At 43.2% G+C, this 72,089-nt stretch overlaps 2 protein-coding genes, 1 long non-coding RNA gene and 1 pseudogene across 4 annotated transcripts; 2 read left to right on the forward strand and 2 right to left on the reverse strand.

The window, feature by feature from the left end:
• The first annotated feature begins 1,842 nt into the window (after positions 1-1,842).
• Positions 1,843-2,612, forward strand: LOC100275956 (uncharacterized; annotated as a pseudogene). The gene is made up of 2 exons (NR_163826.1): positions 1,843-1,957; positions 2,140-2,612. The product of NR_163826.1 is annotated as an uncharacterized protein (transcript).
• Positions 2,613-29,677: 27,065 nt separating this feature from the next.
• Positions 29,678-33,485, forward strand: LOC109943029 (uncharacterized). Its single transcript, XR_002265631.3, has 2 exons — positions 29,678-31,496; positions 32,432-33,485. It is a non-coding gene; the product is annotated as an uncharacterized lncRNA (long non-coding RNA).
• Positions 33,486-34,791: 1,306 nt separating this feature from the next.
• On the reverse strand, positions 34,792-35,830 carry LOC103642522 (translation initiation factor IF-2). Its single transcript, XM_008665779.3, has one exon. It carries the CDS (start codon positions 35,545-35,547, stop codon positions 34,948-34,950), a length of 600 nt encoding a protein of 199 aa, XP_008664001.1. The 5' UTR covers positions 35,548-35,830; the 3' UTR covers positions 34,792-34,947.
• Positions 35,831-44,881: 9,051 nt separating this feature from the next.
• On the reverse strand, positions 44,882-45,830 carry LOC103641215 (uncharacterized). The gene has a single exon (XM_008664576.3). The coding sequence runs from the start codon at positions 45,724-45,726 to the stop codon at positions 45,199-45,201; it is 528 nt and encodes a 175-aa protein (XP_008662798.3). The 5' UTR covers positions 45,727-45,830; the 3' UTR covers positions 44,882-45,198.
• Between the last annotated feature and the right edge of the window lie 26,259 nt (positions 45,831-72,089).

The raw sequence follows: 72,089 nt of genomic DNA on the forward strand, positions 1-72,089 counted from the left end.
GTTTGTGATGAAAACACTGGATGAGTGGTTTCACAATTAAATCTTGTTTATAATGAATTTAGAGTTTAGTCGAGATGTATGTACTCATAGGTTCATATACTTAATTTAGATCGACTAAATAAATAATAGAAGCTTTATTAGCATTGATATAATATAAGTAGTACCCGTGTTCATAATAATCCAAATAGTGTAGTCCAATCAGTGGTTTAATTTATTAATAAAATTATTTGACCTCTAATTTTTATGATGGCATTTTCCTTTAAAATAACAGATAAAACTAAAAGTAGACACATGTTTCCGTAGAGTTAGTTAAATCACTACCTCTAAGCTATGTTATGTAAGGTACTATGTAGTCGAATTTCCATATATATTTCACTAGTGACAATCCAAAAATAGAATTTATATTTTATATCGTAGTAAATGGATGTCAATACATGTAGACTAATGATATGATTACGAACTAGGTTTTATTCTAGACATTTTTTAGTATGGTTTGTATGGTGAATGTTATTCATGTAATGGGGTATGTTACTCATGTAATGGTTTATGTTTATTTATTTGGTGAATATTTTCTTTTGTATGTACGATATGTGAATCTAAATTAGAAGCTGATTTCATGGTAGAAGACCAAAATACGTTTGAAGACGATCCGCGAGAAACATTTGAGCAAGACAAGTAGATTCTCCCTCTGCATTTCTGTTTGTAACCAAATAATGCATATAATAATGTTTACTTTTGGATATCTGCATAAATTTAGGATTTGCCTAAATAGGATTAACTAGAAATACCATCCCTATTCCAAATGTTTACTTTGCGTAACTCCTTCCATTTGCTGAGGCCCTACCATAAGTGAACTCACCCATTGCTAAATTTTTGTCCCTAAAACCGGATATAACAATGTTGGTGCTACAGTCTTAGAAATAATGGTAAAGATATTGAGCCTTCAATTTTATTTTAAAATGCTATTTGTTACTTGTCATCGTTACACAACCTATATTAATCTTAGCTTCTAATGTCTTTTCGCCTAAATATGCTGAGCTGCTGCAAAAACAATGACGCAGTATTTATTATAATTATAGTTACATAGAGCCATGTTTGTTCGACATTTGCTTCTACCTTCAACCGTTCAACCATAGGGCTCCTGGATGGGCGTCTGATGTTAGTTCCGATAAAAATCCCTACGAACCAACTAATGAGGACAGTTGACCATGGTACAAGCGAATCATCTCTATTCTGCAAAAGCAATGACGCATGAAGTGACGCTAATTTGTTCGCAAAGTTGCGGCCAACACACGCAATTGACGTGGCACCACCAATCACTGCGATAAAAACGGTCGGAAACTGTATTTATTTGGTAATCAGTTTTTTAGTCGTTTTTCTTTGATTGTGAATAAATAGGATATATAATCCATAATACAATTTTGTATTCTTGTTTTTAATATTCAACTTGTAAAGATTCATAAAAGATAAACCTTAAATTCATCCTATATTTTCTCAAATAATAGATATAAACTTCGGTATGGATTCGGAAACAAATTCGGTAATTTTTTCAACTATTTATGTTGTAGGGACCAAATAATATATAAAACAATTTATGTAATATTTTATTTATATTTGTACTAATGTGCTTGATAACATAAGAAAATATTAACATCAAATTATATATATATTTTATTTAAAATATTAAATTTGTCATTCGGATTAACACTTTCATCCCTGATCACCTTCCGGCACACGCTCCCCATCCTGACCGTCCGACTCGAACTGCCTCATCGCAGCCGTTGGATTTCCGCTAACTGGACAATAAATAGCCGAATCTTTTGCCTACCCCGCCTTTGCCTTGGACCTTGGTGAAGAAAAGTCGCCGCGTTCCTCTTGCCTGATGAAATCCTCTTCTCGTCTAGATCTGAGCCTCCGCGTGGCTTCAGGATCAGATGCTTGGTCCGATCGAACAACGGTGAGTCTTGCTCTGTTACTTGATTTTTCGAAACGCATGGTTTTGTTTTGTGATGATGTGCAGGTTCCGATCTGTTTAGTTTGATTGATGAGTTGACGCATCAGCTCGAAGCGAGACAAGGCTGCCTTGTTTTTGTGCCTGGAGGTTTCTGATCCGTCGAATTGATATCTGCCGACCTTCAGAGCTATGACGTTCCGGGGGAATCTGGATCTTGACGGACTGGACAAATGGGAGGCGTCGACGGGCTTCTAAAGCATGGTTGAACAATTGTGAGATGTGACATCTTGAAGGCCTTTGCCATGTTGGGTGCGCTCGCATGGCAGGCATCATAATAAAGATGTTGGTTTTGTGTGCTGGGTGGGAGATCGCACGGGGAATTGTTTTTTCATCCCTGGGTTCTTCCGCCCTTTGTGTCCCCATGCCCTGCTTCGTGTTGTTTGGCTTCTCGTTCTACGCTTCATCACCGGTGCTGCTGCAAATTTGTAACATCCGGCCAATGTTAGAGATCACACATATCAGTACTAGTGAGTACGTATTTGAATTTGTAATGGTGGTGGGCCGTACTGGGCCGTAGTGGGCTATACCCATGACATTAGTATAAGTATGTTGTAAGACTTGAGGAAGGGGTATGGAATGAATAACAGAAACCTTTCCAGAATATTGTCATCCTGGGTCTTTCTCAGGTACGGCGAGGAGCTCATGTCCCGGCGACGATCGCCGGTGGCCAGGGGCGTGACAAGTGGTATCAAAGCTCGTCTATCCTTGGGCACATTTGCGACAGCGAGTTCGCAGATCCCATCGATCGAGTTGGCAAACAGGAGGCGAAGGCGGACGATGGATGTCGATTTGGTTGCGCAACAAGTTTGCGTGTAAAATTCCTTGATCAATCCAGTGGACCATTTTCGGCGGCGGGCGGAGCGGGACGCGCTCCCTCGGCGACGCTCTGTCTCGACGTCGACTCCACCTTGAAGACTAGGGTCTTCACGCGCGGGTTCATTCATCGACCCTCAACGTTCGGCGACGCGTCTTCGTTGCTCGGTGACTTTCGTCGGGTGGTCGGCTTGGTGTTTCTGGCAGCGCAACGGAAGCGTGGTGGTGGCGGGAGAGATAGTTCCTACAACCTGTTCGACGAATTGCCTAGGTGTCGTTCACTTGGCTGGGTCTTCGGCGCGGGCTTCATTCTCCATCGACGACTCGTGGCATCGACAACGCATCCTCAACGACTCAACGTTCATCGATCTCTGGTGGACGTCCGGTCGGTGGTGTAGGCTGCAGCGACCAGTGAAGTCGACGGTGGGCGCAATTTCAGTTCTCGGCCATGGTGACATTTGAACATAAGGGTGTTGAGCGGTGGGAGAAGAGGATAGAGATGTTGGATCGGTTGGGAAGTAGACTGGAGGTGATGGAGGCAGATCAATTTTGACTCAAGGAGCAGGCGGATCGTGCAGCCGCAGCGGCGAGAAAGGTGGAGGCGATGTCGTCGGAAAAAAAATGAAGGGGACACTGGAGTGGTTCAACGCTACCACGGGTTCCGGATTCGTCACTTCAGTCGACCATGGCGAGTTCCTGTATTTTCTACAACCGTCCCTCAAGTCCCACGAGATCTCAGGTGACCAGAACCTTAAGGTCGGTGAGGCAGTCGAGTTCGGCATCATGGGTGACAGGTATGGCTGTCTCAGAGCCTTTGACATTACACCTCTTGGAGGTGGCGTGCTCTCTGGTGGTTTTGATGTCTCTACCAGTTGGAACAACAACCTGGGTTGGGCTATTGATAACAACGACGACGACTATGGTGGCCACAACTGCGTTCCAGTTCTGTTTGAAAGTATGGACCCTCCAGTGTTTGATGAAATGTCTCACCCCTGCAGTGAGGTGGGTGGTGCTGTTCCGATGTTCTCTGAAGGTTCGGTGTTTGATGAAATGTCTCACCCCTGCAGTGAGGTGGGTGGTGCTGTTCCGATGTTCTCTGAAGATTCAGTGTTTGATGAAATGCCGATGGAGAGCGTGATTTGGGATGAGGAAGCCAAGCATGGAGATATGGTGAACCTGGAAAGGAAGGGTGACCAGACGCACAACAAGTGCGAGCAGGGTGTTGTTCCTGATGCTCCATGGAAGTTGGGTGATCCGTTGTTCAGTAAAGTGGGTCTAAAAGTGGCATGGGATGGGGAGATGCAATTTGAATCTCATACGTATGAAGGGTTACTGCAGCAGCTTGCTCAAGGTGGAGAAGTCTTAGATGAATCGGCTGAGAAGGAGGGTGAGGTGGTAGATGAGACCAGCAGGTCTGACGTACTGAGTGAGGCAGCTACTATGGTTATGCATGGTGGAAGCATGAAGGAGCTTCTTCTTGCTCGTGCTGGCAGTGTGATAGAGGATAGCCTGGAGAAGGAGCAGAATGCTACCAATGAAGAAGAGGGGAAATATCTTGCAGTACGTATTTGAATTTGTAATGGAATCTTGATAGTCTACGGGCAGAACGTACCAAGGAAACAATATGGAGGTGATGGGTTGAGGGTGCACGGTGATAAGATGGCATTCCATGGTGATATGATCCTATGTACTGTCCCTCTTGGCATGGTTCTTCTTTGGATAACTAGACCTTGGGATCCAGGCATTTTTTCTGCATTGCATGTCAGTGTTGCTTGGGGACAAGCAACGCTTTGACGGGGCGGTAATGTAACATCCGGCCAATGTTAGAGATCACACATATCAGTACTAGTGAGTACGTATTTGAATTTGTAATGGTGGTGGGCCGTACTGGGCCGTAGTGGGCTATACCCATGACATTAGTATAAGTATGTTGTAAGACTTGAGGAAGGGGTATGGAATGAATAACAGAAACCTTTCTAGAATATTGTCATCCTGGGTCTTTCTCAGGTACGGCGAGGAGCTCACGTCTCGGCGACGATCGCCGGTGGCCAGGGGCGTGACAAAATTGAACGGATCTTCTCGTCTCGCGGCGTGCTGCAAATTGAACGGGGCTACATCGCAACGCAACACAACACGCAAGGTACAAATCGGATCTAAACATTTTCAATTTACAGTGAAGTAAAGTTAGCAAGTTACTGAAATCACCATCAATCGTTCAAAACTTCGCGCACCACAAATCGGATCTAAACATATTCATTCATCCTACGCTTCTCGCACGGTGGTCTTCTATTGACCATTGAAGATAAACATTTGAATATATGAATCAGCTGTGTATTATTTGTTGTAGCTTCGAATGCGAGTATTTATATTGTAGATAGTTCATTTTTATTGTAGTTAGTTTATATGATACATCGACGTCATCGCATGAAGATCTACTGCTGAGCCATAGGAAGACCTGCTGCCTCATCACGGTGTTTGTATATAGGATCAACTGAATTGCCTACACGATGGACGAAGTATTTATATGATGTGAAGGTCAACTGTTCGGCATCGTCGGTATGAAATGGCTATGGCCTTCAAAGCTTTCTTTCTTGGTCACCGGACAGAGAAGCAATTTTCTGCTCAAGCTCACAATTAGATACTAGACATAACTCAGATAAGAGCTTGTTCAATTTGCACTATAGTTCATTTGAGTACATACCTATTATTGATCTCTCTTGAGGTGAAGCTAGGTTTCAATTATCTCCTAACATTTCGTATAGGTGAAAACCAGTGATTCTCTTTTTTTTGGCACTACAATCTGTGACGTTTCATGCATTGCTATTGTATTTGCATATTTCCTAGGTTTAACAGCATTTCTAACAAGGTGACTCAAAATGATGTCTCAAATTTAGTTAAATCTACACTGTAGATAAACAAATGTTTGTGGATAAGTAAAAATGCCTTATATGGTCGTCATGGTAAATGGCTGCGGCGGACATGAGCAGTCGATGGCGACTGATGTTCAGTGATCTTGCTGTTTCATTGTTGGTATATATTCCTGTCGGATTGTTACTTCTGAGGAGCCATTGTTGGTATATATTCCTGTCGGATTGTCTCCAACCTTTGAGAGCGAACTGGCACTCCACGGTTCTGAAGAATCATGGTGAAAGAGCTGCCGTTGTAGCGAGGGAGGCCAAATGAGTGGCTGGATACAATTGAAGAACCTAGAGAGTTAGTATGGCCCGGGAGCTTCACATCAAGTTCAGAGGAGTTCAAGAAATAGAGAAAAATATTGACATCATCGTACGACTGTAAATTGCAATAAACAGTAGGTCATCATATATAAGCATTTTCTGAGACATGTAATTTTTTTCATATATATCATGTTGATTCAAAAATACAATTCTAAACATGTATTCGTAGGTCACACTTGTAATCCATTGGCCGCGAAGCTGACTTAGCAACAACTTCATCCTTCCTTTGTATGAGTTCTCTCAATTTCAGATAGTCTTCTGCTAAACTTGTAAGATCGAGTTCTCTAATAAAATTTTGAGGCCTCATGCCTGTGTCCACAAAGTTCTGTGTTGAGAGTTCAAATAAAAGATAAACATGATCAATTAAGATTTATCGGTAAGGGCTAGTTATGACACCCCACGAATCCGCTTCGTGTTATGTCAGGAGATTTGTCCTAAGCTCGGACGCTCAGTAAAAATTTCTATCTCTTTATCACATTTATCTCCATTTATCAAGTTACTCATGAGAGTTTCATCGAGTTTGGGATAATTCAATCTCAAGAACAGCCAAATTTGGAGCTTGTTAAAACTTTTGTTTCTTGAATCAAATGCAAATTCAAAAGTCAATCTCATCTCGCAAATCTCGACCAAACTCATTTATTCGAACTCTTGACAGTTGTTATTTGATCTGTGTCCGAATCCGATATCTCGACTTCAATCTATGTCTGACTATTTAATCTGAATCCGCATTCTCTAGCGGAATCTCGGCTGTGTCAACCTTTAAATAATTTTTATGCAAATCAGCTTGTTATCTTTATGCCATCATTCATCTCTATCTATCAAGTGTATTCTAAAGATTTCTCAAAGTTTGAACCAAATATTCGTATAAAATTATAAATCATAAACTTGCTTGAAACTTCTCGTTTGAACATATACAAATTTTGAAATTCAACCAAGCCTTGTAATCTTGATCAAACAACTCTATATGACCTCTACAATAAAGTTATTAAGGGTCCATGCCATGAAAGTGTCGAGAAAATACCCCGATTGCCTTAAAAATATATTTTGAAGTTTTATAACAATACTACTTTGACCAAAGTGAAACTTCGATTTCTATACTATACTTAAAGCACCAGTTTTAACGGTCGTCGTGCGTCATCTTTTTACAAAAAAACCCTATTCTTATTCCAACCAACCTATCCCACGTTTGTGTCACCATTTTACAAAAAAACCTCCATCCCCGCAGACCCACGCGCCATTCCCGCAGCTGCCGACCCCGCAACAGCCGTCGACCCTGTAACATCCGCTGAATCCGCTGATCCCCGCCGACCCCGCAGCCGCCATCCCCGTCCCCGAGCGCCCACAGCCGCAGACCCCGCAGATTCCCGCATCCGCCCGCAGCCCCGCAACATCCGCCGATCCCGCAGCATCCGGCGATCCCCGCCGACCCCGCAGCTGCCATCCCCGTCCCCAAGCGCCGAAGCAGCCCCGTCCCCGAGTGCCCGCAGACGCCATCCCGCCATCCCCGCCGACCCCGCGCGCTATTCCCGGAAACCATCGCCGAAACCGCACGTGCCGTCCCCGGAACCGTCCCTGAACCCAGCCATCCAGGTCTGAGATGCAACCCTTGTGCCGCCGGACTCCCAACAACCTCCGTGCATGCCGTTGGTCACCCCAACCCAACCGCCCCCGGATCTGCCCCTCTCCTATATCAATGGTTACTTACCTTTGGCTACTGGCTGCTCGCGGCGATTCCCTGCGGCTTTGCGACGGAACTGCTCGAGATAAAGTCCAAAGAGCCGTCCCTCCACGTGTTGCTTCTTGCTGGGAACCCAGGTCCGTGTGTTATATGTTCTTCCATGCATGTGTATAGATTATTCTAGCATGATTTGTATGGAATCAAGACTATAAGGCTGCTGTTGCTTGTGTTGTCAATTAGTTTGAACTCTAGCTACCCCCTGTTCTACTGATGCATTGTGTGCTTGAATAATCTACACTTCCAACTTGACGAAAGATAACAGTTAGCACATGTATCTGCACAGGTTAAGAAAAAAATATCAGCTCAGACATAATGGAGCCAACAACACAAAATTGACATACTTAGCTGCGCGAAATTGACATTTAATTCTACCGTCTTTGCCAATATATTCTACAAGTACCCTACCAAAAAATCATAATTAGGATTCTAATAATTCTACCATAAGATCACCTTTCTGAAGAAACAAACCAATCATTAGAATCTTGTACTGGGAAAAGGTAAAGTGGTTTGATTACACAGCATTCAATACAAGCTAGGTGGTTCAAAGAGTTCTAGGAATTTACAGGAGTTACCTGTATTTTGGTTTGCTTGGGGGTTCTATCACTGGTGGTGTATTCTCCATATTTGTGAAATCCTCCTTCTCCTCAATAGTAGCAGCCACAGTAGCCTCAACATTCTTTACTGGTGCCTGGCTAGATTCCTCTGGAAACATAAACAAAATAACATGACAGGTATTATGAGATGATTAAGCTGAAACATAATCATCCCCCAGTCTACAAGGCTGCTACAAACATTTCTCAGGAGAGGCAGTTAACCTGCAGCACAAATTGTTTAAGATAAAAATTTAGCAAAAAAACTAGCAAGTCATGCCTGAATTAGAATATGCTTATCAGTAAACAAATATGTATTGGGAAAAGGTAAAGTGGTTTGATTACACAGCATTCAATCCAAGCTAGGTGGTTCAAAGAGTTCTAGGAATTAACAGGAGTTACCTGTATTTTGGTTTGCTTGGGGGTTCTATCACTGGTGGTGTATTCTCCATATTTGTGAAATCCTCCTTGTCCTCAATAGTAGCAGCCACAGTAGCCTCAACATTTTTTACTGGTGCCTGGCTAGATTCCTCTGGAAACATAAACAAAATAACATGACAGGTAGTATGAGATGATTAAGCTGAAACATAATCATCCCCCAGTCTATAAGGCTGCTACAAACATTTCTCAGTAAAGGCAGCTAAGTGGACTCATATCGTCAGAAAATAGCATGCACCACATTGCATACCCAAGACCCCAACACCACCACCAGATACACACACACTGCTGAAGTTATTTTTTTCTCACCAGCGATGCGCTCATCACATTCCTTCAATAGACGAGCAAACCTTGAATCGTCTGATGCATAAGAAGAACCCAACTCAAGAGCAGCCTTTGCAGTTTGGTATTCTTCAAGCTTAATGCATGCAGCACTGCAAACAAGAAATAACTTAGTACATAGATAAAAATGTAGCAGAGGGGTTATGGGAGTGTTCATGTATAACAATGAAAGTCCCTGGAACTTACAACGTGAAATTCGACACAATTTCTGCATTTTCGAAGCTAGCATTTTCATGCTGTTTATGCGAGTTCTACGAATGCCACAAGCAAGTTTCCTTTCTCTGTACGGTGTCTTTTCTAAATTCTAAGGAGACTGCGGCAGCAATAAAAAAGCCATCTGAACTTTTTATTGCAAATATGATATTAATTTAAAGGACCAACCAAACATAAATACTGAAGCAAAACGAGTGTTATACTATACTATTAATTGATCCCTAGGAAAGTTCACTTTGTGATGTACTAATTTACTAAATGCTTCATTAGAAGGTCAACCTTTGAGTATATGAAACTGTTCTTTTTTAAAAGCTTGCACCGTGATCCTGGTGTGGAGATTGGATTGGTTTTGGACATCGTCGGCGAGAGCAACCTCATCGACACCTTCTTCTGCTATCTCGGTGGCAACGCAAGGTACGTCGAGGTCAAATGTAATTATTATTCTATACTTCAAAATGCTTTGGTGTATTTTGCTTTTTTGTGTGCCTACAAAATGTTGTTTTCTGTATACTTATCTATATTTTTTTGACTTATCATGCTTCAGTCTCTCCTTTTGTTTGATTTACTCTTGTTTAATTTACTAAAGCATTTGGAGCTGCATTTTTTAGAACAACATTTTGTGTTTCGATCACTGAGGCCAGTCATCCTCTATTGTTATATATTATTGCATGTGGTTTATTAATCTAACATAGTTAAATATATTTGACTAGACTGTTTTGCTAAGAAAGATTTAGCATGCCTTGTTATGTCATGAATTAATATCACATCACGATTTGACATATGTTACTGTAAGTGCAATCAACCCCAAGTGAGGGTTTTGGTGATTTAATGACAAAACAAATAAAGGTATTAATAGTTTTTGTTCTCAATGTATGGTTAGAAAGAAACAGGAACTTAAGGAAGCACCAAGGACTTCATGCAACGGACATATAAAATTTTATGTAAAATCTTGTGTTGCATGATGTAATTCTTCCTTATTCTTTTCCGCACAGGTATAGGTGTTTGCTATAGCTCAAGTCCCCAAATTCAAAATCTATTTTTGAAAACCAAAAATCACTTTAACATTATTTGGTTGACCATGGTTAGGGTTGAGAAACCTAGAGTGTTCTTGCTGAAAAGCAGCTGAACTTCTTCAACTGCAGCTGAGTTTTCCAGCTGAACTTAACTTCAACTGTGTTGAGCTTCTTCAGCTGCAGCTGAGCTGGACTTCAGCTGAGTTGAGCTTTCAACTCCAGCTGAACTTCAACTTCAGCTGTGGACCTCTTTGACCATACACCAGCTGAACTTGCCCCCGGGCAGCTGAGCTGGGGTTTTCTCTCCAAAACTCTCTGGTCTAGACCAGCTAAACTGGTCCTGGGGGGCAGCTCAACTGGTCTTTGGCCCCTCTGACTTCTGATCTGCAGTCTGCTAGTCAGACTGGCAGTCAGGTCACCGGGGTTGTCAAGGGGCGGTTCAACCGCCCTAGGGGGTGGTTCAACCGGTCCTGTTCTGTCTGACCCGCCTGCAGGTCAGTCTACCAGTCAGTCTGGCAATCAGACTGGCAGACAGTCTGCTGACCTGTCAGGGGGCGGTTCAACTGCCCTAGGGGGCGGCTCAACCGGTTTTCTGCGAGGTTTCTGGTCAAACGGCTAGTTTTTGAGCTGTGACTATAAATAGAACCCTCTCTCTCCCTTCTTCAATGCGGCTGGACACTCACACATTTATTGCTCACCTAACTTGAGACAAAGCACTCATCTCTCCCATCTCTCTGACACTTAAATCTTCCTCAAGATTCAACCTTGTTGGAGGAGCTCTTGGGTGTGAGGTTTGTGCTTGTGCTCACGATTTGGCTTTCCTCTCCCATCTCTTTTAAAAGACTTGAGCTTGTGCAAACTCCTCTTGTGCTTTCTTAGTGTCCTCGAAACCCTAAGTTTCAAGATCTTTCGAGGTTGCTTGGGAGTCTCCAAATTTGTGGAAGACCCCAAGAAGTTTGTATCACCCGCTCTTTGAGCTGAGATAAGAAGAGATTGCCTTGACCTTTGTGGTCGGTGTTTGGAGGATTAGGGTTGAAAAAGACTCGGCCCTTTGTGGGCTCCTCAACGGGGAGTAGGACACCTTTGTGGTGTGGCCGAACCTCGGATTAAATCTTGTGTCTTGTATTCTTGCTTGTCTTTAACTTAAGATATTTTTACTTGCAAGATTGACATATAGATTTTTCCGTAGAGTATATCTAGAAGTAAAATAGCCTTTACATATTCATCCTTTCATTCTAACTTAGCTATACCTTACTTCTCACAAGAACTCGTGAAATACTTTTTCGAGTAGATTTTAGTCTAAAGTTTATAAAACAGTTGGATTGGTTCAGAGTGGTTCAACTTGCGCACGTAGCTATTGAACCGGCCTGCACGAGTCGAACTGTGTATTTAACAATCTTTCGAAGTTTGTTGTGAAAATTTTCAGATTAGCCTATTCACCCCCCCTCTAGGCTACTTTCAATTGGTATCAAAGCTTCGTACCTCGTTTTACGCTTAACCGCGTGAGGAAACGATCATGTCTACTCAACGGGACCATGTGGATCCTCTCCTCGAGGAAATCCCCATCACATCTTCCGGTGAGGAAGTGGACCCCAAGGTCCTCGACCTCGCCATGAAGATTGCCGAGAAGATGTTCCTCAAAATGAAAGAGGAAGATGCTAAGAAAAAGGCCGAAGAAGAAGAATCGAGAAGAAAGGCCGAGGAAGATAAAGGTAAAGGAAAATTTGATTACAATGATGACCTAGTGGATCTTTTGGTGTTGAAGGTGTTGAGCAAGGTAAGTCTCAACACCGAAGGATCATCTACCAAAAGTAAAGGTAACGAATTTAGTAAAGTTCAATTCGATTATTCTAGAAATTTTATTCCCAACTTCTCTTCCGCCCCACTTGGAAAGTTACCAACTCTTAGTGAGTTGAACTATGATGAGTGGGCCCATAAGATGAAGTCGCATTTAATCGGTGTGCATCCTAGTCTTTGGGAGATTGTTAATGTAGGTATGTATAAGCCCGCCCAAGGAGAAGAGATGACTCCGGAAATGATGCAAGAGGTTCACCGTAATGCTCAAGCGGTGAGCATAATTAAAGGAAGTCTTTGTCCAGAAGAATACCGGAAAGTTCAAGGAAGAGAAGATGTGCGTGACATTTGGAATATTCTTAAAATGTCACATGAAGGAGATCCCAAAGCTAAGAGACATAGAGTTGAAGCTTTGGAGAGTGAGCTTGCTAGATACGATTGGACTAAGGGTGAGTCGCTTCAATCACTCTTTGATCTGTTGATGGTGTTAGTAAACAAAATAAGAGTGCTTGGAAGTGAAGATTGGAGTGACTCCAAGGTCACAAGACTATTCATGAGAGCATACAAAGAAAAGGACAAGAGTCTAGCAAGGATGATAAGGATCATGATGACTATGAGGAAATGACGCCTCATCAATTATTTGCAAAAATTGAACAACATGAATCCGAAGAAGCCCCAATCAAGGCAAGAGACTCTCATGCCTTGATCTCAAATGAACAAGACACCCCCAAGAAGAATAAAGACCACAACACAAAGAAAGTGGTCGAGACATCAAGTGATGAAGATAGCTCAAGTGATGAAGACAAAGCTATGTTCATCAAAACATTCAAGAAATTTGTAAGGAAAAATGACAAGTTTCAAAGAAAAGGAAAGAAGAGGGCATGCTATGAATGTGGCCAAACCGGTCATTTCATAGCGGATTGTCCTAATAAGAAGGAACAAGAAGCCAAGAAGGAATACAAGAAGGACAAGTTCAAAAAGGGAGGCAAGAACAAGGGATATTTCAAAAAGAAGAAATATGGTCAAGCCCACATTGGTGAAGAATGGAACTCCGATGAAGAGAGTTCTAGCTCCGAAGAAGAGGAAGTGGTGGCAAACATTGCCATCCAATCTACTTCAAGCTCGCAACTCTTCACCAACCTACAAGACGACTCCTACACTCCAACTTGCCTCATGGCAAAAGGAGACAAGGTAACTTTATTTAGTAATGATTTTCCAAATGATGATGATGATGAACAAATTGCCATGAAAAATAAAATGATTAAAGAATTTGGCTTGAATGGATACAATGTTATCACCAAATTAATGGAGAAGCTAGATAAAAGAAAAGCAACTCTTGATGCTCAAGAAGACTTGCTCATCCTTGAAAAGGAGAGAAACCTAGAGCTTCAAGAATTGTTACTCAATAAAGATGAAATGCTAGATGCCTTGACTAAGGAAGTATCTTTAGTCAAGATAACTATAGAGGTTAAAGAAAAAGAAGTAATCAATATGAAAACCTCTATAGCTAATCTTGCAAATGAAAAGGATGCACTTGAATCAAGCATGTTAAGCTTGAATGTCCAAAATCAAGAACTTCAAGTGCAACTTGAAAATTGCAAGAACATCAATGCCTCATCTTTATTGATTGAATCTAAGTCTAGCTCCTCCAATAATACCATTTATAAACATTGTGTCAAATATCATGCTTCTTGTTGTTTGACTAACCATGCAAGGAAGAAAAGCCCACAGGTTAAGGTCAAAGAAATTTTGAAGAAATGCTCTAGCAATGATGGGTTAAAGAAAGTTGAACCCAAGTACAAGTCCTTAAAGCCCAACAATGGGAGAAAGGGGCTTGGGTACAACTCACATAAGGTAAACCCTAGCATAGAGCATAAGGGATGGAGATTCCCCAAGTTCATAGAGGGAACCACCCTATATGATGCCTTGGGGAGGATTCATTCCTCAAATGACAAGTCAACTCAAGCAAAGGTAAAGTTGAGTTATACAAAAGACAAGATGAAGGATGTGGTCTCCACAAGTGGAAAAAAGTTTAGAGCTCCTATTTCGCATTCTTACCTTTGTGATTATATGTTGACTTGGGATTTAGGGAAACTAGTTGTTAAATATGTGGGTGCCTACACTAAAAGAAAAGTCATGAAAAGAAGTGTGTGGGTACCTAAGGCTATAACTAACACTGCAGGACCCAATTCAATTTGGGTACCTAAAAGCATAGCCTAAATTTGTTTTGCAGGTCTACTCCTCCGGTGGGTCAAGCTGGGTGCTTGACAGTGGATGTACAAATCACATGACCGGGGAGAAAGACATGTTTCGCTCCTTGCAACTAACCCAAGAAACACAAGAAATTGTGTTTGGAGATAGTGGCAAGAGTGAAGTGATTGGTGTTGGTAACATTCCTATCTCTGACCACCAATCACTTTCAAATGTTTTGTTAGTAGATTCATTAAGCTATAACTTGATGTCCGTTTCACAACTTTCTGGAATGGGATATAATTGCCTATTTACTGATGTTGATGTGAAGATTCTTAGAAGGGAGGATTCCACTGTTGCTTTTACAGGTCGCTTGAAGGGCAAACTCTATCTTGTTGATTTCATAACTAGTAGAGTGACGCCTGAGACTTGTTTAGTGGCAAAATCCGACAAGGGTTGGCTTTGGCATCGCCGGCTAGCTCATGTTGGCATGAGGAACTTGGCCAAACTTCAAAAGGATAATCACATTATTGGACTAACGAATGTCATGTTTGAGAAAAACAAGGTATGCAGCGCATGCCAAGCGGGGAAGCAACATGGTGTTCCACATCAATCAAAGAACGTGGTCACAACCAAGAGGCCTTTGGAGCTTCTTCACATGGACCTCTTCGGACCTGTGGCCTACATCAGTATTGGTGGTAGTAAGTATGGTCTAGTTATTGTCAATGATTTTTCTCGCTTCACTTGGGTTTTCTTTTTGAGTGATAAAGGTGAAACTCAAGAAACATTGAAGAAATTCATGAGAAGAGCTCAAAATGAGTTTGAGCTTAAAATCAAGAAAGTGAGAAGTGACAATGGGACAGAATTCAAGAACACAGGTGTCGAAGATTTCTTAGGAGAAGAAGGAATCAAACATGAGTTCTCGGTTCCCTACACTCCACAACAAAATGGTGTTGTGGAAAGGAAGAACCGAACTCTAATTGAAGCCGCTAGAACCATGTTGAATGAGTACAAGACTCCTGACAATTTTTGGGCAGAGGCGGTCAACACCGCCTGTCATGCAATCAACCGCCTTTATCTTCACAAGATCTACAAGAAGACTGCCTACGAGCTTCTCACTGGTAACAAACCTAAAGTTGATTACTTTAGAGTATTTGGTTGTAAATGCTTTATTCTTAACAAGAAAGTCAAGAGCTCAAAGTTTGCTCCTAGAGTGAACGAGGGTTTCTTGCTTGGTTATGCATCAAATGCGCATGGGTATCATGTTTTCAACAATACCACCGGTCTTGTTGAAATAGCGATAGACGTGACATTTGATGAATCTAATGGCTCGCAAGGGCATGTTTCTCAAGATATTGCAGGAAATGAAATCCCACCAAATGTAGCCATCAAGAAGCTTGCAATAGGTGAGGTGAAGCCACAAGAAAAGGACGATGATGAAGGGAGAATTTGGATGACAAATAGGGTTGTTGATGGGAGTGCTAGAGTGGTTGGTGAAATTCCTTCCATCCAAGCAAACCCATCAACCTCAAGTCATCCAATTCTTGAAGAAGAGCTTCTACCACAAGATATGCCAACCATTATGGAGAATGAGCAAGAAGAAGCTGCTAGTGAAGAAGAAGAAGCCGTTGAACAAGATGATCAAATTCAAAGATATTCTAGGGTGCCTCACCCTCGAGTGCACCAGGGCATTCAGAGAGATCATCCTGTGGACAACATACTGGGTAGCATCAGGAGAGGGGTAACAACTCGATCTCGTTTAGCAAACTTTTGTGAATTTTACTCGTTTGTCTCCTCTCTTGAACCCCTTAAGGTAGAAGAAGCACTAAGTGACCCAGACTGGATCATTGCTATGCAAGAAGAGCTTAACAACTTCACAAGAAATGAAGTCTGGTCCTTAGTAGCAAGACCCAAGCAAAACGTCATTGGAACTAAATGGGTCTTCCGCAACAAACAAGATGAAAATGGCTTGGTTACAAGAAACAAGGCACGACTGGTTGCTCAGGGTTCCACTCAATTGGAAGGACTTGATTTTGGTGAAACCTATGCACCAGTAGCAAGGTTAGAGTCCATAAGAATATTAATTGCCTATGCTACTAACCATGATTTCAAATTATATCAAATGAATGTCAAAAGTGCTTTCCTAAATGGACCACTGCAAGAATTGGTCTATGTGGAGCAACCACCGGGCTTTGAAGATCCTAAGAAGCCAAACCATGTCTACCTTCTTCACAAAGCGCTCTATGGGCTTAAACAAGCTCCTAGAGCATGGTATGACTGCCTTAAAGATTTCTTGCTTAAAAATGGTTTTGAAATAGGAAAAGTAGACTCTACTTTATTCACTCGCAAAGTTAACAATCAATTATTTGTTTGTCAAATATATGTCGACGACATTATATTTGGCAGTACTGATGAAACTTTTTGTGAGGAATTTAGTAGGGTTATGACAAATAGGTTTGAGATGTCCATGATTGGTGAGCTTAAATACTTCCTGGGTTTTCAAGTTAAACAACTCAAGGAAGGAACCTTTCTGTGCCAAACCAAGTACACACAAGACATGCTCAAAAAGTTTGGTATGGAAAAGGCAAAGCACGCCAAGACACCAATGGCTTCAAGTGGTCATCTCGACTTAAATGAAGAAGGTAAAACTGTAGATCAAAAGCTTTATAGATCAATGATAGGATCTCTACTATATTTATGTGCATCTAGGCCAGATATCATGCTTAGTGTGTGCATGTGTGCCCGTTTTCAAGCTAACCCAAAAGAGTGTCACTTAGTGGTCGTTAAGAGAATTTTGAGATATCTAGTTCACACCCAAAATCTAGGTCTCTGGTATCCTAAGGGCTCCTTTTTCGATTTATTTGGTTACTCTGATTTAGACTATGCCGGTTGTAAAGTAGATCAAAAAAGCACCTCGGGGACTTGCCAATTCCTTGGGTGGTCCCTGGTGTCTTGGAGCTCTAAGAAGCAAAATTGTGTTGCACTTTCCACTGTCGAGGCCGAATACATAGCTGCTGGTGCTTGTTGTGCTCAATTGTTATGGATGAAGCAAACATTGAGAGATTTTGGCTGTGATTTTAAAAGAATCCCACTACTATGTGACAATGAGAGCGCCATTAAGCTAGCCAACAATCCCGTGCAACACTCTAGAACCAAACACATAGATATAAGACACCATTTTCTAAGGGACCACGAAGCAAAAGGAGATATCGAATTATGTCATGTAAACACAGAAAATCAACTAGCCGATATCTTCACAAAACCCCTCGATGAGACTAGATTTTGCTTTCTTAGGAGTGAATTAAATATCTTGGATTCTCGTAACTTAACTTGAAAACGGACACACAGATTGCTTGATTCACTATTTTTGTTTGATAGTTTTAAAGCTTTGTGATGATCTTTCAAAACTTGGTGGAAATGTTAAAATTCAAATGAATTTTAGTGCTAAGATTTTTTAAATTTTTTTTACTTGAAGCTCAACTGGCTTGGCCAGCTGAACTTTCTAGTTCAGCTCGAGGAGGCCAGCTGAACTTCGGAGCTGAACTTCAGCTCAGCTGCTTTTAACCAGAATTAACCAGGACTATCCTGGCCAAAACCGGTTGAACCGGTATTGAGGACCGGTTGAACCGGTCTGGCTCTGACCGGTCCACTGCAGTTTTGACCGTGCAGTTTTTTTTGCAGTCATGTCAGCCATGTCAGCACTTTTTCAGGCCGTGCAGCGACTTTTGCAGCTGTCTGGTCACATCTGCGCAACACCTTTTTTGACTTTTGTGGCTTTTGGAATCTGCAGCTTTATTTAATGCCATGTCAGGTCGCTTCAGTCATTTTTTGGAGCACCTTTTCAGAAACTTGTGCAGCACCTTTTCAGCTTTTACTGTTTGAAGAATCTGCTTTTTTACTGCACATATGCGTCAGAAATTTAAATTTTTTGGCGTTTTCCTTCTGATCGTTTCTGGCCCTCTGACCGCGCTGCTCAGATGCGGTTGAACCGGCCCTGGGTGGGCGGTTGAACCGGTCCTGGGGACCAGCTCAACTGCCTATTTATATGCCGCCCCCCTTCTCTTCCCTCACTCCAACCATTCTAGCGCATTGTTTAGAGCCTCCTCACTCACTCACCTCAACCGGTTCAAAGTTCCAAAGCCTCTTCAAACATGGTGCGTCGTTGCAACCCATCCGTGATTGAGTTCAGCAGCGACTCGGATGAGATTCAGGAGGAATCTCTGGTGCCCTCTCCTCCGCCTCGTCATTCCCTCTATAAGAGAGGACGCAGCTCTGGTAGGATGGAAGGAGAGGGTTCTTCCATGCCCTCGCAACCGGCTCGCGGGAGGCGCCAAAAAGTTAGCGCCACTCGACCTCGTCGTAGCACTTCTTCCTCTGGATATGCTCCTTGCCAGGAGGAGGACGGGGCATTCGACGACTTCATCGACCTTCCGGCGCTAGATGCACTCTACGTCACCGGTCTGCACATGCATCCGGTGAACGTTACCCGCGGACCAAATGAACCTCCCGTCGACTTCTCTCTCAAGGGAGTGGACACCCTTCAGCGCCTGAGGTTCACTAATTCTTCTCTCACTCCTCGTCATCCTGGTGTCCAGGACCCTCGGTTCTGGAATCTTTCCTAGGCTGATTTCTACAATTCTGTCATTTTATCCAAGAAACACCTAGTTGTCAGACATAGGTTTATAGACTGGGAGGGATGTGAGAACATGGGAGATGCTGACATGACGTCAGCTCTCCGCAACTTGGAGAGAAAGGGGTTAAAAAATATTATGACCATGGAATACCCCTGGAACGACGAGGTGGTAGCTCAGTTTTATGCCACCCTCTGGATCAAGAAAGTAGATGAGGAAGCCGATGGATATGATTACCCTGTCATGTATTTCTTCATCCAGGGGAACTGGCACAAAGTCAGTTACCATCGTTTTGCCCATATTCTGGGCTTCTTTGATGCTGATATTCAGGGCAGCAACATGCGAGTGCATAACATTAGGCTGCCCATGTGGGAGGAGACTGAATTTATTCATGTCTCTAATGATCGGGAGTTCTGGATGACCGCTAACATGCATAGGTACTACAGGTACCTTAACTCTTTGTCCAGGATGACTGTTCTCCCGAAGGGCGGAAATCAAATGAACGTCCTTGGGGAGAGTCGGGTCTTCCTTCTCCTCCTTGCTCCAAACAGTCTCGCCCGCATTAATGTGTTTGACATGATCTAGGAAGAGATCATCCGTGCTTCCTGGTCTCCTCTCAAAGGGTGTCTTCATGCACCCTTTATCATGAAGATGATCGAAGTGGTCACCCACACTCACTTGGAAAATCCTGTCAAACACTCCCGCTACGTACCCTACTGGGTTGATTCCTCCAACCCAGCTGCTCGTATGAAGCGGGCTCCCTCAGGGTCTGGCAGCCCTGCTTCCTCTGATGAGCCACCTCCTCAGCCTCCTCATCACCCATCTTCCTCTCGCGCCGCCGCTGCCTCACGTCCGATGGACCGCAGCGGGAGAGGAAGTGGTCCGGGCCAGGGTCAGGGCCGAGGCCGAGGACTGTTCATTCGTCTGGCCAAGGGCCTTCTTGGTGTCTTCGCCATTTGCCGCACCCGGGCGGTCGAGGAGTCTGTGCGCCGTCGCAGGACCGACTGGCTGCATGAGGATCTTCGTCGTTATGCAGCCGTGACTGGTCATCCTCTCCCTCCTGGGTCCCCTCCACCTCTAGCCCCTACCATCCCCACTGACCTTAATGAGTGGCACCAACAGGAGTTTGGTGTGGCATTCATTACCCTGGAGGATGAGGTCGAGGACTATGATGATCCATTCTTCACCTCGGACCCTCCTCATCCTCCTCCTCCCTACTCGGGTCAGGGACCCACTCCCGGTGACCCTAGGCCATTCGGCTCTGGTCACTGTCCTCCTCCTCCCTACCCGGGTCCGGGACCCATTCCTGGTGACCCGCGGCCATCCGGCTCTGGTTACCATCACCACCCTCCACCTCCTCCTCATCATCGTACATCTTCGGCATCTGGTTTTTCTGCGGGTGATGAGCCCCCTAGGGACTCCTCACTCGAGGAAGACGTGATGAGGACCTTCTTCCCTGACTACACATCATACCCTCCATCATATCCTCCGCCCTATCCTCCTCCTGGAGGATATTGATTCATGTGTCCTCTTCTCTCTCTCTCTCTCTCTCTCTTCGTTTTTGGTACTTATTGCCAAAAAGGGGCAGAAAATCCAAAATTTCTAGTCATTCTGTTTGTGGTTCTTTCGTTATGTATTTCTTTTGGATTATTTTTGTTTTGGCCACTGTTATGGCTTGTATCCTCTTATCATTGTATGAAATAAAACTGTTGGGTTATTATTCAAAGTGATATGATGGTCTTCTAGCCATCATCTTTTGTCCCATCAGTTTGTAATGATTGCTTTGCTATGAAGTAAAAATGATGTGTATTTAGAGATAGTCATATGCATCACAACTCCTATTATGACACTCTTGCACCCCTCGGATGGTTGTATTCAGTATGGTTTTTGTCACTATCTCTAAATGTGTTGCTCACATGACATATTATGTCAAAACATTGGATTCACAATCGTGCACACATTTAGGGGGAGCCATCTACATACAATCATTCAAAAGAAATTTTCTATTGCAAATGTTTATCTTTTTGACCTTAATTGTTTTGGCATCAATCACCAAAAAGGGGGAGATTGTAAGTGCAATCAACCCCAAGTGAGGGTTTTGGTGATTTAATGACAAAACAAATAAGGGTACTAACAGTTTTTGTTCTCAATGTATGATTAGAAAGAAACAGGAACTTAAGGAAGTACCAAGGACTTCATGCAACAGACGTATAAAATTTTATGTAAAATCTTGTGTTGCATGATGTAATTCTTCCTTATTCTTTTCCGCACAAGTATAGGTGTTTGCTATAGCTCAAGTCCCCAAATTCAAAAGCTATTTTTGAAAACCAAAAATCACTTTAACATTATTTGGTTAACCATGGTTAGGGTTGAGAAACCTAGAGTGTTCTTGCTGAAAAGCAGCTGAACTTCTTCAACTGCAGCTGAGCTTTCTAGCTGAACTTAACTTTAACTATGTTGAGCTTCTTCAGCTGCAGTTGAGCTGGACTTCAGCTGAGTTGAGCTTTCAACTCCAGCTGAACTTCAACTTCAGCTGTGGACCTCTTTGACCATACACTAGCTGAACTTGCCCCCGGGCAGCTGAGCTGGGGTTTTCTCTCCAAAACTCTCTGGTCTAGACCAGCTGAACTGGTCCTGGGGGCAGCTCAACTGGTCTCTAACCCCTCTGACTTCTGATCTGTAGTCTGCCAGTCAGACTGGCAGTCAGGTCACCAGGGTTGTCAGGGGGCGGTTCAACCGGTCCTGTCCTGTCTGACCCGCCTGCAGGTCAGTCTGGCAGATAGTCTGCTAACCTGTCAGGGGGTGGTTCAACCGCCCTAGGGGGCGGTTCAACCGGTTTTCTGCGAGGTTTCTGGTCAAACGACTAGTTTTTGAGCCGTGACTATAAATAGAACCCTCTCTCTCCCTTCTTCAATGCGGCTGGACACTCACACATTTATTGCTCACCTAACTTGAGACAAAGCACTCATCTCTCCCATCTCTCTCACACTTAAATCTTCCTCAAGATTCAACCTTGTTGGAGGAGCTCTTGGGTGTGAGGTTTGTGCTTGTGCTCACGATTTGGCTTTCCTCTCCCATCTCTTTTAAAAGACTTGAGCTTGTGCAAACTCCTCTTGTGCTTTCTTAGTGTTCTTGAAACCCTAAGTTTCAAGATCTTTCGAGGTTGCTTGGGAGTCTCCAAATTTGTGGAAGACCCCAAGAAGTTTGTATCACCCGCTCTTTGAGCTGAGATAAGAAGAGATTGCCTTGACCTTTGTGGTCGGCGTTTGGAGGATTAGGGTTGAAAAAGACTCGGCCCTTTGTGGGCTCCTCAACGGGGAGTAGGACACCTTTGTGGTGTGGCCGAACCTCGGATTAAATCTTGTGTCTTGTATTCTTGCTTGTCTTTAACTTAAGATATTTTTACTTGCAAGATTGACATATAGATTTTTCCGTAGAGTATATCTAGAAGTAAAATAGCCTTTACATATTCATCCTTTCATTCTAACTTAGCTATACCTTACTTCTCACAAGAACTCGCGAAATACTTTTTCGAGTAGATTTTAGTCTAAAGTTTATAAAACAGTTGGATTGGTTCGGAGTGGTTCAACTTGCGCACTTAGCTATTGAACCGGCCTGCACCAGTCGAACTGTGTATTTAACAATCTTTCGAAGTTTGTTGTGAAAATTTTTAGATTAGCCTATTCACCCCCCCTCTAGGCTACTTTCAGTTTCGATTAGTGGATTTTAGGGTATATGATTAAATGGATGATAAGTAAGCACATGAATTATATTGAATTGGAATTAACATTTATATATGCAACAGATTAAGTAATATATAATAATGCCAAACTGATGTGTGGTGGGGGTATTGATTGGGGTATAAAGTTTATACGCATGCGGCCGGTATATAGAGGTCGATGCTTTTTTAGATAAAATGGTAGATGGAAGGCTGCTTTTCTGTACGGAGCCCCTGCATCCGTCCAGAATTCTCTCTCATCCCCTTCTCTTCATTCTTCTATTCCGGATCTACCAATCATGATAAAGCTATTTATTCAAATGAGTACTAAAATGAACCTGAATGCCTCTTTTACTAAACTGAATTGAAAATGCAAGTTTATCTAACATATTTTCCATAAAAAAGGTTTCGATGGAACCGACTGTATTGAATCGTGAAAGAAGTGCAGCAGACCGCCGAAAAAGGATGCCTATGTAAGTTATATACGAATAGTTACACAGAATGAAACCTATCAAAGTTGTGACGATTATTCATTTGCGTGTTTAATATAGTTTTAGGTTGTTCGGCGACTATCGCGATGAAGATTATTATGTGCTACCACGGAAGTTCAGTATTGTCGCTCGAGTAGAAGTTAAATTCCCCATTGAACCACGTTATCGTGACAGACAACATTTCATTTTGTCTGACATCAATGTAAGATAACATTCACATAAGTTCCATTTCAAAATTTGAAAAAATTATATAATCTCCATACCACTGCCTTTTCTGCTGGAATAATATTAGGGAGCCAAGATCGAGGCAATGACAAGTTCGTACGAGACAGTCAAGCACTTCAACAATTTGCTACATGAAAAGCATGTTTTCAAGATGCACAATGTAGATTTCTGTATTAGTATGGGTGAACATCAGTTTCGACATATAAGTGGTCCAATGGAATTATATCTCACTAGACAAACTATTGTGGAGCCGTACACAGTTCTATTTCAAATGCCGCCATTCCCAAAACATATATTCTTGAGTCTTGTAGATATTGCCGAAATACCAAACAGGACTTTAGTTGGTAAGAACGTGAAAATCTTCTGGGTAGCTTACGATACCTTCTACACAAAAAGTAGTAATCCATTTTTCATCGTGCTTTTGTAGACATTATGGCTATTGTAGTCCACTTAGATACAATTCATCGCACAATGTGGGGTCCATTCAGGAAGATTGTTGTCATGGATGCTAGGTATATCACGTTAATTATCGATAATATGTAAAACATGAAATATTCAAAATAGTACTAATTTATTAGTCTCAACATCGATATCCTAGGTGGTCTCTACATGCCATTAAAGTTTGGGGTGACTTGCTAAACAAAAATGCACTTCGCTGGGTGTTGGCTAAGGAGAATTGTAGCATAATAATTGGGACTATGTTTCGACGATTTAGAAGGCAAGGTAATAAAAATATATGTACCTGCCGTCTTTCAAACACATCTGTCATTATTTTCTTCTTACAATGATTGGTAACGAATATTTAAATATGCAATTCTAGAGTGCCTCGAGTCATCTGATTATACAACAATACACTTCAATCCTTTCCATCACAATAACCATCACTTTGAACGTAAGTATTTCAAAAATTACCTGCATTGAAATTGTTGTTCACATCATATAGTGGATTACATATATAGATGTAATCAAATGTAGCATTCATTGCAGCAATTCAGAAAGCTTTGATGGCGTGGAATGATCGTCAATTTGTTGTTAGATTTCTTGAAGAACAAAGGCGTAGATAGATGGTGATGATTTCAATACAACTGTATTTATGAGAGAATACATGTCCTGGTGCTATCGACCAAACCTTACATGGGTCGATATTTGTAAAAGCAATTTGTTCTATTAAGGATTGAATTAATAAGAAGATTATTAAACCTTGTATTATTTTATTTGTGAAAATAATCACTCCCTTGCCCGTGCGTTTTATTTCAAATGACTCAAATGTTTGGTCTGCGAAATGATTTGAACCGGGAATAGCGAGTAGAACAACCATATTCTTGTCAACATCAAATCATCGATCTTAATCAGCTATCACGTAGCAATCCTCCTCGCTTTCACTAGCACCCTAATGCTCCGGTCTTTATTTAATTCTTTTAGGGTCAAGTTCATCGATTTATCACCAAATGTCGGAGCGTCCAAATAACTCTATGGATAAAGGAAAATCAGGTTGACCATTGATAAGCTTATTTTTTTGTAAACTAAGTGTAAAATATTAATTTTAATACAACTATCTGTTTTCTCAAACTCATCTAATTCTTGGTTGTATCTTAGTTGCTACGTCATCTCAAAATAGAAAGAGACGATACTCTGACTATTGCACAAATGGTCCTTCTGGAATTATTATCAGAGAAACATCACGCCCACTCCTAGAAAATTGTAACACATCTTCATCTAATGATGAAGAGCCCCATCATCGTGTGGAACCCTTTCCACTATCGACACAAAGTACCGTGACATGTTCAAATTTACTACAAGGACATACATCCAACGGTTAGTTTTATGATAAATATATTAAGGCAATAGTGTCAAGCATAATTATTATTATTATTAATTATGCGAAACTTATTTTTATAGTTGCTACTGATGGTATGAATAAGACATGTACATCATCGACTACCATATCAAATTTACTACAAGGACATACATCCAACGGTTAGTTTAATGATAAATATGTTAAAACATAGTGCCAAGCATAAATATTATTATTCATTACTAAATTACTAATTTTAAACTTATATTTTTTATAGTTGATGATGATGGTACGAACATTAACACATGTGCATCATCGACTACCATATCACCCATTCTCTTGCAAACATACTCTAATGAAGTACCAGATGATCGCGCGGAAGTGCGTCGACTGCGAGATCGAGCCAGACGTGCGAGCATGACTTCTGACCAAATTGAAAGTAGACGAGCCCGTGCTAGAGAACGGTATGCGAATATGACACCAGAACAAAGGAGACGTAAAAGAGACCAACCGTTAGGCGATACACCACCTCATGGCGAACCGAACAATGGTAAATCTTACCAGATTACACTTGTATACAAGGTTCAAGCATAACTTACATGCAATTGATTTAATAATAATTTGACTTGGTATTATTACTAGATGTCAGTGCAACCAACAATAGTTGCTTACTTGAACCTTCACACTTTGCTCCAACATATCCCGTCCAAGCAAACATAGCTGGTACGACACAATATATGTTACTTACCATTCCTTTCTTAATGATTCCCATACCAATTAAAATGATTATTAATGCATCAGTAGACCGCGCAGAAGCACGCCGACAACAATATCGAGCAAGACGTGCGAGTATGACAACTGAACAACTCGAGAATACACGGGCACGCACTCGAGAGCGATATGCTAGAAGAAGAGATCAACGTAACCTTGATAATCTTGAGGGAGGAAACATTACCTATCAGAATTCGGTCGTGGCCTCAGATGATTTTGGTACCATCGATGTTGTATATAGAAACCTACCTGACGCCACACAAATGTTGCAATCTCAGTCAAATTGTCCACATTGTGGAGCAAAAAGGTTCTAGTATGAGTCTCCTGGATTCTGTTGCAAATAGGGAAAGGTCAAACTTGTGATGCCACAGCCACCCGAAGAGCTTCACTTGTTGTACACAACTAGGGACGCTGATTCACAACATTTTTTGGATAACACTAGATTTTTTAATGGTCACTTTTCATTCACCACATTCAACTGTGAGTATGACCAAAATCTTGCAAGTTCAAGAGATGGTGTTTATACATTCAAAGCACATGGTCAGGTATATCACCGGATACACTCTTTTGGTCGTCGAGAAAGTGATCCAAAACACCTGGAGTTGTACTTCTACGATGATGATCCTCTTTTATCGCATTGAATGCGTCTTGCGCGTGACGAAGTCTTCAAAGCTAAAGATCAGAATGTGATGACCAAATTAGCAAACTTGCTAAGGGAAAATCCTTACGCAGAGACATTCAGAAGTATTGGCCAATATGGAAATATTGATGAATACCGTATTGACCTTAACACAGACTACAAGCTTGACCAAAGAACGTTTAATACACCTACCTCATCGGAAGTGGCAGCTGTTTGGGTCGAGGGGACTGAGTTACACCGTCAATTCGAACGCGGAGTTACCCTGTACGGAAATGACAATGCATTTTATTCGATAAAGCCTCACCATGGGTGCTATGATCCATTGGCTTATCCTCTTTTCTTCCCAATAGGGGAGCTCGGTTGGCATTCAGGCATACCCAAGGTCGGTGTCAACACTGCTAGAATTGATGGACGGCAATCCATAGATTCCGACAACCTAGGTTAGTTGCCCGTGTTCAATACCTTTTACTAAGGTGTTGCTTTGGCCATAATGTTCTTTAATATCTTCTCTAAAATTTATTTTTTTTTATTGTATAATAGATTCGAATGGCCAACTCTATGTTACGATGCGTGAGTACTACTGCTACAAATTCCAGATGCGTCGTGAAATTTTCAACACAGTGTTGCATGGACAACGTCTGTTCCAGCAGTTCGCAGTAGACACGTACATCAAGCTAGAGACTACACGATTGAACTACATACTGTTTAACCAATCAAGAATCAGGGCTGATCTTTATCAAGGCCTGATGGATAGCGTGTATGCTGGGGAGCATCGAGCAAGTGCATTGGGTAAATTGTGGGTTCTACCGGCTTCCTTCATCGACGGACCGAGAGACATGAGACGACGATACATGGATGCCTTTGCTCTCGTGCAAAAGTACGGTAAGACGGACATATTTCTTACCATGACATGCAATCCAAATTGAAAGGAGATAACCAGTGAGCTAGAACCTGGTCAAAAATCACAAGACCGTTTTGATCTGGTGGTGCGAGTTTTTAAGGCTAAACTAGACAATTTGAAGCATCAACTCTTCAAAAAGCACATACTTGGTGTCGTGGCATCACATGTCTATGTGATTGAGTTCCAAAAAAGAGGTCTACCACATGCACACTTCCTTCTTATCATGCAGACAGGCAATAAGCTAACTGTTCCAGACCAGTATGACACTGTTATATCGGCAGAACTTCCAGATAAGAACAGATTCCCAGAACTTTTTGATATGGTAGTCAAACACATGATGCATGGCCCATGCGGACATCTCAACATGCAAAATACATGTATGAAGAATGGTAGTTGCAAGTGCCACTATCCACGACTATTTGGTGAGACAACGCTTCAGGGCAAAGACTCGTACCCCATTTACAGAAGAAGAGATGACGGACAAAAAGTACGAGTAAGGGGGCATGACTTGGACAACCGTTGGGTTGTTCCTTATAATCCTACTTTATTGAGGATGTATGACTACCACATTAATGTGGAGGTTTGCTCAAGCATTAAGGCTATGAAGTATATATACAAGTACATTCATAAGGGTCATGATTTCACGTGATGGGGGGGGAGGGGCGAGCGGGGGCGCGACGGGGGTGTGGACGGTACCGCTAGATCCACCTGTTGAGTCACCAACAACTATGAGGGCAGGTACCTGCTCCAGGTGACGCGTGCGCAACGCTTCCACGGGGCATGCTCCGGATAACGCGTGCACCGACGCTTCCACGGCTGCTCCGGATGACGCGCGCGCTAGCGCTTCCATCTCTCCAGGTGACGCGCACTCTCGGGTAACCGGATCGGAGCGGTTGAGGGAGAGAGAAGGAGGTGGCGGCCTCCGAAGGTTGATGGGGGTCTGGGGCACGGTGCCACTGCTTCAGATCGGCGGCAATTTCAGGGTGCGGGGGTGCGCGAGCGCGGAGGGTTGCTCGAGGAGGCTGACGGGGCGGGGGCATGGCCGTGGCCGCGTGGGCGAGGGAAGGGCACAGTACCGCTGCTTCGGATCGGCGACGATCTTGGGTGGGATTCGCGCGAGCGCAGAGGTTGCTCGCGGACGCTGACGGGGGCAGGGGCACGTATTGCGGCCTCGCGGGAGCAGGCGGGGGCATGGTGATGCTCGGTGGACGCCCTCGTTGCGCTCTTAAGAAGTAGTATAGATTTGTTTTAATTTGTGTATGCTGTGATGTGTATGTAAACAGTTGATTTTAAGTGTATGTGATGAATTAGTATATTATTATATGTCATATGGTGTATGTTAATTATTTACAATTATTTTAGAATTTATGTTTAGAAAGAAGAATGACAGGATTTGGTAGACCACGTGTTAGTGATGAAAACACTGGATGCGTGATTTCACAATTAAATCTTGTTTATAATGAATTTAGAGTTTAGTCGAGATGTATGTACTCATAGGTTCATATACTTAATTTAGACCGACTAAATAAATAATAGAAGCTTTATTAACATTGAGATAATATAAGTAGTACCCGTGGACTGCATTTCTATGTGTAACCAAATAATGCATATAATAATGTTTACTTTTGGATATCTGCATAAATTTAGGATTTGCCTAAATAGGATTAACTAGAAATACCATCCCTATTTCGAATGTTTACTTTGCGTAACTCCTCCCACTTGCTGAGGCCCTACCATAAGTGAACTCACCTATTGCTAAATTTTTGTCCCTAAAACCGGATGTAACAATATTGGTGCTACAGTCTTAGGAATAATGGTAAAGATGTTGAGCCTTCAATTTTATTTTAAAATGCTATTTGTTACTTGTCATCGTTACACAATCTATATTAATCTTAGCTTCTAATGTCTTTTCGCCTAAATATGCTGCGCTGCTGCAAAAACAATGACGCATGAAGTGACGCTAATTGCTCGCAAGTTGCGGCCAACCCACGCAATTGACGTGGCACCACCGATCACCTTCCGGCACACGCTCGCCATCCTGACCGTCCGACTCGAACTGCCTCATCGCAGCCGTTGGATTTCCGCTAAGTGGACAATAAATAGCGGAATCTTTTGCCTACCCTGGCACCCCGGCTTTGCCTTGGTGAAGAAAAGTCGCTGCGTTCCTCTTGCCTGATGAAATCCTCTTCCCGTCTAGATCTGAGCCTCCGCGTGGCTTCCGGATCAGATGGTTGGTCCGATCGAACAACGGTGAGTCTTGCTCTGTTACTTGATTGTTCGAAACGCATGGTTTTGTTTTGTGATGATGTGCAGGTTCCGATCTGTTTCGTTTGATTGATGAGTTGACGACGCATCGGCTCGAAGCGAGACGAGGCTGCATGGTTTTTGTGCCTGGAGGTTTCTGATCCGCGTGGTTAAGGAAACTGGGTGCTACAATTTGTTGCTACAAGTGCCCGATCCTTCGAATTGATATCTGCCGACCTTCAGAGTTGGGACGTTCCGGGGGATCTGGATCTTGGCGGACTGGACAAATTGGGAGGCGTCGACGGGCTTCTAAAGCGTGGCTGGACAATTGTGAGATGTGACATCTTGAAGGCCTTTGCCATGTTGGGTGCGCTCGCATGGCAGGCATCATAATAAAGATGTTGGTTTTGTGTGCTGGGTGGGAGATCGCACGGGGAATTGTTTTTTCATCCCTGGGTTCTCCCGCCCTTTGTGTCCCCGTGCCCTGCTTCGTGTTGTTTGGCTTCTCGTTCTACGCTTCATCACCGGTGCTGCTGCAAATTGAACGGATCTTCTCGTCTCGAGGCGTGCTGCAAATTGAACGGGGCTACATCGCAACGCAACACAACACGCAAGGTACAAATCGGATCTAAACATTTTCAATTTACAGCAAAGTTAGCAAGTTACTGAAATCACCATCAATCGTTCAAAACTTCGCGCACCACAAACTTATATACGCCTATGCTACGTCATCCATATGCACTTCATTCACCCAACGCTTATCCCGTAAGGCTATAAAGCACATGCGAAAGGCGTTCAGTCACTCTACTCTGTAAGGCGTTCTTCACCCAACGCTTCTCGCACGGGGGTCTTCTATTGACCATTGAAGATAAACTTTTGAATATATGAATCAGCTGTGTATTATTTGTTGTAGCTTCAAATGCGAGACCTATGGTTGCAGTCATTTTTATTGTAGTTAGTTTATATGATACATCGTCGTCACCGCATGAGATCTACTGCTGAGCCATATGAAGACCTGCTGCCTCATCATGGTGTTTGTATATGAAGATCAACTGCAGTGCCTACACGCTGGACGGAGTATTTATATGATGTGAAGGTCAACTGTTCGGCATCGTCGGTATGAAATGGCTATGGCCTTCAAAGCTTCCTTGGTCACTGGACAGGGAAGAAATTTTCTGCTCAAGCTAAAAATTAGATACAAGCTTGTTCAACTTGCACTATAGTTCATTTGAGTACTTACCTGTTATTGATCTCTATTGAGTTGAAGCTAGGTTTCAAGTATCTCCTAAGGTTTCGTATAGGTGAAAACCAGTGATTCTCTCTTTTTTTTTAGCACTACAATCTGTGACGTTTCATGCCCTTAGTTTGAGCTTTCTCCTTAGTGAGTTTATTAATTTTTCTTCTTTTCCAAATCAAAAGATGTTTTGACTTTCCATATTTTGCTATGCATTTAGTTAAATCTACACTGTAGATAAACAAATGTTTGTGGATAAGTAAAAATGCCTTATTTGGTCGTCATGGTAAATGGCTGCGGTGGACACATGAGCAGTCTCTGGCAGCTGATGTGTCAGTGATCTTGCTGTTTCATTGTTGGTATATATTACTGTCGGATTGTTACTATTGAGGAGCCATTTTTTGCAAAAAAATTTTGGAGGCTTCACTACATCCATTATCAATAACTGGATTTTGCTCTACGAAGGTACATGTCCATTATCAATAACTCGATTTTTTTAATTGTTCTTCGATAGTCTTTGCATTGTGAATACCAATAATTGCTGCCATTTATAACTAATACTGTTAACCAAGGCGCGTAGAAAATTGTTTCAGGTGATCTAATCTTACATAATTTTGTTATAAACAAAATTTGAAAAATTATTTTAGATTTTGATCAGCGTTGAAACGTACACACGCCATTAGGCCTGTCTGTCTCCTAACTGTGGATCTTGTCTCAACACGGTGAGGTCCTCACATGACTGTCCATTACAGTCTTTGACGGAAGGTGGTTCGATTCCACCCAGATCCTTTAGTCTGTATTTTGTGATTCAACCCATTTAAATAAATATACGAGGTATTATTGAGAAATTGAATAGAACTGGCTCAATTAGCTGCTGTATATAGGGGTGATAATGGGCTTTAAATTTTACACTAAAATTTAAGGATCGAATTAGGATAGGATCCTATTTCTATTCATTTTGGAACTAAAATTAATTTAGGGCTCTAACAAATTGTGAAGAAACATTTGGACCATTGTTGTCCCTCACATTTATATGATAAAAAGCTAAAATTATACACAAATGAGAATTTGAATCATGGTTGTTGGCTCTAAATATACATTCAAATTCACCTAGCCAATAATATACACGTCTTTGTGTTTTATATTTTATACTCAAGTATAAAATAGAATCGTGTGTTTTATATTTTATACTCAAGTATAAAATAGAATCGTAGCGACACACGAGCACGTACTTTGTTAGTACTAGTGTTGATAATGATTGATAGTTGATGTGGCGGTCGATAAAGGACATGAGCATTGGACTTAAAACACAAAAGTGTACCGTCACCAGGGAGCCGCATGTTGACCTTGCTATTGAAGTAACCAAGCTTCTTCATAGTTTGCAAATCTTTTCCCTTCAGGATGGATCGACCTATCTCAATATAGCTTGGCTTCAATGGGCTATCCCTCGGGAGCTCCTTCGCAGGTCTCAATGATGACAAAGCTCTCATAGCTTCGAAAATGGGCACAATATCCTAAAGTGCCTCTGAAGAAGTAGGAGTGATCAACTTAGCAGTCGATCGGATCCTCGCCATCTAAGGAAATTACTCCCGAAGATGTTATGTCGAAACTACTTCCGAAGTGGTGTTAGATGCAGAGTTTCGGAGTCACAGAAAATTTTGGCAGCAAGTGGTTGGGGGCAGTAAATGTGACTCGCTCCCACTCGCTCTATCACTTTTATACTGATAAGTGGGCGCGAAGAGGTGCGAGTCAAGTCTGCGTGAGCAGGCAATGTCGCCTTCCCCTTCTTCTCATCTGGTGGACCGCGAGTCTAACTCTCTTTCTACCGAATTGTTTATTTCGCCTTCTCCATAACGAGCTTCGAGAAGGTGTTTTCGGGACTTCGGCGCGAGGCCTCCCAATAATGATTTTGGTGATCTAAGCTCATTATGAAGAATCGAACTCATTCCACAAGTGGTCTTGCCAAAGGTCCTCAAAACATCTTTACTTCGCTGTAAGCAAATGTGCTTCAGGCATATAGCAAAGGATGGACAAAGATGGCTTTTGGCCGAAGCAGCGTGTAAAGAAGCTTCGTCTATACACGTGTGCAACGAAGGTGCGAGCCAAGGTCGCTAGCCTTGGCTTGGAGAAAGCTTCGAGCGCGAAAAGAGACGAAGGGGAATAAGTCCAAGACTTGTGCAATAAAATAGAAAAGAAAAAGACAATGATGCCCCTGTTATATTTGTAAATCATGTGTATGAACTATGTATGCATGTTTATAATTTCATACGAAGTTGTATAACTTTCCTATAAATAGGTGGAGAGTGCCATGCATAAAACACCTTATGTAGGCCTATAGCTTCGTCCAGCTTGACATTTGAAGTATCTTCGAGGTTTCTTATGCACAAAAAAGTTGAAGGTATGTTTGTAAACTTGTTTAACATGAGGAAAGATATAATAAATAATGTTAAGACATATGAGATGAGTATCATGCTTCACTGTTCATCGTCATCTCATATAATATTGCTTCATCTGTATCACCACTTTATGTCTTCGTCTTTAAGTTATCCTTTTGGAGAAGCGATAACTTGAGGATGGAGGTTTTAACTTCTTAACTTATGTTGACTTGCTTTTTATATGAAAAAGTAGCCAACATAGCATAAATATCTATACTATAATTAAAGCACCAATTTCAACGGTCGTCCCGCGTCATCTTTTTACAAATAACCCCTCACAGCTATTTTAAATTAATCCGATGCACGCCTATAGATAGCCAAACAGCGCCCGGCACGGGCCAGACGCCTGCGGGCCACAACTATGGCCCAGGCACGTCATGTCGGCCTGCTGACAGTGCCGGACCAGCCCGTTAGCCCGTCAGCTCATTTGATAAAATAAGCGTAAAATGTTAAAAAAATAGTGCAGAAGGTGGGGTTCGAACCTATGCCCTGATAGAAAAAGGGTGCTGACAGTGCCGGGCCAGAGTTGTGGCCTGTCAGCTCATTTGATTAAATGCCCTGATGGGAAAAGGGTGGGAAACACCGGGTGAAGCTGCCTAACCAGTAGAACATCATGCTCAGATATTTTTAATATTGAATATAAATTGTATATATGTATATACGTTTTTTGTAAAATAAAAAATATAATCGTGTTGTGTCGGGTCAGCACTACGGACCGAGGCTACAGCCCAAGCACGGTACGACGTTATTGGCTCTTGCAAGCATTAGGTCGTTTCTGAGACCATATTGGCGCAATGGACTCCATAGTGTTTGAGGTTGCTGAATTGGATGAAGCAACAATGATTTGTCACACTAACAGTAAAATGAAAGATTATTTGTTGTTTTTAAACGTTAGTAATTGCTACGAAGTAGCATAATTTATATGGAGCACATCCAGTTTTTATTTATATTTGACTTTAGCAAGCACTCCATATTTTGATCTATCTTTTTTTAAGTTTGAGTTCATGTGACTTATTTTAGAAACTTTAGCTCACAAATTTTCTCTTATTTGGTCTCTATACGGTGGAATTATGTCATTTTATAATCTCTGTTCGTTCAGTCAGTCGTTGTGAACTCTCTTCTAATCGCTCACTTTATTGGTTGTGTTGTACTAAGACATATTGCATGGAGTAAATAATAACATCAGTTAGCCAAATTAAAAAATATTATACGGAGAGCAGAGACAGTCAATAAAAAATCTTGAAATTTTATTAGTGTATAATTTACGTGAGTATTATTGTAAGCCGTCGCAACTACCGCCTAGTATGTATTTTATTGACGAGTAAAGTAAATGTGACGGTTCTTCCAAATCACGAGTTCATTCACTTTTGATTTTTTTACAATACCAACTGTTAGTGAAAATTTTGCTACGATTCACCGTCAAGCACTTGGACCACCAGGCTAAGACGTTGAAGAAAAAATAGCAGCCTCAATCCGAAGAATCAAGAAGAGATAGAGTGGATGCTTCCACCACGGCCGCCGGCGCCTTCTGCCGGGTGACCAGGCGGCGCGGGCCCTCGCATAAGCACACTTGCGCTCGACATCGCCGCCGGGGACGCGACATGAACCTTTCCGCCGCTGCCTTCCTTAGGGCGGGCCGGCGGAGCAGGTCCTGGCATAGCCGCGCGCGCTTTCGCCGCCGCCGGTGCGCCATGCGTTTTGCCGCCGCCGCCGCCTTGTGCCGGGAGACCAGGCCGGGCGGGTCCTCGCGTCACCACGTGCGTGGTCGCCGCCGCCGCCGTCACGGCGTTCGTGGGCGGCATAACGGCGCTTGCTATCGTCGCCATCGCCGGAGCTGCGTGGACTTGCCCGCCGCTCCCCTGCTTCGGGGCGCCGGGGCGCCCTTTCGGTGACGGAGCGGGCCGGAGCCGCTGGTGGTGAGACGCCGCCAGGGCCACGTCGTCTGCTCCCCGCGGCGCGCTTGGCAGACTGATGGCTGGAGCTGGGCGGTGGAAGGCGGCGGCGACCAGGCCGGACGACACGTGGCGCAGCAGCTGGCGCGCGAGCGGGCTTGTCGCTTGCGCAGACGGCGACAACGCCATGGCCGTGCTGTGCTGGCTTGGAGAGTTGGAGTCGTTGGTGATGTGCGTCCGAAGAACAGGGTCTGTCTCGGTGACGATCGATGCGATCGCTCCCTTGCGGCGTTGCGAGGGTAGATGAACCGGAGCTGCTGCCCAAGTGCCGATGCCGATGCCGATGCGTTGGCGGCGTCGGTGGTTGTCTCTGAGCTCTGCGGTCTGCGCTGGGAATGGAACGAGCACTGCTTTATAGTAGTAGGCGATCGATGGGCATGGGCGGAGGCAGCGAGCCAGCGAGTGGGGAACTGGGGGTGGCGTCTGACTTTGACTAGTTAGGCTGTCCAGACACTGCCATTGAAGTGGTCCGCAGTCAACCTCAATTTCGTGCGTATTTTACCACTTCAAAGCGGCTACCGAGAACGAAGTTTGAGCATTGACCCGCTCAAGCGTGTGGCCGTAGGTACGTACGAACGATCCGGTCCGTACACGGTACACCCGTGCCACTGGCTGTCTGAAGACATAATGTCATAATAATCAACTGTCTTTTTCTCAAAAAGATCGAGCTATGCGTCTTCTGCTGGGTAACTACTCCTGCATCTTTCTAAGTTTGTCTACGAAATATCTACGGTTCTGTTTTTATTTAATTTTATTAAATCATAAGGTGTTTATAGCTTGTACTAAGTCAGACTTTACAAGTTCTAGACTGGTTTATAAAAAAACTGCTATTCACGAATTCAAATAGTTTAATTAATACTTCATCCGTTCATAAATATATGACACGTTAACTTTTTTTTAAAAAAAAACTTTAAACATTTGTCTTATTCAAAAAATAATGAGTTATCATCTATTTCTTCGTGATTTGTTTTATCACTTAAGGTAGTTTGTGTATGACTTAAAATTTACATTTTTTTATCACTTAAGGTAGTTTGTGTATGACTTAAAATTTACATTTTAATAAATATTTTGAATAAAATGAGTGATCAAAGTTTTCGAAAAAATCAACGATATCATATATTTGTGAACGAATGTAGTATGCATTTGAAATATTCCATATGTCTTTACGACTCTATTAAAAAAGCAAGGTAGACATCCACAGCCGGTCGTGCCCCCTCCCCCGACCCACCCGCGATGCCCATCCTGATGCACGCTCTGGTCTCCAGCCTCCAGGTCCAGCGATGGAAAACCTACCCGTCGCTCGTTGGTCACCCCATCCTCCTTGGCCTCCATGTTGTCCTCCCCCTCGCGCGGGCGTCCACCTCTCGCACCCAGCTCGGAAGCCACACCGGGAGACGGAACCTCCTCACATTGCCAGTGAGGTCAATCCACTTGTGGAGGAGCTGGCAGCGAGGCTAGCAGCCACATGGCCCTCCCTAGGTGCGTCGGTGCTGGTGCCCACGAATAGGAGGTGGAGAGGGGACGCCGTGTCACCGACGCTTTGCTCGTCGCGGCAAGCCGCACCTTCTCCATCACCATTTAGATCTAGTTGTGTCATGTACCGACAGTCGGCATTGGTGCCGTATTTTTTTATTTTAACCCTTCACTACAGGAAAACGCCCAGTTTCCGACGGCCGCCACTGTTTCCGACGGTTCCTAGGTTACCGTCGAAAATAGGACTATTTCCGACGGCCTTCGGCCAGCCGTCGGAAATAAGTCTATTTCCGACGGCCCACCACCTTGGCCGTCGGAAATAAGGACATTTCCCTAACGTCCGTTACCCCGCGCACACACGCACCCAACGCACACACCCACGTCCGCCCGCACAGCTGGCCGCCGCCGCCCGCCAGAGCCGCCGCCGGCGCCCTTGGCCAGCGCTGCGGTGGACGCCGCCGCCCGGGGGGCTCGCTCGCCAGAGCCGCCGCCGCCCCTGGCCAGCGCCGCGGTGGACGCCGCCGCCTCCCCGCCCCTGGCCAGCGCCGCCCGTGGCCGCCGGGACCTCCCCGCCTTGGGCCAGCGCCGCCCACGCCAGAGGCCGCCCCTTGCCCAGGCCGCCTCACTCCCTGCCCCTGGCCGGCGCCGCTGAGCCCAGGCCACCTCGTCGCAGGGCGAGGCCGCTGTCGTTCGCGCCCCGAGACCACCGCCGCCGTCCACAGCCTCCGCGGTCGTTGCCCCGAGGCCGCAGCGGCCCGCCGCCGCGTTACCCGAGGCCGCAGCCGTCCCCGAGCCCGAGGCTGTCGTCGAGTCTTGTCACGTGAGCGCGCGCACGTGGCCGTTCGCACGGGGCCGAACGCGGCCGCACGTGAGCGCGCGCACGCAACTTCACACCGGTCGCCAGCCGTCACTCCTGTGGGCAATTCAGGTAATTTCTAACTTTATTAATGTCATGTTGTAGTATAATGTGATGCTGTAGTATAATTTGATGTAATGTTGTAGTATAATGCGATACTTAACTAAAATAGGTTTAAACTTATGCGTCACCCGTTTCGGTCCAACACATTGCTTAATAAAGTAGTGTGTTGTACCGAAATTGTCCCTTTTTGGACAGCCTTAGAGTGAACGACATATCAAATATGATTTATGATTAGTCAATGAGTTTGAGCGAGATTTCGACAGCATAACCCTCTTGTTCTCCGTTGCACCATTACGGGCGTGCAATGGAGAACAACGGGGTTATGCTGCCGAAATTTCGTTCAAACTCATTGACTTATCATAAATCTGTGATATGTCGTTCACTCTTAGGTGGGTTTAGGACCTATCCTTTCCTATAATTGTAGGACCACCGGCTGATAATATATCTAGAAATTAATGAACTTGTCTTGATCTTTAATTAGTCGAACGATGGGTGATAGTCGTCGCTGGATGTATGAAGGCTGGCGAAAAAATGATCCTTCGCTTGAGTGGATACAGAAAACCGAAGATTTTATCAATCGTGTTTTTTCTTCGTCAAGAAATGGTCGAGTGTGGTGCCCATGCAGTGTTTGCAAAAATTATCAACGTCAAACCAAGAAAGAGATGTCTGGTCATCTTTGCAAAAATGGCTACGTGCCAAATTATGAAGTTTGGGTGCATCATGGTGAGGAGCTTCCCCGTGGATATGCTCCAGAAGGTCAAGACGATTTTGACCCGGATTTAGACCGAATGGAGGAGATGGTTCAGGATTTAAGAGAGGATCCCGATTTAGTGTTTCCAGATAATCCTGAGGATCCTCAACCACCGGAAGTTAAAAAATTCTTTGAACTTCTCAAGGCAGCAGAAGAGCCGTTGCACGAACACACGAGAGTAACCATTCTTGCTTTTGTGACGCGACTTATGGCTATCAAGTCTAAGTTCGCATTCTTCATCAACTGCTTAAATGAACTTTTGAATTTGATCAGCGACGTATTACCACCAGATCACAAAATGCCCAAAGACGTGTATCAGTCAAGAAAGTTACTCTCTGGCTTAGGTATGGAGTATCAAAAAATTGATGTTTGTCCAGATAACTGTATGCTTTTCTGGAAGGAAAATGAAAAATTAGACAAATGTTTGAGATGCAGCAAATCAAGGTTCGTTGAGGTCGTAAATGAAGATGGAGATAAATTGACAACAGAAGTAGCAAAGAAGCAACTTCGTTACATGCCTCTCACGCCTCGTGTAAAACGGTTGTTTCTCTCAAAAAACACCGCTAAGCAGATGAGATGGCACAAAGAACGTGACCGCGAGAACCCTCAAGTTATGATGCACCCACCTGATATGCATGGACAGGTGTGATTACTCTAAATTATTATTTTATTTCAATATAGTAATGTTTATATGAATCTAATGATTAAAGTGTTTCATGTGCAGGATGTTAACGAGACTCGAGAGGAGGAGGCGAGGGGTGAGGATGCGACCGATTACGATGCGGCCGATGACGACTATGAGCAGGAAGATGATGCTGGAGGTGGAGGTGGAGATGGGTGGTCTTCCAGTGGTGGTCAGTTTGAGGGTGGATGGTCAGCAGGCGGATGGGACTCATGGCCTAGCAGTGATGCTGGAGCTTCTAGTGGTGGAGGGTCTTCTCGGGCACGGAAGTCGAGGAAAACACATTGGGTGCCTCCTCCTAAAGTTCCTGCTCGTGAGGAGGATAAGATTTTGATCGTACCGTGTGGCGACGAGTGAGTTGATTCTAATGTTAAATATTTGTTCATGCATTATATGAAATTTGTTAATGCTTCTTTTGTACAATGTGGTTGCAGGTCTTGGATTGATGCATCTTTTCAAGGTCAAGGACGTCGCACACAGGTGAATAAAGTTTTGGGAAGTATATGCAAATATCTCTGGCCTGGTGTAGTGATGGAGAAAGGCGTTGAGGTGCCTTGTATGTCTTGGGATCAGTACGGGCTCGCGTTCAATGCGGAACATAGGAATGCCCAAGGTGCTGTGTGGCATGAGTTCTGGGTATGTTCTCTAGCCCAACTTGAATTGATTCAACTATACAATGTGCTAAAAATCTTGTTTCTTGTTTTTTTCAGAAACGTTACAAGTTGCCTGAAGATGGAAGTATGAACGATCGTGCACGGATCGTTTTTAACAAGAGCGCGACTACCTTAGTTAGGGATCAGATGTATTATGCTCGGATCCAGGTCACTTCTGATTACATATTAAGGCAGGAAGGACGTCGGCCACGTTCCAAAAGTGAGGCATCAAACAAATACTTAACCGAAGAAGAATATCTTGAGGTAAATTGTTTTTATCCTAATTCATGTCCAAGTGTTAGTACTAACAATACATTGGATCGAAATAAAGTTTTCAGACTCGGTGCCATGGATGGCATCAAATGAGGCTGGTTGGCGGGTTGTATGCAAATATTGGGCAACAGATGGATTTAAAGGTGTTTCAATGAGAAACAGCTCAAATCGTGGGCATGATGTTCACCACAGATATGGTGGTGATGGCCACGTTCGTTTGGCAAAGCGCATGGTAAGTGTAATTTATGGTCGTGCATATCATGAATCTTCTATGTGTTTTATGTTATTTTCTTTTGTCTGTAGGAAGCTAGTTCTGGTGTTACGCCGAGTGATGTTCAGGTTTACCTTAGAGGTCACAGGGGGTCGGATCCTACAAATCCAGAACAGTTGTGTTCTCAGTCAGCTACTGAGCGTGTGGTGAGACTTTCGCAACTAGTTACAATGCACTTCTATTCTAAGAGTCGAGAAAAATATAACTGCATTGTTTATTATTTGTCAGGCCTCATATGGTGCTTCCATGATGTCGGAGCATGGGCAAGACTATGATTGGATGAATCAGCCTATCGATCCTCAGGTTGTGTATGCTAGTGGAGGCGGAAAACCTCATGGACGGTGAGTTTGCTATTATTAATTCGTCGATTTGATCTTTTCTAACATGATGTGTTGCGTGTTTAACTTCTTTCTATTTTTTTCTAGTTACCCCATGTTTGGTAGTGTTATCGACTCGACTCAGGTGAGGCCTGAAAGGTCTCGTCCATCGAGGTCGTCTAGCCGTGGTCCTCGCTCTAGTACCCAAGGAAACGCCGAGCTGATCCGGATACAGGAAGCTTTGAGGCGGCAGGAGGAGTATAACAAGCAACAACAAGAGTACTGGGCTGCTCAATTTGCACGACAGCAGGAGATGATGCAGGTAATTAGATCCTCGTGAGCCTCTACTATAATTGGAGCACATATTTTCTAATATATCCTCGTAACATAGCTTTCAATTTCTTTCAGCAAATAGCACTAGGGCAACGTCCAGATTTTTCAGCGATGACTATGCCACCTCCTCCACCTATCCCGCAGTTTGTACCGACTCCACAATTTAGTTGGCCCACACCTGCACCTCAGGTTATATTACTTGACTTTTTCTTTTGACGTTGCATAACAAGAATTTAACTACTAACACATTTTTTTGAATGTTGTAGGTCCCTCCAGGAAACTTGCTAACTCCGGGAAATGAGGACTCTGAAGATGCGGTCGCTTCTTTTGTGGACGGTCTTCTAAACAGTGGAGGAGCTAGCGGATCAAATCAACCACATCCATTTGATCAACCTCCTCCATTTGAGTAGCCTGTCTGCTTGTGTTTTTCTCGTACTATGGACTTGTGAACTTGTGGTATTGGGAACTTGTGTTATTGTGAACTTCTGAACATGTGAACTTGTGAACATTGTGAATTTGTGCTTTAACTTGTGAACTTGTGCTTTAACTTGTGAACTTGTGTTATTGTGTGTTTCATGTGAAACGATAAATTATGGATATTTGTGGTATTATATGTGATTCTGGATGAATTATTGAAAATTGGATATTGTGTGCAGATTGAATTTGTGTGATTGTTTGTAAAACAAAAAGCAGGAAAATTCTGTTTCTCTGTTTTTTAATTACTTCCGACGGCCGCTTATTTCCGACGGCCCCGTCGGAACTAAGCTGTGACGGCGTCAGGCGCCGGCGGCCGGCTGTCTGCGGGGCCCACCTCGCTTTATTTCCGACGGCGCCACCCTGGCCGTCGGAAATAAGTTTACTTCCGACGGCCCCGTCGGAAACACGGATACTTCCGACTAGGTATCCCTACGGCGTTACTTCCGACGGGACCCGCCTTAAGCCGTCGGAAGTAACTACTTCTGACGGTTCAGGACTTATTTCCGACGGTTTAGGCCGTCGGAAACTGGACGTTTTCCTGTAGTGCTTCTCTTAGAAAATGCTCACATTTAGATCCCTAAATGACTTTTTATTTTCGTTTTTTTTATCTTTGGCTCGGCGCCACAGATTTAGACGTCTAGTTGCATCATTCGATGACAACGACAGGAGACGCCGTGATTCATGCGCTGGGCCAGCCAGCCAGATTGCCGGTGCCGGAACAGGGCGCCCTTTCGGTGACGGAGCGGGTCGGCTCGCGGGCCGGAGCCGCTGGTGAGACGCCGCCAGGGCCACATCGTCCACTCCCCGCGGCGCGCTCGGCAGGCTAGCTGATGGTTGGAGCTGAGCGGTGGAAGGCGGCGACCAGGCCGGACGACAGCAGCTGGCGCGCGAGCAGGCTAGTTGGCGCAGACGGCGACAACTCCGTGGCCGTGCGCTGGCTTGGAGTCGTCGTTGGTGATGTGATTGGGAAGAACAGGGGGTCTCGGTGACGATCGATGTGATCGCTCCCCTTGCGTCGTCGCGCTGGTGGATGAACCGGAGCTGCTGCCCAAATGCCGAGGCGTTGGCGTCGCTGGATGTCGCTGCGCTGGGAATGGAGAAGGCAGCGCGGTCTAGTCTACCTCAATTTTGTGTGTATTTTATTTACCAGTTCAAAGCTGCTCCTGAGGGTACCTAGTCTTGAGCCTTGACCCGCTCAAGTCGTCAAGCGTGTTGCTGTATACCTATAAACCCAGCCGTATAACAGTCGTCACGATCCGGTCTCTGAATACTGAACTTCCCCCGCGTCCAGGGGGTTCGGGCCACCTGGTCCGTTGCCCGGAGCCCAGACCAAAAATTCTCTTATATATAGGTTTTATTTCAACCAAAAAATTAGCTTAAAATATATTTTAGCCTAAAAATATGGCCCAAAAGACCTCCTACTTGCATCTTTTGGGACTGGAGCTGGCGGCCTCCCTCAGTATCTCAAGTCATGAGAACATAGACTCTTCCAATTATTTCGCAAACCTACGCGGCTGCGCTTCCTATGTTGCCAGCGGCGCGACCGGCTCAATTCAGTCCTCTATCGCTCTCTACGCCTTCAGGCTCTACGAATCCGGCAAGGACACAAGGCAGCAACCTCCGAGGCGGCCGGGCGGGCTCTGACTCAGCCATTCGCCACCGCCAGTCCGGCCTCCACCTCCGCCAGTCCACCTTCAGGCTCTATGAATCCGGCAAGGACACAAGACAGCAACCTCCGAGGCGGCCGGGCGAGCTCTGACTCATCAATTCGCCACCGCCAGTCCGGCCTCCACCTCCGCCAGTCCGCCTCCAGCGTCCCTGCGACCCTGTAGCAATGACATGCGTGGCCTGCACTGGCGTCGCGCCATCGCCCAAATCCGCCCCTGCCATTACATCTTCTCCTAAACTATACAGCTTTCTCAACCTGATTCCATTTCTTTTCTTATTCATAGACTTCCATTTCTTTTCTTATTCATAGACGAGGGCGGAGCGCTTCCCTAGCCAATGTGCAGCGATCACCTGAGCGGCGAGCGTTGTGTGCTGAATGCTGACGGACTGCTGTCATATGCCCGTGATTCTTCTCTATTGTGAGTAATTGTTCCTGAATGTCTGATTCACTTTCCCTACCTGCCACAGTTCCAGTTACTACCCCTAAAGCGCGAAAAATTAAAAGACGAATAGTACATCGTTATATTTATAGAGTGGTTCGGGACGTTATTTTTACGGAGCTCCGCCACTGTATACTGCATGCCACATGATTAACTATATCTGTTTGACTGTTTCTCAAAGAACTATATGCGTCCTCTGCTGAGAGTAAGTACACTCCTCCATTTTTTTTCTACAAATTATTATAAGTTTGTCTAAGAAATATCTATGGTTCTATTTTTTTCAAAAAAAATCATAAGTTGTTTTTAGCTTGTACACAGCCAAACTTCGCTAGTTTTTGTCTGGTTCATAAATTTTTTTTTGCAGAAATATCCAAGACATCAACACAGTTTTCATTAATATGTATGTATTATTTGATATTTTGCATATGTTAACATATATATGTTTTCGGTGAACCTGATTACAAGTTAGCCAAATTAATCTAGAACACTATTAGATTTTTAGTTTCCTCGCTTTGTCCCAAAATAAGTATCGCTGTAAATACATGGACGCAAATTAGAAAAATGAAGAATATACGTTAAATGGTAGCTTAATCAAGTAGCAGCAGAAGTTTGTAGTCCTATTTTTCCGAACAAATGTTTTGGATGGCATTACTGCGAAACGATTACGTTTGGAGTACTAAATATGCAATTGTCTTCAAGAGAACCAAACACCTCGGTGGACAATCTACTAGCGTAAAAAACTGCATGCAGAGATTGTTGAGGTTCAGAAAGCTTTTTAGCGTAGGACATCTTTGGGCCAGCTTAAGAACACTGAGTGCCGTGACACAACTTTGGCGGATATTTTACATCGGTTCTATATTCAACGCATGTTTAAAAACACAGTATTTTGGTTACAATACGTGAGAGAGCGAAAAACTCCGGTCCAATATACCAAAGTTTTTTGGACTACCAAAATATTGTTGTATTGGTTAAACCGTGGTTTAAAATACAAAATTTATAAATATGATTTAAAACATTCTTTGACTTAAAGTATTGTCTCTACTCTTTTAAAGCACCAGTTTCGTGTGTGTGCATTGTGCGTCGCGTGTACGAAGTGCGTATATCTGTTCATCTCTCTCGCTTTTCGCCTACCAATTGGACTGTTACACCGGATAACCGTAAAAAAATCACTTAAACCCGACAGAAAGCCACACGCAACACAACGCAAAAAAAAAAAAGGCCAGGCTCCTTTTGAACCTATACTTTTTTGGCCTTTTTGACTAAAATGTAAGTTAATATCAGTCATATATTCATATGGTTATGTGCCGTCGCAACTACGTGCATTATACTAGTAGTTTGTTTAAATACCACAACATTATACCTCGAGACTAAGAAAATGTTGCGTTCCCAAAAGGGCCTTCAGATTCGACTTGAGTCTGAGCTGTTCCTATATAGATAGGTAAGAGAAATAAACTAGTTGTGCAGCCGGTAATAGCGTAGTCCGACAATCTCCACTCAACCAATTCCTTGGCTTAATGTCGATCCTAATGTTTGGTCCCGCCATTGCCGCCGGATCCTTCCGCGGGCAGACCAGGCGGTGTCGGGCCTCGCGCTCTGGCAAACGTGGTCGTCGGTGCGGCAGCATGCGTAGTGCGGATCTTACCACCGCCGCTGCCTTCCGTTGGCGAGCCGGGGCGTCCCTTGGGTGAGTGAAGAGCACCGCCGCCTACCATCCGCTTCGCCGCTGCGTGCAGCTCGGGCGCAACCTCGTCTGCCAGAAGACGCAAAGGACTCGCCGCGTCGACGCCGCCGCCGTCGCCGCGCCCTGTGGCCGTGACGGGTTTCAGGCCTTTCGCCGGCTGCATGTGCATGCGGGCGCAGTGAGGCGAAGGTCGGTGCACCGAGCCCAGCCCGAGGCGGTTGGACGACGATGACGACGGCGCGTAGCGCAGGAGCTGAATAGGAAGGGAGAGCCAAGACGAGGACGTCGTCATGGCCTTGACAGCCGGGCCTTTCGGTGGTCGGGGTGCGCCCTTCTTGTTCGTCGACGAACGGTTGCATATATATGGCATTACTGCCGATGGCGCTCCGATCCGGCCATTTATTTATAGTCTCGATCGATGGGCTAGGAGCGGCGGAAGATCCATGGGAGGACAGCCGGACGTTTGACTGGCTGTACCCTCTAGTACTGCATTGCACGTGTGTTCTCACACAGGAATAAAGGGTTGTATACAAGGTCAATTCGTTCAAGGTTTGTGCTTGAATAAATTCTTCGTGCCCCAGTCTCGCCAATTCAAAAAGGACGGGCTAGCAAGCAGGGACCAATTGAAAAAAGACTTGGCTAACATTTTTTTTGAATCCGGTCACTACTGATGTGCATGCCTGTCTCGGTCACCATCTCTCTTCCTCTCCGATCCCAACCAGCCCACAAAGGCATGGTCCGGCAAGAGAGCCAGCCCACCGAGACCATGTACTGTTAGGATGTGTTTGACACCAAAGTTTCATGATACTACAGTTTTAAAATACTGTGGTTTATATTTTATCTATGATAAAAATACTTTATAATTTTTAAAATCATAGTAAAACCAAGTATTCCTTAAAAATGATGCGGCCAAGACGGCGCACAAGGAGTGGGTGAGGTGGCGGGGCATCCATGCATGGCCATGGCAGGGAGGAGAAGCGGTTGAGGCTGGGTCGGCTGTGGCCTGTGGCAGAGCAGTGGCACCACATCAGCCCGAGCGACGAGCGCGTGGCTAGCCATTGCTGCACGTGTAAGGGGCGGGACCGACCTTGGCAGACCCGTGTCGCCGCAAGATTCTGGTTGCACGGTGTGGGGGTGGGGTGGGCAGAAGACAGGTTGATGTCGAGATGACGAGTGTAATGCGTGAAGAAAACAGAAGAAAACAGAGGTTCTAGATGGAGTTTATATATACAACTCCAAAAATACCACATTATTGAGGAGATCATGGTATTAAAAACATATATGGTGTTTGGTTTGTGGAGTCATCCAATACTTCATGAGGTGATGCATCATAAGTTTATTCCATCAATTTTGGTGGAATCAACCCACTCCTCATATATATATATATACTAATTATGAGCTTATAAGAAATGGGTGGTGATGGATCAACTCATTCTGTTCCTCAAACCAAATAAAAATGTGAGGAGTGAGAAGAAAATGAATCATTTCATTTCTCAAACCAAACACATCTATAATTTCTTATATAGCAACCAAACACTACCTTATCTAAAAATACCATGATATCCTCGTATAGTCTGGTATTGTATAGAAACTCCAAAAACACTTTGTTGTTAAACAACCCTTAATTGACCGCGCGAGGTAACCTCGTTAGCAAGAAGAAACCAATCTATTCAACTCCTAAAGAGATGGATCTAAGCAACACCACTACTAAAAATGAGGATCCAAGATACACCACTCTAAATCACTCCCTCTTCAAACAATACCTTGGTAGTTGCTAATCTCTCTCGTTCTTCACTCGTAAGTTTTAACACTAAATTTCACGTGTTTTGACTGATTTGACCTACTATATAAACCCAGCCATGTGCCCGCATGAAGGTACACAAGAAAAAAAGCGATAAGGACATCCCATCAAATAATATAATATAATTAGATTAAAAATATTAAAACATAGTAAAATGCACAATAACATTTAAGATTCACAAAATTCTAGCATATAATCTAAGTAAAGGTCAACATAATATTTCAGATGCATCTAATTTAAACATTTTTTAGATAGTAACCAAGCATCTCCACGTCATAATAGTAGTTCACAATCCAACAACAACATGCAAATTACTATTATGTTGTTGGATTATGTTGACCTTTACTCGTTCGATTATTTTGTGGTTGGATTGTGGCAATCTAGCCATTATGTTGACCTTTACTTCTAATCTAGGAAGCGATCACTGGTGCACACTAGAACGTAAAATGAGATACTTGGAAGGTACTTCTATATACATGCTTCACTATACTTGGTACCTTGATGTACTTAAAGGGTACAATGATTCCAGCTAGATCTCAGATGCAACTGAGATTAAGGCCACAAGTGAATATATATTCAATATTGGTGGGACTGAAGTTTCTTGGAGGTCTCATAAACTAATTATCTTAACAAAGTCTACTATGGAGGTGGAACTTGTAGCACTTGACTCAGCTACTACTGAGCAGAGTGGCTGAAAGCACTCTTGATGGACTTGCCAATGGTTGCTAAACCGGTACCGACCATTCTCTTACACTATGATAATCAAAACATGATTACTATTATAGGCAATGCAAAGGAAAATCCAAAGTTCTCAAGACATGTGAAACGGTGAATCAAATCAGAAAGACGTTTGAGAAGTAATAGACAGATTGTCGTACAATATATTAATACTACTCGAAACATGGTCAACCCTTTTACTAAGGGATTAGTATGTGCTATGATTGATGAAACATCAAGGGAAATGAGATTAAAGCCCACATGATGTTATAATATAGTGTAACCCGATCTATGCGATCGGAGATCCCATGAATTAAACATTGGGAAGAACAAATTGTTTTGTATAACAGGAGAGTACATCATTTTACTCGTTTCCTGGTAAAGATGCATACCCTTAGTACTGCAAGGAAGGCTGACTTTGTCTTAATATATTCCGAGGCCTATAAAAGGCAAGGTACTATTTTACAGGGTATACTTGTAAGAATACACATATGTTAGTTTGAATGTGAGGTCATAGTCTATAAGATGTGGGTAATCTCAAACAAACTCATTAAAAGACACATGAGCATGACTATAATGCTCCAATTAGAGGCGATCTAGTATCAGTGATGCTTATAGGTGAAACTTACTTACACACGATTAACAATTCAAGGCTTTGTCCATTGCAAAGTTGTGAGGAGGTGAATCCTATAATGCAAGGTGTAGCTCAACCCGTAATGGGTCTACACTCTACACTGAAAAGTTGGTATATGAAAGCGCCAAAATTGAGTCAATTGGATACCTTAGCTTTGGTGGAGATTGTTGGAATTTGGCCTATTTAAGCTCGCTTGTATTTGAACCAATTCTTATAAGAAAGTCAAGGTGGTGTGTAGAGATGACATGGGGGGCTTTAGTCCCACATTACTCATTATATATATATATATATATATATATATAGTGCGCTCTATTCTTCACATGAGACACATAAAGGGCTATGGAGGCTACTATGAACTACTACACACTCGCTCGTGTTTCACGTTTTTTCGCAAAATTATCGCATGGCTTGTGACTTGCGATGATGCGTGATCGCATCATGTTGTGTTCTAAACAACAACTTATTTTTGTTGTTTGTTTATTTGGTTATTTAATACCACACCTAAACTACAACGTCAACTGGTGTAATGGGCGTGCATGTTATGTGTGTGAACTATGTATGGTTGCACATAGGGTTGGAAAAATAGCTCGAGCTCGATGAGCCGGCTCAGGCTCGCAACTACTCAGTTCGGCTCGGAGGGACTTGATGCTTAGAACGAGCCCACGCCGAGCCTGTTTTTCTGGCTCGAGAAAAGAGCGAGCCAGCTCGACGCTCGACCCAACAACAATTTATTACATAAATTTCTAATTAGCATTTATTGTCGATACTATATAGATAGTTAGTTTATGTTTTTTGAGATTAATGTACAAAATTAACATATTTTCTATATTATATTAGTAATACATTTATTTTACTAATCCAAAATAAGTTACTTAAATTATTTTTGAGATTTTATATTATATTTTGGAGAGCGATTTCACGTTTATGGTCAGGCTCGTTGGCTCGGCAAGCCGACAACGAGCCAAGCTAACTTTTCAGGCTCGCTAGAGGAGCGAGCCGAGTCGGGCTCAGCTTGTTACTTGATCAAGCCGCAGCGAGCCGAGCTCGACTCGGCTCATTTCCACCCGTAGTTGCACATAGAGAGGTTTTAGGGGGTGGTTCCTAAAATTTACTAGATCGAACCTAAAGACGGTTTTAGGTGGTGCTTTGCAAAGTGCTTAGGTTAGTTAGGCCACTTATGCACTTGCTCTAGGTGAATCCTAGTTAGTTGAGTGAGTTTAGAAAAACCACACAACCCCTCGGCTCTTGTGCGAGCCGTTGTAATTGTACCGAGTGGGACGATAGTCTTGCGAGATCGTGACAACCAAGTTCGTGTCACGACCGCCACCGTGTACTAGAGGGAACGAGGCCCATTGCGTTTCAGTCAGAAGCTCAATAGTGGAGACGGCGGGGAGCGTCCGAGAGGAGCTAGAAGTGGAGCACCACTTGCGCGTGGAGAAGGCCCACGGCTCTCTATGGAGTTACTCAACCGAGGTCCCTCGCGTGGGCTACCCTTTGCGTAGGTATACCAACAAGGATTAGTCAGAACCTTGCGTGGTTCTGGATACCTCGGTAAAAATATCGGCGTCATCCACGAGAGTTTGCACATCTACCCTTGCTCTTTACCTTCCACATTTACATTAAGTACTTAAGTTTCGATCTCTCCTTTCTAGTTAGAATACTTAGGATTGGAACTTAGGTTTTGCGATAGAGATATCAACACTTATACAAAACCTAGTTTGCACATTCTAGATTAATTATATGCACATGTTCTGTTCTAGGGATTTATTTGTGGCCTTGTTTAGAGAGAGTTTTTAGAAGTCCTAATTCACCCCCTCTTAGGTGTCATAGTTTCCTTCAATGGGTATCAAAGCCCAGTTTGGCTCATTTGAAACGTTTTAGCTTCCCCGCTAATCGAGCCGACGCTTTTTAGAGGAAGGGGATGCATACCCATAGGCCACCACACTTTGACGACACTAACTTCCCATATTATAGCGCTAGAATGGCTTGTTACCTAGAAACCATTGATCTAGGTGTTTGGAGAGTCACTCGTGACTGGATGAAACCACCTAAGAATCCCGAGAAGCTCACCACGAGTGAGGAAAAAGAAATTCATTTGAATGCTAGAGCCAAAAATTTCTTGTATGAATCTCTTAACATGGAAATTTTCAATCAAGTATTTACATTGAAAACTACTAATGAGATTTGGCTTAAATTGCAAGAGCTCCATGATGGCACATCCAATGTCCATGAGCAAAAACATTGCCTAGTCTTAAATGATTACACTTCTTGTTCTATGAAAGATAATTAGCTTGTTAGAGACATGTATTCTTGTTTGACTCTAATCATTAATGAGCTCAATTCTATTGGAATTAATAAGCTAGGTGATGCAAACATTGTGAGGAAGATTATCTTCCTGCTACAACAACAAAAATATGGGAGCATCATCACCATTCTTCACAACATGGAGGACTTGAGCGCAATGACCCTGACAATTGTGATCGAAAAGATTGCGACATTTAAAATGTCGTGAAAAATGGGTCAAGAGGAGCCAACTTCTTTAAGACCATATGTTTTTGCTTGTGATGAAAAGAACAAAGGCGAGAAGAAGGCTCCCACTCTTAGCTCCTCAAGTGAATAAGAGGAAGAAGAACAAAGTGATGATGATGAAGATGATCAACCCTCAACATCAACCTCCAAGAACGAAGAAACTGTCCGACGCATCGGAAAGGTAATGGGGATGATTCAAAAGATTAATCTATGGGTGTGCCCCTACAGGTCAAGGATCTTCTCTTTAACATTGATAGGAAAAAGCAAAGAAAGAGAGGATGCTTTGCATGCGGGGAGAAGGGCCACTTCAGGGACAACTGTCCAAATATGGCCGAACCCACAAAGAGGAGGTGTAAAGGCAAGGCACTCACAAGTGTCAAAACTTGGGATGATTCTTTAAGCGAAGGTGATCCTCCAAGGACTCGCAGCCACCGCTCCTCATCATGCTCTTCACTGTCATCTCACAAATGCCTTATGGTAAGAGGTTAAACAAGTATCCCATCCTCTAGTGATGATAGTGATGATGAGTGTGATGGAGAGGGAAAATCCTCCTTAACTTGCACATGTCGTTACATTTATTGAGAATGTTTGCACTAAACAAAAGGATCAACTTAAAACTTTGAATAATAAGTTGATTAGCTCTCAAAATTATTATAAATGTTTGCTAGAAAATTTTGAAACATTTGCAAATTCGAATTGTGAGCTAACAACTAAAATTGAGCAATTAGAGTCTAATGCTTCATCCTCAACTATCGATGATAGCCTTGTCAAAAAATAAAAACTTAAGGCTAAATTAGCTAGCTCTCAAGAAGCCATTGAAAACTTGCTAGGGAAAATGGAAATTTTTAGCATACATAATAATGAGCTAACTAGTAAGCTAGAGAACATCGGTAGCACCCTAGGAGCATCTTTAGTTGAAATTCCTGAAATTATTAAGAAAGATGCTTCTACTTCTTACTTTGATTTAATTGATGATTCTAATCCCTACAATCAAGTTCTTGTTAAGAATGTTGTTATAGAAACATGTTCGAATGAGATTGCATTGGAGAATGAGCAATCAAGGTAAGAGGTGGCTCGCCTAGGCAAGGCTTTGCATGACAAGAAAGGCAAAACTAAACAAACCCAACCTCCTCAGAATAACTGAAAGTCGCCTAGAGGGGGGGTGAATAGGGCGAATCTGAAATTTACAAACTTAAGCACAACTACAAGCCGGGGTTAGCGTTAGAAATATAAACGAGTCCGAAAAGAGAGGGCAAAAACAAATCACAAGCAAATGAAGAGTGTGACATGGTGATTTGTTTTACCGAGGTTCGGTTCTTGCAAACCTACTCCCCGTTGAGGTGGTCACAAAGACCGGGTCTCTTTCAACCCTTTTCCTCTCTCAAACGGTCACTTAGACCGAGTGAGCTTCTCTTCTCAATCAAACGGGACACAAAGTCCCCGCAAGGACCACCACATAATTGGTGCCTCTTGCCTCAGTTACAATTGAGTTGATCACAAGAAAGAATGAGAAAAGAAGCAATCCAAGCGCAAGAGCTCAAATGAACACAAATGTCGCTCTCTCTAGTCACTATTTGATTTGGAGTGATTTCGGACTTGGGAGAGGATTTGATCTCTTTGGTTGTGTCTAGAATTGAATGCTATAGCTCTTGTAAGGTGTTGGAAGGTGGAAAACTTGGATGCAATGAATGTGGGGTGGTTGGTGTATTTTATAGCCCCAACCACCAAACTTGGCCGTTGGTGGAGGCTGCTGTCGTATGGCGCACCGGACAGTCCGGTGCGCCACCGGACACTGTCCGGTGCGCCAGCCACGTCACCCGGCCGTTGGGTTCTGACCATTGGAGCTCTGACTGGTGGGGCCTCTGGGCTGTCCGGTGGTGCACCGGACAGGTCCTGTAGACTGTCCGGTGCACCTTCTGCGTGTGCTCTGTCCTCTGCGCGCGCAGGCGCGCATTAAATGCGTTGCAGTCGACCGTTGCGCGCGAAGTAGTCGTTGCTCCGCTGGCACACCGGACAGTCCGGTGAATTATAGCGGAGCGGCCTCCCATTTTCCCGAAGGTGAGGAGTTCAGCGTCGAGTTCCCTGGTACACCGGACACTGTCCGGTGGTGCACCGGACAGTCCGGTGCGCCAGACCAGGGTGCCTTTGGGTTGTCTTTTGCTCTCTTTGTTTGAACCCATTCTTGGTCTTTTTATTGGTTTATTGTGAACATTTGGCACCTGTAAAAACTTATAGACTAGAGAAAACGAGTTAGTCCAATTATTTGTGTTGGGCAATTCAACCACCAAAATCAATTAGGAAAAGGTGTAAGCCTATTTCCCTTTCAATCTCCCCCTTTTTGGTGATTGATGCCAACACAAACCAAAGCAAATATAGAAGTGCAGAATTGAACTAGTTTGCATAATTGTAAGTGCAAAGGTTACATGGAAATGAACCAATAAATATCCTCTTAAGATATGCATGGATTGTTCTCTTCATATTAAAATTTTGGACCACGCTTGCACCACTAGTTTTGTTTTGCAAATCTTTTGTAAATTCTTTTCAAAGTCTTTTTGCAAATAGTCAAAGGTAAATGAATAAGATTTTGAGAAGCATTTTCAAGATTTGAAATTTTCTCCCCATGTTTCAAATGCTTTTCCTTTGACTAAACAAAACCCCCCCTTAATGAAATCCTCCTCTTAGTGTTCAAGAGGGTTTTAGATATTAATTTTGAAGAGGGTATACCAAATTGAAATTATATCATTAATAAGATACCAATTTGAAATTCTCTTTTGAAAAACTTCTTTAAATACAAATTGAAAGATGAAATCTTTGAATTGGTGGTGGTGCGGTCCTTTTGCTTTGGGCTAATACTCTCTCCCCCTTTGGCATAAATCGCCAAAAACGGAGTCATTAGAGCCCTTTTTCTCTCCCTATGGTAAATAGCATATGAGTGAAGATTATACCAAAGTTGGAGAGTGGTGCGGAGCGACGGCGAAGGATGAGTAATTTGATGGAGTGGAGTGAAAGCCTTTGTCTTCGCCGAAGACTCCAATTTCCTTTCAATCTATGACTTAGCATGAAATGCACTTGAAAACCATATTAGTCATAGCAAAGAAAGAGATATGATCAAAGGTATATAAATGAGCAATGTGTGCAAAATATCAATCAAAATTCCTAGAATCAAGAATATTTAGCTCATGCCTAAGTTTAGTAAAAGTTTGTTCATCTAATGGCTTGGTAAAGATATCGGCTAATTGTTCTTTGGTGTTAACATATGCAATCTCGATATCCCCCTTTTGTTGGTGATCCCTTAGAAAATGATACCGAATGGCTATGTGTTTAGTGCGGCTATGCTCAACGGGATTATCCGCCATGCGGATTACACTCTCATTATCACATAGAAGAGGAACTTTGGTTAATTTGTAATCATAGTCCCTGAGGGTTTGCCTCATCCAAAGCAATTGCGCGCAACAATGGCCTGCGGCAATATACTCGGCTTCGGCGGTGGAAAGAGCCACAAAGTTTTGCTTCTTTGAAGCCCAAGACACCAGAGATCTTCCTAAGAACTGGCAAGTCCCCGATGTGCTCTTTCTATTAATTTTACACCCTGCCCAATCGGCATCCGAATAACCAATTAAATCAAATGTGGATCCCCTGGGGTACCAAAGGCCAAACTTAGGAGTATAAACTAAATATCTCAAGATTCGTTTCACGGCCCTAAGGTGAACTTCCTTAGGATCGGCTTGGAATCTTGCACACATGCATACGGAAAGCATAATATCCGGTCGTGAAGCACATAAATAGAGTAAAGAACCTATCATCGACCGGTATACCTTTTGATCTACGGATTTACCTCCCGTGTCGAGGTCGAGATGCCCATTAGTTCCCATGGGTGTCTTGATGGGTTTGGCATCCTTCATCCCAAACTTGGTTAGAATGTCTTGATTGTACTTCGTTTGGCTAATGAAGGTGCCCTCTTGGAGTTGCTTCACTTGAAATCCTAAGAAGTACTTCAACTCCCCCATCATTGACATCTCGAATTTTTGTGTCATGATCCTACTAAATTCCTCACATGTAGATTCGTTAGTAGACCCAAATATAATATCATCAACATAAATTTGGCATACAAACAAATCATTTGCAAGAGTTTTAGTAAATAAAGTAGGATCGGCTTTTCCGACTTTGAAGCCATTAGCTATAAGAAAATCTCTTAGGCATTCATACCATGCTCTTGGGGCTTGCTTGAGCCCATAAAGCGCCTTAGAGAGTCTATAGACATGGTTAGGGTACTCACTATCTTCAAAGCCAGGAGGTTGCTCAACATAGACCTCCTCCTTGATTGGTCCATTGAGGAAGGCACTCTTCACATCCATTTGATAAAGCTTGAAGCCATGGTAAGTAGCATAGGCTAATAATATACGAATTGACTCAAGCCTAGCTATGGGTGCATAGGTTTCACCAAAATCCAAACCTTCGACTTGTGAGTATCCTTTGGCCACAAGTCGAGCTTTGTTCCTTGTCACCACACCATGCTCATCTTGCTTGTTGTGGAAGACCCATTTGGTTCCTACAACATTTTGGTTAGGACGTGGAACTAAATGCCATACCTCATTCCTCGTGAAGTTGTTGAGCTCCTCTTGCATCGCCATCACCCAATCCGAATCTTGAAGTGCTTCCTCTATCCTGTGTGGCTCAATAGAGGAAACAAACGAGTAATGTTCACAAAAATGAGCAACACGAGATCGAGTAGTTACCCCCTTATGAATATCGCCGAGGATGGTGTTGACGGGGTGATCTCGTTGAATTCCTTGGTGGACTCTTGGGTGTGGCGGCCTTGGATCTTCATCCTCCTTGTCTTGATCATTTGCATCTCCCCATTGATCATTGCCATCATCTTGAGGTGGCTCATCTTCTTGATCTTCTTCTTCATCATCTTGAGCCTCATCCTCATTTTGAGTTGGTGGAGATGTTTGCATGGAGGAGGATGGTTGATCTTGTGCTTGGGGAGGCTCTTCGGATTCCTTAGGACACACATCCCCTATGGACATGTTCCTTAGCGTGACGCACGGAGCCTCTTCATCATCTAGCTCATCAAGATCAACTTGCTATACTTGAGAGCCGTTAGTCTCATCAAACACAATGTCACAAGAAACTTCAACTAGTCCAGTGGACTTGTTAAAGACTCTATATGCCCTTGTGTTTGAATCATATCCTAGTAAAAAGCCTTCTACATCCTTAGGAGCAAATTTAGATTTTCTACCTCTTTTAACAAGAATAAAGCATTTGCTACCAAAGACTCTAAAATATGAAACATTGGGCTTTTTACCGGTTAGGAGTTCATACGATGTCTTCTTGAGGATTCGATGTAGATATAACCGGTTCATGGTGTAGCAAGCGGTGTTGACCGCCTCGGCCTAAAACCGATCTGAAGTCTTGTACTCATCAAGCATGGTCCTTGCTATGTCCAATAGAGTTCTATTCTTCCTCTCCACTACACCATTTTGTTGAGGTGTGTAGGGAGAAGAGAACTCATGCTTGATGCCCTCCTCCTCAAGAAAACCTTCAATTTGAGAGTTCTTGAACTCTGTCCCGTTGTCGCTTCTAATCTTTTTGATCCTCAAGCCGAACTCATTTTGAGCTCGTCTCAAGAATCCCTTTAAGGTTTCTTGGGTATGTGATTTTTCCTGCAAAAAGAATACCCAAGTGAAGCGAGAATAATCATCCACAATAACTAGACAGTACTTACTCCCGCCGATGCTTATGTAAGCTATCGAGCCGAATAGATCCATGTGGAGTAACTCTAGTGGCATGTCAGTCGTCATGATGTTCTTATGTGGATGATAAACACCAACTTGATTCCCTGCTTGGAATGCGCTACAAATCCTATCTTTCTCAAAATGTACATTTGTTAGTCCTAAAATGTGCTCTCCCTTTAGAAGCTTATGAAGATTCTTCATCCCAACATGGGCTAGTCGGCGGTGCTAGAGCCAACCCATGTTAGTCTTAGCAATTAAGCAAGTGTCGAGTTCAGCTCTATTGAAATCAACTAAGTATAGCTGACCCTCTAACACTCCCTTGAATGCTACTGAATCATCACTTCTTCTAAAGACAGTAACACCTGCATCAGTAAATAGACAGTTGTAGCCCATTTTGCACAATTGAGAAACGCTAAGCAAATTGTAATCTAATGAATCAACAAGAAAAACATTGGAAATAGAATGGTCAGGTGATATAGCAATTTTACCCAATCCTTTGACCAAACCTTGATTTCCATCCCCGAATGTGATAGCTCATTGGGGATCTTAGTTTTTCTCATAGGAGGAGAACATCTTCTTATCCCCTGTCATGTAGTTTGTGCACCCGCTATCGATGATCCAACTTGAGCCCCCGGATGCATAAACCTACAAAACAAGTTTAGTTCTTGATTTTAGGTACCCAAACGGTTTTGGGTCCTTTGACATTAGATACAAGAACTTTGGGTACCCAAACACAAGTCTTGGAGCCCTTGTGTTTGCCCCCAACATACTTGGCAACTACCTTGCCGGATTTGTTGGTTAGCACATAAGAAGCATCAAAAGTTTTAAATGAAACATTATGATCATTTGATGCTTTAGGAGTTTTCTTCTTAGGTAATTTAGCACGGGTTGATTGCCTAGAACTAGATGTCTCACCCTTATACATAAAAGCATGATTAGGGCCAGAGTGAGACTTCCTAGAATGAATTCTCCTAATTTTGCTCTCAGGATAACCGACAGGGTACAAAATGTAACCCTCGTTATCCTGAGGCATGGGAGCCTTGCCCTTAACAAAGTTAGACAATCTCTTAGGAGGGGCATTAAGTTTGACATTGTCCCCCTTTTGGAAGCCAATGCCATCCTTGATGCCAGGGTGTCTCCCACTATAGAGCATGCTTCTAGCAAATTTAAAATTTTCATTTTCTAAGTCATGCTCATTAATTTTAGCATTAAGTTGAGCTATGTGATCATTTTGTTTCTTAATTAAAGCTAGGTGATCATGGATAGCATCAACATTAATGTCTCTACATCTAGTGCAAATAGTGACATGCTCAACGGTAGATGTAGAGGGTTTGCAAGATTTTAGTTCAACAATCTTAGCATGTAAAATATCATTTTCACTTCTAAGACTGGAAATGGAAGCATTGCAAACATCTAAGTCTTTAGCCTTAGTAATTAATTTTTCATTCTCATTTCTAAGGCTAGCAAGAGAGACATTCAATTCTTCAATCTTAGCAAGTAAACTAACATTATCATCTCTAAGATTGGGAATTGAAACATTACAATCATTTGAATCAACCTTAGCAATTAATCTAGCATTCTCATTTCTAAGGTTGGCAATCAAATCATGGCAAGTGCTTAGCTCACTAGTTAATTTCTCACATTTTTTAACTTCTAGAGCGTAAGCATTCTTAACCTTAACATGCTTCTTATTTTCCTTAATTAGGAAGTCCTCTTGGGTGTCCAAGAGTTCATCCTTCTCATAAATAGCACTAATTAATTCATTTAATTTTTCCTTTTGTTGCATGTTTAGGTTGGCAAAAAGAGTAAGCAAATTTTCCTCATCATCACTAGAATTATCCTCATCACTAGAGGTTGCATATTTAGTGGAGGATTTAGATTTAACCTTCTTCTTTTTGTCGTCCTTTGCCATGAGGCATTTGTGGCCGACGTTGGGGAAGAGAAGACCCTTGGTGACAGCGATGTTTGCGGCGTCCTCGTCGGAGGAGTCGGTGGAACTCTCGTCGGAGTCCCACTCCCGGCAAACATGGGCATCGCCGCCCTTCTTCTTGTAGTACCTCTTCTTCTCCTTTCTTCTCCCCTTCTTGTCGTCGCCCCTGTCACTAGAAATAGGGCATTTTGCTATAAAGTGACCGGGCTTACCACATTTGTAGCAAACCTTCTTGGAACGGGATTTATAATCCTTCCCCTTCCGTTGCTTGAGGATTTGACGAAAGCTTTTGATGATTAAAGCCATCTCCTCATTGTCGAGCTTGGAGGCGTCGATGGGAAGTCTACTTGATGTAGACTCTTCCTTCTTCTCATCCGTCGCCTTGAATGCGACGGGTTGTACCTCGGGCGTGGAGGAGTCGCCTTGCTCGATGATCTTTTTGGAGCCTTTGATCATCAACTCAAAGCTCACAAATTTGCCTATCACTTCCTCGGGAGACATTAGTGTATATCTAGGATCACCATGAATTAATTGAACTTGCGTAGGGTTAAGAAATACGAGTGATCTTAGAATAACCTTGACCATCTCATGGTCATCCCATTTGGTGCTCCTGAGGTTGCGCACTTGGTTCACCAAGGTCTTCAAGCGGTTGTACATGGCTTATGGATCTTCCCCTTAGTGAAGCCGGAATCGACCGAGCTCCCCCTCGATCGTTTCCCTCTTGGTGATCTTGGTCACCTCGTCTCCTTCGTGCGCCGTCTTGAGCACGTCCCAAACCTCTTTGGTGCTCTTTAATCCTTGCACCTTGTTATACTCCTCACGACTTAGAGATTGGAGGAGTATAGTGGTGGCTTGGGAGTTGAAGTGCTCGATTTGGGCCACCTCGTCCTCATCGTAATCCTCATCCCCTACGGATGGTACCTGTACTCCAAACTCAACAACATCCCATATACTTTTGTGGAGTGAGGTTAGGTGATATCTCATCATATCACTCCACCTAGCATAATCTTCACCGTCAAAGGTTGGCAGCTTGCCTAATGGAACGGAAAGTAATGGAGTATGTCTAGGAATGTGAGGGTAGCATAGGGGGATCTTACTATACTTCTTGAGCTCTTGGCGCTTAGAAGTAACGAACGCGGCGTCGGATCTCGATGTTGAGGGCGATGAAGAGTCGGTCTCGTAGTAGACCACTTTCTTCATTTTCTTCTTCTTCTCGCCACTCTTGTGCATCTTGGTGCGTGAAGGGGATCCCTTCTTCTTTTTGTTGCCGGACTCCACAGATGGAGCTTTCCCATGGCTTGTAACAGGCTTCTCGTCGGCCCCCATTTCCTTCTTGGCGTGTTCTCCCGACATCACTTCGAGCGGTTAGGCTCTAATGAAGTACCGGGCTCTGATACCAATTGAAAGTCGCCTAGAGGGGGGGTGAATAGGGTGAATCTGAAATTTACAAACTTAAGCACAACTACAAGCCGGGGTTAGCGTTAGAAATATAAACGAGTCCGAAAAGAGAGGGCGAAAACAAATCACAAGCAAATGAAGAGTGTGACACGGTGATTTGTTTTACCGAGGTTCGGTTCTTGCAAACCTACTCCCCGTTGAGGTGGTCACAAAGACCGGGTCTCTTTCAACCCTTTCCCTCTCTCAAACGGTCACTTAGACCGAGTGAGCTTCTTTTCTCAATCAAACGGGACACAAAGTCCCCGCAAGGACCACCACACAATTGGTGTCTCTTGCCTCGGTTACAATTGAGTTGATCACAAGAAAGAATGAGAAAAAGAAGCAATCCAAGCGCAAGAGCTCAAATGAACACAAATGTCGCTCTCTCTAGTCACTATTTGATTTGGAGTGATTCCAGACTTGGGAGAGGATTTGATCTCTTTGGTTGTGTCTAGAATTGAATGCTATAGCTCTTGTAAGGTGTTGGAAGGTGGAAAACTTGGATGCAATGAATGTGGGGTGGTTGGTGTATTTTATAGCCCCAACCACCAAACTTGACCGTTGGTGGAGGCTGCTGTCGTATGGCGCACCGGACAGTCCGGTGCGCCACCGGACACTGTCCAGTACGCCAGCCACGTCACCCGGCCGTTGGGTTCTGACCGTTGGAGCTCTGACTGGTGGGGCCTCTGGGCTGTCCGGTGGTGCACTGGACAGGTCCTGTAGACTGTCCGGTGCGCCTTCTGCGCGTGCTCTATCCTGTGCGCGCGCAGGCGTGCATTAAATGCGTTGCAGTCGACCGTTGCGCGCGAAGTAGCCGTTGCTCCGCTGGCACACCGGACAGTCCGGTGTGTCACCGGACACTGTCCGGTGCCTCACCGGACAGTCCGGTGAATTATAGCGGAGCGGCCTCCCATTTTCCCGAAGGTGAGGAGTTCAGCGTTGAGTTCCCTGGTACACCGGACAGTCCGGTGCGCCAGACCAGGGTGCCTTTGGGTTGTCTTTTGCTCTCTTTGTTTGAACCCATTCTTGGTCTTTTTATTGGTTTATTGTGAACCTTTGGCACCTGTAAAAACTTATAGACTAGAGCAAACTAGTTAGTCCAATTATTTGTGTTGGGCAATTCAACCACCAAAATCAATTAGGAAAAGGTGTAAGCCTATTTCCCTTTCAATAACACCACCGCGGGAGTGAACAAGCCTGTGGAGGGAGAAACCGTGGTTTGCAGGCTATGCCACAAGGAAGGCCACAAGTCTTACCAATGCAAGGCGAAGACCGGGGATAAGCAAAAACAAAAGCTCAAGTAAAAGCCAACAAGCAAAATCTCCAACACCTACATCAACATGGTGGACAAAAAGGCCGCTACACCATATTTGATCAAGAAGAAAAAGAATAGAAAGGTGATAGCAATCAAGGCTAACAAGCAAGCCAACAAAGGAAAGGGGACTAAACGCATCTGGGTCGTCGTGCTCGGATCGCGCCAGAGCCTCGCTGCCAGCGCCTCGCCGTCCGTGCCTCGCCGTCTGCGCCTCGTCGTCCGCACCCACGCTGGAGCACCGCCCGACGCCGAGACCCCCTGTCTTACTCCCTGCTCGGCCAACCCCCTGTCAAGCTCCCTGTGCACACAAGCTAGCTCAAGGTAGAAGATGAACTTTTTGCGTTTTAGCCCCTATGCTTGTGTAAAACTAATTTCTAAATATCCAATTCAGAATCTATTAAAAAGAGACCCCTGATGTATACGTTTAATTATAGATCCGCCATGCAATAGTGTTTTGATTATGGACATTATTTTTATATTTCGAAAAATAAATAGGTTATGTCACGATTCTTTAATTTTGTGATGTAGTACTATAAATGTGTGCGACTAACTTCTCATTTTAGCGCATAAAACGATATTATGTTAGTAGTGGTTTAAGCATAAGTTTTACTAATATAAGGAAATAAAAAAGTAATAGGTCACGTATTGTCGGTCAAGTTAAAATATAGATTTTCACTAATCCGGATATAAGCATTCGTACGTATATCACTTAATCACTTAGAATTAATAATATATTTATTCATGTCAAAATAACCTTGATTATGTTACTAAAGTCCAAAACTAGTAGTTTACATTGATTCTTAGAATATTAATGTTATACGATTTATAAATAAACATTTTTAGCAATACGTATAATTTCTATTTAGAAAGGAAAGGATAAAACCCAAAGGATTATTATTGGTCATAAAGATAATTATTTTCCGTAAATTTGTTAAGTCATTTTATCTACGCTATATTAGATAAAATAGCTTCATAGTCACATGCCCATATAATTTTCACCAACAATAACTCAAAGTGGAAAATTTAGTGGATTAATAAAATAGTTATGATTTAGACATTATTTATAAGTATAGTTGCGTGATATGTGATTGTTTATGTAATGGTGAATGTTACCCATGTAATGGTGTATGTTTATTTATTTGGCGTATGTATTCTTTTGTATATACGATATGTAAATCGATGTTAGAAGTTGATTGTGAGGTAGACGAACCAAACCCGTTCGAGGACGACCCGCAGGACACGTTCGAACAAGGCAAGTGGATTCTCCCTCTGCATTTCTATTTGTACCCAAATAATGCATATAATAATGTTTACTTTTCGGATATTTGCATAATTTGATGGGATTTGCCTAAATAGGTTCCCTAGAATTACCAACCCTATTCCTAGATTACCCTGGGATAAATGCTATGCTTAGCAATTTTTGCTATTCCTCAACTTGATAAATATGATGTCACTCTTTTAATGATACTATCTTCCAGAAATGAAGTTTTTATTATGATGTTAACTCGATGGTTAAACAAGAACAATTTCTATTAAATGGAACATGGAGTGACCACCCAGGATAACAGTGCAACCACGAGTGCTATAATGGCTCTGGCTTTGGTAATTAGCTCTACAGACTTAGTGCTTAGCAACCCTACCTGAAAGATGGGCAAGAGGGGGCGACAGTGGTTTGGTGGCAGCTCATGTTAACATGGGGTGGTAGTCTTGGTTAAGTTACCTCACCCAGAGGGCCATCAATTCTGACATGGAAACCTTAGCGGGTGACTTTGTACTAAGGATATTTTGTGAAAGCCTCATAGTGGATCCCTAGCAATTCACCTAGGAAGTGTTTATGGGTCCGATCAACCCAGACTAGATGGGATACACGGCTTGTGGGTAAAATTGTACCACCTCTGTAGAGTGTAAAACTGATATGTCAGTCGTGCTCACAGTTAAGAGCAACCTGGACCCTCACATGATAATTGAACTTAAAGATGGAAAATAAATTGTGATTCGATGATCCACAAGTGGTTTTTCTTAAGTGATCTCACTTAAGAGTTTTGAGATACAATTATGTACTTATGTTTAACTGGGAATTTTGAGATACACTTACAATTAGTAAGTCAGGTGTTGCTAATAAAGTATTGACCAACTAAAATGCTTACCACTTATCCATAGCCTACCTTGTTAACTTTGCATTATTTCCCCCACTTGCTGAGCCCCGACCATAAGTGAGCTCACCCTTGCTAATATTTTGATCAGAGGGTGATGACGAAGACATTGCAGAAGACTTCGACAAGTATTAAAGTCTAACGATGCTCCTGTCACCTTCCTGTGGAAGAGTGTCCTTGTTTAATTCCGTCATACTTTGATAATGATACTTGTTAAGATACTATGTTCTGGATGATGTAATAAAGTTACTCTACTCCCTTTTACACCTTTATTGCAGTGTCTTTTGATATATATACACTTGTGATGTTAACATATGTGTGGAAAATGGATCCTGGCACACCTATGCTATGCATTCGGTTTTGCCCCCAAAATCGGGTGTGACACTTTTGCGTCAACACCTTCGAACAAGCCGAAGGTATCAATGTAATATAATTTCTGTTAACATTCATGTGTATATCATGAAATATGTATATGAATGAATATATGGATTACACATATTGTCTCTATGCACTCTTATTCTCATAGATGATGAAGGTATGTCCTTCATGACTTTCGTCCGAAGACCATTATATCCAAAAGGAGATAATGTATCAGAGGACGAAGGTCCTTAATCATTAACAATTGTGTTGCCTTATTCTTAATTCACATCATTTGAGAACAAGTGAACAACAGAGTCTATTATATGTAGTAAGTCTTATTGAAGGAAAATGGAGTTCCTAGAGAAAGACAATAAGCTTCCACTGCAAATCTACAAGAATTTTCAAATTCCACAATTGGTATTATTTACATGTCTTCTCCAGATTTTGAGTAGACTATATTTCATATCTAATGCTTCCCATGTTGTTATAAATGCATATGTTGTTAAAATATATCTATTACCTATGCATAGGGGGAGTTAGTCTAATCAAATAATATCTTGTCCCTCTCTTTCTCATATGTTTTTCCTAAAGTAGAGGATCTTTGAGAGGGGAGTATATCTTCGTCCATGACAAAGGGGGAGGATATTCTTTCAGAAGGGGATAACACTCTTTTAGGGGGAGTAACATTTTAGAGGGCAAGTCTTATTTGCTTCCTATATGCTTTTAATGTCTTTCTTTTCGGTTTTTGATTCCAAAGGGGAGAAGTTTTAGGGACCAAAGCAAAGCAAAATATATCAAACTCCAAACACCAGCCAATTTAAAATTTTAAAATCTTAAACTTACAAGTGGTTCTGGTTCTGTTAGGGGGAGGCTTAAGTCCATAATCTCACCTTGTGGGGACATTCATGCATCCTGGCAAGTAGATTGCATATTTTCATTAAAATGTTTGTTATATTTGTTTGCTTTGGTTGTGTTGTCATCAATCACCAAAAAATGGGAGATTGTAAGAAAAATGGACCTTGGTCCATTTGTCAAAATGATTTTGGTGTTTGATGATTAACATAAACTTGTGGACTAATGTGTTTGTTAGTGTTTTTGTTTATAGTTCATAGGATGCGAAGAGGATTGGGCTGAGACTCTGAGGATGCAACACCCCAAAAAAAGACCTAAAAGATCCATAGAAGTCCAAGACTCAAGATCAAAAGAAGCCCAAGGAAGCAACGAAGAAATCCAAGAAGAGGGCAGTCAACTAGCGCTCTAGTGGCACACCGAACAATGAACAGTACATGTCTGGTGTGCACCAGATTGTCCGGTGGGTACATGACAGTCTGAGTAGAGAGCCCCACAACCAGGGACTCTCGAGCATTGTTGAGAGCATCTAGAGGAGGGTGAATATGTGATCCTGTAAAAATATCTCAACAAAACAAACTTGGTCTAATATTGAATTAGTGAGATCAAAAACCAAGTCCGAATGAAGAGGATGAGAGGAGAGAACTTCTTCACTTAATTGCTCTCACAAGGTGAGTATTAAACTTAGAGCAATATTGTAAGTGAAGTGAAGTGCTAGAAAGAGTAGAATCGCGATAATGTAAAGTAACTTAGACAAGTGACACAACAATTTTTAGCCCGTGGTTCGGTCAAGCATAAAATCCTCGCCTACTCCATGTTGTGGCGTCCCAATGGACGAGGGTTGCACACAACCCCTCTCAAGTGATCCAATGATCAACTTGAGTACCACAGTTCTCTTTCTCATCATAAGCTTTTCCCGTTGTGAGGAATCTCACACCTTATAGAGTTGATCTAAAATAAACCACAAGAGTAAGGGGGAGTAGAAACGCACATATGAGACAAAATCAAAGCAACACACACACACACACGTTGAGAGAGGAGCACAAGAGACAACACAACATAATTACAACTCAAACACTTGCTCAAATCTCAAACTATCAAACCAAACGTGTGGACGCAGTGTCTCGGGATTGTAGAATGTTCAATGGATGCTTGGTGTAGTGCTCCATGCATCTAGGGGTCCCTTTTATAGCCCCAAGGTACCTAGGAGCCATGGAGCTCCATTTAGCAGGGTTTGGTTGCCTTGTCTGTGGGTGCACTTACTGTCCGGTGCACACTGGACAGTGAATAGTGCAACGACAGAGAATCCCCCGATTTGCTACTTTCTACTTCAGGGGGGCACCAGATTGTCCGGTGGATGGTCTGGACCGTCCGGTGCCCCATGTGACCGTTGGTCTAGGGACGACGTGGCCACTAGTCTTTAGTTAGCTGGCACACCGGACTGTCCGGTGCTACGTGCGGACGGTCTGGTGAATTATAGCCGGCAGAGGCTAAACTTCCCGAGAGCGGCCTGTTCGACGGACTGTGCACCGGACTATCCGGTGGGTGGCACCGGACCGTCCGGTGCTACGCAGACCAGTCCACTTTTTCCTTTTTCAATCTTATTCTATTTTGCTCCTTTTTGGCTTGACTTCATAAAGTCCCTAGCACTTAGACAAATATGATTAGTACCCAAAACAATTGACTAAGTGTCCAGAGCTTACCTTTTTCACTTGGTCCCATATAGATTTGTATTATGTCCTCTTCCAAGCTCAATTTGCTTTTAAGTACATATGCTCATTTCTCTCATTAGATGAAGTTAGTCTAAACAAAATGTGTTGAGCATTTAATCACCAAAAATATAGAAATGGCCCAAGGGCACATTTCCCTTTCAATCTCCCCCTTTTTGGTGATTCATGCCAACACATCAAAAGCAACTCAAAATGCACTAACATATCCAAATGCGAGCTAAAAAGTGCAAATTGATGTCAAACTTAAAACCAATATAATTATCACAAGATTTGGTATATTTGGATAATTTTGCCACCACTTGGTTTGTTTTTGCAAAACAAATTCATTTTCCTATCTCTATGTCAAAACACTTTGTTTTGGCAAATCAAAATATCTTTCAAGACTAGTTTTGATCAGAAGCCAGAAACTCCCCTCTTTTCCCATAATCAAATTTCTCCCCCACTGACAGTTGTGTTAAGTGAACCGCTAGTGGAAATATATTTCCACTAGCGGTTCCTTTAGCCGGCCCTAGGGATGGATCCGGATATTTATTCGGATGTTATTTTTTGGTCTTCTTTCTTCGATTGTGTACAAATAACATATATAATTTGCTATGTAAATTTATATTTTTGTTTTTAGCATTGAGGCTATTAATCTTCATAAAAAATAAACATTAAATTCATTCTATATCTTTTTAAATAATTGATATAAAATTCGGATGTCTATCCGAATACGGATTCAGATGTTTTTTCACATTTTTTGTTGTAGAGAGAAAATAATGTACATAATAAATTATACAAAAATTTATTTAAATAATTCATAATATTCTTAATAACGATGCCAAAAAATAGCTTTAAATTCTATATATATTTATGTTAAAATATTAAATTTGCCATATAAGTCGGATGTTTTAGGAACATCCCTAGCGGGCCCCACCAGTTTAATTTTACTAGCGCGTGGTAACTGATACCGCCAATAAAAATTTGTGCGTACCGACAACATATTTGATGAATTAGCAAAAATCGACAACATTAAAATGACTCATACCATTCCACCTTTTGATGAATTAAAAAGGGAAGCTTATTGTAAATGTCATAATTCTTTTTCTCATGCCACTAATGACTGCAATGCATTTTGTCAGAAGATACAATCGACTATTAATTAGGGCCGGTTAATTTTTAGGGAATACAGGTGGATAAACACCCTTCCCCGTTAACACCATGGATCTCAATGGTAATAAAGTCTTCATTCAGCCAAAAGTGGCCGATAAAGGTAAAGGAAAGGGTGTCCTCATCAACGACCCTAGGGTCCTCGATGTAAATAAGAAAATTCTCTCCTGGAAAGTTAGTGCTAAAAGAACACTAGATGGGTGAGAGACGCTGAAGATCACCATCAAGTCCTTCAGCGCTGGGGGCAGGCACAAACAGGCACAAACAGACAGCAGGCCCAAGTCCCCTATTCTTTGTATTGCTAACAGTCCGGCCCTGCTGATTCCGGCGCGCGCCATCTATCAGTATGTCTAATCAGTACGCATCATCTAATTTGGCTTTTTATTTCAGTTCTTCTGATTTAGTCATGATTTATATTCGGAATTTAATCTAGAATTTGTCTAATTATTCAACACCGCCTTGTGCAGGGAGTCCAGGAGACGTAGGTTCTCGTATCACCACGCGTGCCGTCGTCGCCATCGCCGGAACGGAATGAGCTTGTCCGCCGCTGCCTTGTCTCGTCGCGCCGGGGCGCCTTTTCGGGGAAGCAGCGCCTCTGCTCGCGGCCCGGAGCCGCTGGGACGCCACCGCATCCACTCCCCGCGGCGCACTTGGCATGGCGATGAATGGAGATGGGCGGTTGAGGGCGGCGATTAGCTGGGACGGTACGTACCGCAGCTGCTGCCGCGGGAGCGGGCTAGTCGTTGGCGCAGACGGCGACAACGGCATGGCTGTGCGACCTGGTGCTGGTGATCGGCTTCGAGTGGAGCAAGCTAGGCGGATCAAGGTGTCCGTGGTCAATCTCTCTCTCCGGTCCCTTGCGCTGGCGATGCGATGTCTGCCGCTGCTGATGAAAACTGAAAGCACCGCTCTACTTTATACTAGTAAAATGTAAACCCATCGACGAGCGCGAGAATGAAGCAGGCAGAACGAGGGTGGTGTTTGAGCTGACTGCTAGGCGTGCTAGCTAGTCTTGTACTCTTGTAGTCTTGTTGTTGAGACACACTGCCAGGAGCCAAGTCAACAATATGCGTGTTTTTTACCGGTTCGAAGCTACAGTGTGTATAGCTAGTCTTGGACTGACATGCGGCGACTCAAGACTTCTATAGAGCTCAACTCAAACCATACTAAAAAACAATATACTAGTCTACTGTGATGCAAACGTAAGCTTTTCCCGTGTGCTTTAATTTCGAGCATTAAAGATTTCTCTACTATATCAAAGCACCAATTTCATGCACGGCCAGTTTCGTACATCATTCCCTACTTCTAGTCTAACAAACAGACTTGTTTTCTCTTCCCCGATTCTCGCCTAATAAAATAGGCTTTCAGAAATAACCTAAATCCAACACAAGAGGACCTAAAAGGATCCACCACCCCTGAGTTGGTCGGGGGTCGGGCGAGGCGGAGCCAGAAAGGGAGGTCGAGCGAACCAAGACGAAGCCACTCAAATGGATTTCGCACTCGACCCGCACACTGCCCCCACCATAAATGACTAACTGCATTATTACGCCTGGTGTCGAGTCGCGGCAGAGAGTTGGTCCTCCTTCCACTCATGCCCAGCGAGCCCAGACCAGAGCCCCACTCATGGCATACAAAGCGTAGACCTACGACTCACTCATGGCCTACTGAGCCTAGGCCTAAGTCTCCTGACGACCTACAGAACCCCAACATGAATAGGGACGCCGAGGTGTAGGCTACGAAGGTCGTATGCCTGGGTCTCCCGTCGTCCACACACATCATCACGCCCGACTTAAAGAGCTCGACCAGAGCACTCAGAAGACGAGGGTGAATACCAACAGGCATGCTTTCTTCCAAGGGTATAGAACCTTTTGTTTTACCAAGCCATGGTAACTTCTTCCACGAGAATCCACTTATAACCGCCCTTCCTTAGTCTATAAAAAAGGAGGAGGGTCGGCTAGAGAAAGAAGGGAAACCACGGGACAAAGAGGGCCACATAGAGTGAACACATACGACGGAGGAGCGATACTCGATCGACTTAGCTAGGTAGCGAACTACCGATACATAGTTCCCTTAGAACCAACAACACATAGACTTGAGAACTCTTCCCTCTCTCGCCCGCTTGTAACCCCTCTTACGAGTATTGAGCACACAAGGTGCCAGTAGCGTGAGCCACCGAAGATTAGATGTAGAGACGTTCTGACCGAACCAGTATAAATTTTGCATCCACTATGCACACCATCCGGATTTAGAACGCGCATACATAAACTTACTCGTCTGTGTTGGTTCGAAACAACGACAAGATATAATACAAAACACGATTATAATACAAAATAGTACTATATATATATGGTTCAGTTTTGAACTGCTACAGCTCTAAAAAAATTAGTGAAGTTGGTGGAGCAGGTCATTAGGTGCTCTAGAAAATCGTAGAACTGAACTTGTGAACCTTTACGAGACATTTAAATAAGTTATTTTGTTTAATATTTAGATTAAACATATTTTTAATTATCTAAATTTATATTATAAACTGCATTGAAGCTGGAACCTGGAGTAGTCTTAAACTCTCATAAGTATTGAAAGATATAAATATAAGTAATATATTTTAAAATTTTAGTTAAACATAAGAGAAATTTGTGGAAAATTTAGACACCACTTAGAAAGGACGGAAGGAGTACGTAATTTGAGCTTGGCCTTAAATTTTATTCCAAACATAGTGGTAGTATAACAAAGTATAGTAACCACATAATTATTTAATCATATATCATGTCATGCTGGTGCGTATGCTATGTAAAAGGGTGTTTTAATGTATTAGAGCTAATGGTTAGTTGGCTAAAATATTAATAGTAGAATTTGCTAGATGACTATTAGCTAATTTGTTCAAATTACCTAATAGCCGAACTATACACTACAGTAAACTAACAAAAATCCGACGGTCAATTTATCTCCGACGGCTGTCTACGATGCCGTCGGACATAGCGTTATGTCCGACGGCCACCAAGCACTCTCGGAAATATCGCCTTATCTCCGACGGCTACCCTGACAGCCGTCGGACATAAGCTTATGTCCGACGGCCTCGTACGTAGCCGTCGGAGGTAATGTTTTTTAACACGGCAAGCCCGGCGCGCGGTTCATTTTCATGCGCGCTCGCTCTCTCCTCTCTTTCTTTCTGCCCGTAGTCGCCGCCGCCGTGCTGTCACCGCCGGTCGCCGCCGCCGCCCCGCCCACCCGCCGCCCGCCCCGTCACCGCCCAGCGCCGTCACCGCCCGGCGCCGTCTCCGCCCGGCGCCGCCGCCGCCCCGTCACCGCCCGTCGCCGCCGCCGCCCCGCTCGCCCGCCGTCCACACCCGCCGCCCGCCCCCCGTCGACACCCGCTGCCGGCCGCCACTGCCCTGCCCACTGCTAAGTAAGTATTTTTATTTTTATTTTGTAGTTTTCACTGTTTTTATTAAATTATTAGTATGTTAAATAATGTTTATCTTATTATATCCGAGGGCCTAAATTTGATTATATGGCGAAATTTGGTTATATAATTAATTAAGTTTGTTTTCGTTTACTTAGTGTTGCTTAGATAATTTAAATTTTTAATTTCCGAGGGTAATTATTATGCCCTCGGAATTAAGGTCAGTTTATATGATTTGTCACCCGTAATAATGTTATGTAGTGGTGTCTATATAATTTAAACTTTTAATTTTCGAGGGTAATTATTAGCCCTCGGAAATAAGGTTGTTTTATTTGATTTAGGGTCCCGTGAAATGATTTTTTGTAGTGCTATTGTATTAGTTTGGTTAACGATGATTCTAGTTATTCATAGTGTATCGTAGTGTCAACAAACGAAACTTAGGCGTCACCCGTTTCGGTCCAACACACCTTACATGCGACGCATGTGAGGTATGTTGGGCCGGAATTGTCCCTTTATTGGACAGCCTCGGGGTGACCGATAGAGTCCGTGTTTATGACAAAAGCATGTGCTCCTGCTTAGTTTCGGCAGCATAACCTCTCTGTTCTCCAATTGCACCATTTTTAGGCGTGCGATTGGAGAACAACGGGGTTATGCTGCCGAAATTTCGCACGACCATATGTCTTGTCATAAACACGGCCTCGTCGGTCACTCCTGGGTGGGTTTAGGACCTATCCTTTCCTACAGATGTAGGGGCGTGATTTCTTCGTAAAAACGGATGGCACGTGCATTACTTATCTAATTAAGTTAACGTCTCGTATCTAGTATGGAGGAGAATCGTCGATGGATGTATGAAGGTTGGAAGAAAAGAGGTGCTCTATCAAGTGAGTGGGTGGCCAAGACTGATGCTTTTCTCGACCATGCTTTTGCTCGGTCAGAGACTGGAACCGATGTTAGGTGCCCTTGTAGCAAGTGTCGGAACATTAATTTCCTT

This window comes from Zea mays, chromosome 10, assembly GCF_902167145.1.
Source record: "Zea mays cultivar B73 chromosome 10, Zm-B73-REFERENCE-NAM-5.0, whole genome shotgun sequence".
NCBI lineage: Eukaryota > Viridiplantae > Streptophyta > Magnoliopsida > Poales > Poaceae > Zea > Zea mays.

Coding starts and splice junctions, on each gene's coding strand:
- LOC103642522 (XM_008665779.3), bottom strand. CDS start 35,547: ATGGCGTTGTCGCCGTCTGCGCAAGCGACAAGCCCGCTCGCGCGCCAG.
- LOC103641215 (XM_008664576.3), bottom strand. CDS start 45,726: ATGCCATATATATGCAACCGTTCGTCGACGAACAAGAAGGGCGCACCC.